We start from the raw sequence: 72,089 nt of genomic DNA on the forward strand, positions 1-72,089 counted from the left end.
AACCTGAACACCATGAGATGTGACAGTAGAATAGATAAATACAAAATCTGTGCCAACTGGCATGAATACAAACTTACAGCTCAGGGCTTTGGAGAAGGAGTGGAATGGAGGTAAAGTGCATTGCCTGACTTACAGCTGCTGTAGCATAGACCACGCACACTGTAGTTCAGACAGACTTTAGGAAGCAGTGCACTGATATACTGAAGTAGTCCAGATGTACTTGTGATCCCTTCACATAGGCTAGAAATGGTATACCACTCAAGACATCATTTCTATCTATTTTAAGGTCCTTTAAATCATTCTCAGTTTTAAAGCAGTATCAGTCTACAAGAAATTCAGGCCCTTGGATAAAAAGTTTGTGTGGAGTTGAGGTCAAAATGTCCCCCCTCCCAAAAAGGAAGGCTGTCTACATCAGTTTGAAAAGCATGAAAAGTATAAAACAAAATATGAACATAGAAAAAAAAGGAAGTGAAATAAGAACATTTAATTTGGAGCAGAGACTTAAAATTAAAAAGGAGAAAATCGAGCTAAGGATCAGAGAATATTTCCTGCTTGTGAGAGACATTACAGTGACTCTGGAAGAAACATTAGGGATGCTAAAAAACAGATTGAATGAAGAAAGAAGAAATATGCTCCACAAAACAATCCTGCAGTTGCAGGGCAATGAACTGGATGACCTAATAGCTATTTTCTATTCTTTACGTCTATGAATCTTAATTCTAAATATGTATTCAGAATCCAACAAGAGGCAGTGAGATAGTAGAGGCACTGAAGAACATAAGCAGAAAGTTAGTGACAGATGAGGTTGATTCTGCTGCAGGCCTAAATGAATTTCTCACCTCATTATTCGTTTTTAAAAAAAAAGTGGAAGGTAGTATCTCCGGGACTGAGAGACATTCTCCTGGAGGGGAAAACAAAATGTTAAAAGGCTTTGCCATTGCACTGCAGAAGATAATAAGGCAATTAGGACTGTTACATTTGTCAAAGTACAAGGCTCAGATGAATTGTATCCAGAATCCTGAAGGAAGTAGGAGAGGAAATAGGAAAGCCTTCAGCAAAGGTTTTTGACAGGCTACTAAAGAGTATAGTTGTATCCAAGGACTTAGGGGAGTGCTAAGACTATTCCCAGGCTCAGGAAAGAACCAAGGAAAGACTCAGGGAGCAAGACCTCTAAGTCTCACTTCAGCTGAGAGGAAGATATTGGTAATATTTCTAAGGAAACATGTTAAACTCATTTTAATATATAATTTAATGCAAGTAGTGGGGAAAATCATGAAAAATCTACATGACTTTTTAGCATGTTATTGGAGTAGTGGACCACAATGAAAAGACTAATCTCATTTGTATTCTTGTCAAGGGACAAGCAGCCTTTGAATAAACTATAATATGAATTGATGGAAATAGATGCTTTAAGTTCAATTGGACATTGTTTTGAAGTTTGCCAAAGTAAAGCTAGCTTAGGGTTGCAACATTACAGGAAAATGTATACCAGCTAAAAGGGAGAAATGCAGTCTACTGGTTAAATAAGTTTTACAAGTTGGGTCACTGTAGTTATGTCTACACTCCAGTCTTGCATAGACAGACGAACCCAAAATAGCTCTGAACTGGCTAGCCAATGCAGTCAGGCAGCACTGGGCTCAACTCAGGCTGCAAAGCCTGATTGACGCCTGGGTAAATACTTGAGCATGATCCTGCCTAGAATCAGCTGTTATCACAACTGCATTACCACAGCCAGGATTAACTAGTTTAAAGCTAGCTGAGGTGAGCCAGTGATACCTGTAGACATTCTCCTAGACAACCAGTCCTAGCTCTTTTCAATTTGCTGAATCCTTCTTTGATGAAAAAAAAGTTACTTAAGCACTTTGATGTCTGTAGTTTTAAAAATGTGAAGCAGAAATCATAAGAAATACATTCCCAACAACACAAATAAGACATTAAGCTGTATCAAATCCTGAGTCTACCAGCGCTAGTCTGTCATCCTCTGTTGGATGTTGGACTGTGCCTACACTCCCTAAGGAAATTGTCCTTTCTTTCTCTGTCCTGTAATACTGCTATTTGTCTCTCACCCCTTTCCCCTTCCTTGTCCACTTCCAGCTTGCCTTTCAGGAAGCCCCTGTAAACCTGACTGACTCTGCAACCATGGGCAAGTCATAAAAATTCATACTCCTGGCCATCCAGATCTGATATTCCTTTGTTACTGGGCGTTACCCCATCTTCTGCACAAGGATCATCATATTACCTCTTCTCTTGCTAGATTTTCATGTTTTATGGCATCAAGTAGCACACAGCATTTTAACATTTGGGAAAATGAACCATAAAGAAAATAGTCTTTAACTTAGTTTAAAGAGTTCAGAAAAAAATGGAGATTGACAGGTTGATCCCAGCTGGAGGCAATAGGAGTTATCTTTTTAGAGAATACAGGATGTCAGGTCAGTTGAATGTGGACAAAGAGAATTTCTTTTGCTGTCGCTCTTTTTATTCTAACCCCTTTTGACCCTACAATGAATGCTTAGCTGCCCAAAATGGGGATAGCCCATTTCTGTTCTTTAAAAGACCAAGATTTTGTATGAGGGATGACTTAACATTCATTTTGCCTTGTAAGGTGAAAAGCTATGGAGAATCTAGAAATATCAGCATCATTAATAGGAATTTTCTCCTTAACCTGATCAGGAATCTCTTGCTTTGCATTTTTGAAGGACTTTTCAGTTCATCTCCCCACACTCTCCTTCCTTCACCCCCTCCTCACCATTTGCTTGCTTGCTTTTTTTGCTTGTTTGTTTGCTTTTCAAGTAGCTGCCAGACATTTTAGTAGAGGGTTGACACTAAGGGCTGCAAAAAGCAATTTTATTTTGTTTATATGACTGTAAACACCTGTTCCAGATGGACAATTTAGGGGATTGTTTGGATTTCAGCTTTTGTGGCACCTTGCCCCAAACAGAACACAGTTGTTCCAAGAACTGTCTTTTCATCCAGCACACACAAAAGGCTACCTCCTAAAGGTAAAACTGAAGTCAACAGGGTCCCACTGGTGTGACTGAAAACATCATTTGGCCCAGAGCTTTCTTCATATTCACAGGGACAGATTCTGCCTGTGGATATATATATGCCACTCTCAATGAAGCCAGCTGAAGATGTGAAGAGAACAAAAAAAGAAAAAAGGGGGGGGGGGGAGAGAGAAACTGACAGACTGACAGAGAGAGACACACAGACAGAGACATTTCCCGGTGCCCTTGTGAACTTTCAGCTTTATAGTACAACGTATGCAAAAGGATTAAAGGGATATAATAAGTAGCATGTAGAGAGATGACTAGGGGGCATGAAACCATCTGCTCGAAAGATGTTTGCGTTTCCCTTAGGCATGAAAGCAATTACTTCCTATGTTACTAGACAATTTTCCAAGAAATAGAGGGTCAAAGTTAAAAAGGAGGATCTTAAAATACATTTCAGGGAAATGTTTCTGACAGTGAGATTGCCTGTATAATTTTTAAAGTAAGAGCAAAATCACAGTCAGTAGATAATACACTGTTGTCTAGTTTTAGTAGGGCAATCCAGATGAGCAAGGCTTCTTTGAAGAGAGTTAGGAACCTCAGAAGAATGGAGAGGTTGTTTTGGTTTGGTTTGATTTGGTTTGGTTTGGGGGTTTTGGTTTTGGTTTTGTTTTTTATTAGAGTGGTGGAAATGAGTTTCCAAGAAGCACAGACCAAAACTTCAAGTCTTTCTGCCTTTGGTTAATGTCCTCCTATCCTCATGATTCTTGCATTCTTGACTGCTCAAGGAGTGAGACAGCCATCAAGATCAAGAAAATTTGACTACACTGGGAATTCAGTACTTAGGAGAGGTCAGCTAAAGAAACTGTCTGACTGCACAGCAACTGAGAAAAGTTCAATAAATAAACAAGCTAGGAGAGAAAGAAAAGAAAAGCCCACAAGTAAAAGCAAAAACTAGTAAAATACACAAGACAGTGGGATACACTCAAGCCATCGCACTGAATATCACTTGTACAGCCATCAGGCAGACTAACAGTGTACCCATGGTAAAGACAGTTCGTGGACATGGACATGGACATGGAAATATCCTTTTAAGTGAGGATGACTGACCAGGACAAGACACGTGAGACCTTCACGGTGTGGGTGTAATGCCTTTGGTAGTCGAAGCAGAGAATTGTCCCACCTCTGACCCTACTGGTGCCAACTGCTTCCTTACTTTTTGATTCAAGTGTCTAGGCTCACTGGCACACACAGGTTGTGCAAAGACTGTAAAGTGGCTGGGGCACACAGGCATGTGATAACATCACTCACTACAGTCCCTCCCATCTCAGCAATGCAGGTCCTGCGTGTATCTTTGCACCTGTATTTTTACCCCAAATACACACCTTGTCACAACACCTGCCTGTTCTGTAAAAAACAGTGATTTGCACACTACTTAGCCCAAGATATTCACATGCTAATTATAGGTAGAGTCTGCCTTCCTGGGCCATGGAGACTCTGAGAGCAATGGAAGGGTCTTCCAAATGAAAGATTTCCTCTCCAAGACCCGATACTAGAGCTTTGCAACAGTTCAATCTCCTAGTGATCAAGCAAATTTTGCCTGAAGGTGCTAGGCAAATGAAGACATCCTGCAGAGTAGGGGAACCAATATTTGGGATATTTTGGGAAGAGGAGGTACAAACAGAAGTCCTTCACTAGCACCTCATAACCATCCTGTAGTATCAGGATACAATTTTTAAGGCCTCTGTTCCAGTGGACATGAAATTTGAAGTTGCCCTGGCTATCACTAAATGCTATTAGGAAGCATATGGAAATAATAAGCAAACCCATTGCAGGACTGGTCATAATGAAGGTGATAATGAGGGTCATATCAAGACCATCCAATATGCCACCCATTGAAGCATGACTGGTGTTGCTGATGACCCCAAGCCACAAGCAGTTGTCACAGCAAGACAATAGACATTCTCATGTGTTGCTCACATCAGGCAGAAATATGCATGAGTCACAGTGGATCACAATAATCCTGCATCTCTTCCGTTCTCAGGAAAGATGAATCACAGTCCGCGCCTGCCAGCCACACGATGCTCTCATTTCTGAAAATTATGTATCTTCTACTGGGGAGAAACTTGTTCCTTTCTCACACTAGTAAGGACAAATATTCTCAGTAGAGAATATTTGTAGAATATAGTAGAGAATATATCAAGATTTGCATGCTGGTGGATGCTGCCTACCCTCTGCCCCCACAGGTCATGCAGCTGTGCTCTGACTGATGTGACCCATGCAAGAATTTCAGCTGAGCCCTCCAATTTGGAAGAAAAGAAAAAGTCAGACATGCCTTTGTTCCAACTGCAAGGCAGTGACTTAGCACAAGTAGACTGAATGCTGCCATTCCCAATAACATCGGCATCTGCAGCATACCTTATAGCTTGTGCAAGGACGCAGGGCAGGTCTTCCACATTGACTGGACAAGCCAAGAAAGAGCACTCAGGTTACATTCGTGCTAACCATCTATCAGGAAACTCTCTGCTCATTCACCTTGATGGACTGTGGAAATTTCAAGATTTAAGTCAAAATTTCAGCTGGGCAGTTGTGTTGTGTGTATGTCAGAGAAAAATAGTCAGAATGTCACAGGTCTGTTGCAGATGTAAAAAAAATAGAGAAAAAATATAAGTAAAATATATGAGAAAAAGGACAAGTAGAGAGTCACCCTTCCCTTAGTTACTTTCAGGAAAGTAAAAAAAGAAAAAAAAAGGAGGGGGGGACAAAGGAGAGTAAAGAGAAGTGCCTGGAAGGCAGAGTGTGACTCACTACTTCAGTAGGTACATTTCACCTACTTGTAATGACCAAGCAGGGTCACTGTGCATTCATCTAGCCCACACTTCTTGAGCTTGCCTAGGAGCATGTTGTGGGAGACAGTGTCAAAAACCTTGCAGAAGCCAAGGTCCACTGCTCTCCTCTCATCTACTCAGACAGTCATTCCATCATAGAAGGCTGTCAGATTGGTTAAGCAGGATTTCCCCGTGGTGAACCCATGCTGGCTACTCCTGATCACCTTCTTTCCCTCCATATGCTTGGAGATGACATCCAGAATGAGCTATTCCATCACAAGGGATGGAAGTGAGGCTGACCAGCCTATAGTTGCCAGGGTCCTCCTTCTTGTCCTTTTTGAAGACTGGCTTTCTTCCAGTCCTCAAACACCTCTCCAGTTCTCCAGGACCTTTCAAAGATGATGGAGAGCAGGCTGGCAACAACATCCACCAGCTCCCTCAGTACCTTTGGGTGCATCCCATCCAGGCCCATGGGTTTGTGGATGTCAAGTTTGCCCAAAAGATCTCTAACACAATCCTTCTCGATCAAGGGCTATAATCTATCATAACATTCAATATAGTGCTGCATATGCTAGGACATCAGTGATTCAGACTGTGAAACAATTTGTTCTTAGGTGGAAGTGTCTGCTGGCTACTGAGACCCTTTTCTATGAGCACACAGCACCTCCTCTTGTGTTGGTAACAAAGGGCAGAAGAAGTGAAATGCTTCTGTACAAAAAAGCATCGTGAGATGATTCTTAAAACAGTGTAACATGTAGATGTCATCCCCAGCTACTCACACTGCTCTTGGATTGTACCAAAGGATCCCTCTGAGCTACTGTCCTTTCTCCAACAATGGCCTGTAACAGATGCATGGAGTAAAAAATACGAGAAACAGGGCAACAGTCAGTCTTCCACAGTAAAGGCTGGGAAATGACAAATGCGCAGGTAGCAGAGTGAAGAAATGTATATGTCTATTAAAGTGTCACGTCAAAAAGTGAAATAAGTTAACAAGATCAAACCAAACCCTAGGATCTATAGGACTGATTTTCCCTGCTCAGACAAGAATGCTAGAGCTGTATTAGTGACCATCCAGTCAGTTTGATAATAAAGACCAATACATTCCAAAAGACACTGAGCAGGTAAAAAAACATGTTATTGGAGGACTACATTTGCAATAATGATAAACAGTAGTTTCCTGGAGCCAGGAACCAAACAGACAGCAAGCATTCCCATGTGTTTCAAGGACCTTCTTCAAAACATAACCATAGAAGAACCAGTCTGCCATAAATCACAGACATCACAGAATCAGCTAGGTTCGAAGGGACCTCTGGAGATCATCTAGTCCAACATCCCAAAGATTTCCTGGTGCTGGTTCCACTGGGGCTTGAACTCAGGACCTTCTCAATCAGAAAAGGAGAAAAAAAGAGGGAGAAAAAAAATCTGTAACAGTCATATTTATTTTTAAAGGAAAACTACAAAAATGGGGGGGTAGTAAAAAAATCTGGAGTAGCTAAAGTTGTAAATTTTTTGTAAGCAGCACTAGAGGTATTTAAAGACAATATACTAGAAGCCCAGGACAAATAAATAACCCATCAAACAAACAAAATTTCTAACTCCAAAGGGATCAGAAAAAACTTAGTATTGTTAAATAGTAAAGGAGTGTATTGGAAGTGAAAACCCTTCAGAAAATGGAATTTTTATCCACTCAAGAAAAATAGAAAAGAGTGTAAGTTGAATATAAAATTATAATAAGCCCAGCAGAAAAGATTTTGAAGAACAACTTGTTAAAGACATAGAAACTAATAATAAAATACACCAGAAGTAGGAAGTCTATTAGTGAATTAGTGCAGCCAATGGGTAATCAAAGTGTATAAAACACCATTCAGAAAGCACAAGGTCACCGCAGAAAAGCTAAATGAATACATTGCATTAGGTTTCACTACAGGTGATTTGTATGGAGAAAGGGCCTGAGGAACAGCCTCAAACTGACTGGGCAATGACAGATATTTCAGAACGAAAGAGCAAGCTGAATATTAACAGTTTGCTAGGATGTCCAATATGAGGCTGATGAATTAACAAGTAGGTTGTTGTATCCTATCTCTTGAATTATCTCCACAACAGAGAAATAGGAGGTCACTTCAGGGTGATTATGTGAACTACTGGCCAATAACAAGTAACTTAGTAGATTTGTAAAAATAAAATTAAAAAAAAAAGATATGAGTAAATATAACATACCTGGGAAACATCAACATAATTTCTGCAGAGAAAAGCTGTGCTCCATGAAGAAATCTTTGTGAATGTTAAAAATAATGTGGAATAAAGTGATCCAGTCTATGCACTACGCTTATATTTCTAAAAAGCCTTTAGCACAATCCTTCATAAAAGCCTCTTAGAGGAACTGAGCTGTCTGAGTAAGAGGAAAGGTCCTCCTATAAATTAATACCCAGTGTAAAATAGGAAACAAAAGATAGGAAGAAATGGTTGGTTCTCACAATGGGGAGAGATTACCTGAAAACCCATGATATTCAGCATATTTAAAAATGATCCAGTAAAGGAGATAAATAGAGAGGTAAAAGTCTGTGGATGATACAAAATTATGCAGGATACTTAAATCTAAAGCTGACTGTGAGGAGTTACAGAAGGAGCTCATGGCACTGAGTGAACAGGCAATAAAATGGAAGATGAAATTCAATGTTGATAAGTGCACATAGGGAAAAAAATAACCCTAACTATACATACACAATGATGGGCTGTAAATAAGCCATTACCACTCAGAAAAGAGATCTTAGAGTTACTGTGGATAGGTCTCTGAGAACATCAACTCAGTGCTCAGCAGCAGTCAAAAAGGCAATAGAGCCATAGGAATTATTAGAAATGGAATAGAGAACAAAACAGAAATCATTTTTATGCTACTATGTAAATGCATGCTGTGCTGGCATCTTGAATGCTGTGCACAGTTCCAGTCACCCCAACTCAAAAAAGATTATAGCAGAACTTGAAAAGATATAGAAAAAGGCAACAGTGACAATTAGAAATATGTCCTGCCTGTTCCACAAGAATAGACTAAGCTGACTTAGACACGGGTAAGAAATGAGAGGGTTATTGAATGGCTGAATAGAGTGACACAGGAATTACAGAGGTATCAGTGAAATGATTAGGCAATGAATTTAAATAAAACGAGCTTTTTTTTGTGTGTGTGTGTGTAGGGCCTGTAAATAAATTTTGGCCTTTTCGCCACAAGACGAGACTGAGGAGCAATGAATATTGATGGGGATTAGAAGCTTTGGGTTCAGAACAGCTCAAGGGGAGAAAGGCTTAGCCTCCAGCATCCCCCGTTCAGGATCAGATGCACCCATCTGCTCCAGGGTATAAAACAAACCAGCACTGCTTGGTTTCCTTGTGGACAAGCAGAGGTTAGGGTCAATCCTAACCTCTGCCTGGACCACAAGCAAACATAGTAGTGCAGTGCCTATGCCTTTCATCCTCAGTACAGAAGGCACACCTACGAGGAACCCAGTGAATTTTAGATATGTAGAAATCACTGGAGAGAAGGTAGTCGAGCTGGTTACCTGGGATTTGGGGTGCCATCTAGACCAGCAGGCTGTCTGGACCTTGCCTTTCATTCTTTGGGAGAGTACCACCATGCACAGGGAAATGAAACACGCAGAGCAAGAATCTCCATCTTTTGTGTTAATACTGACAGGAGAAATAGGCTGCCATCCTACATGTAGTTTAGCTAATATACAGAATAATTTACACCTCCCTGTCTCATGCTTGAGAAAAGCAGAGGGAAATCAGCATGCAGATTTCTCTACTTTTCCAGGATGTGGAGACAATTAAGATCTGCTATTCCCAGACCCCTTCATACCATCTCTCCCTTCCCCCCCACCCCCACTTCTTCCTCTGTCCTATCTGACTCTGCTTCCAATCTAACCTTCCTCAAAGCACAAAAAATTATCTCCTCCTGTACTAACTGAGCCTACTCGTCATCTTACAGGTCTGCACAATCTCTCCCTCAAAATAAATACAGGCTACATCTTTTTCATAATGTGTGAGCATGAGGAGAATCAGCATTGACATCACAGGAAAACACATTAACAGCAAGTGTGTTTTATCATCAAATCTCTCAGTTTTCTTTACATTTAAATAGACCCGAATTTTCCTTTGCACACACTCCTGTCTCCAATCTGAGCAGCAGCATGATCAGTAAGATGTAGATGTGCATTGCCTGAACCTTTCCTTTTAAGATTTCATCTTCTTAACCTGTTGGACCTCCTGTCAAAAACTGTGCATGAAGCTGCACTACAGACAAAATATGCATGCATACAATTTCTCTGCAAAGCTGGCAGTCTCAGGATACAAGTAATGTTTAAAAAAAAAAAAAAAGTGTGGATTTGCCTTTACACGCTCTTGCTAGACTGCGTGAAAGCTCAGCTACTGTTTTGCAAGAAGAGCTTTCATATATAATATAAGATCAAAGATCTCTAGGGATAAGTTACGCCTCATTACATTTTCAATACCATGATCCCTCTGAGACACTACCTTATAGTGTTTGAATAGCCCTAGTGTTTAAGTTCAACAGTGCTGCCTGGTAGGCCACTTCATACATAGAATAGGAAAGTGTTTCCTCACATATCCTTCAAATGTATTTTCTCTTTCTTTTTAATTTCTATTTTTGCTTCTTTTGGCCTATTATCAGTGCATGGCTGAAATAACTTGGCTTGACATACTCCATCCCATTTAGATTTTAAACTCCCCCTCACTCTCCCTAATTCTAGGCTACTGTAGATTTACATTTTTTTATCCTGTATTCATATCATAGTTCATTTCTCAGTAGTAATAGAATTGGTTTCCTCATCCTTCTTCTGAAGCATTACAAAATTCTTATACTGCAGTGGCCAAAACCACAAAATAATAGTTCACACTGGAATCATAGTATTTCACCCAAGTATTCTCTTTTTTTTCCTGCATCGTTCCTCACCCTTGATGAAACTGAAAATATGCCTGTTTCCTATGGATGTAATTTAAAAACAAATAAAACTTTTATGTCAGGAAATACAGTTTTGTACAATATGCAAAAAAAAAAAAAAAAAGGAAAAAGAGAGAAAGAAAGAATGAAATCCAGCGTATATGACTGTGCATTTCTATTGTTATTTTATGATCACATCCTACACCTGTGCGGTGCTTTAGAGCTAACACAGACCATAAAAGGTGCATAAGGGCCTATTTTCCATTCCACTGAAGTCTGTGATCGATGAGATACCACACCGGTCTCAGGAGCAAACAGAAATACAGTGAGCTCCCCGCTCCATCTCCTTCCCGCCCCCTTGGCAGCCTAACACGCTGCCTGCCCAGCGTCTTAAACAGCCCGTGTGCCCGGGCACGGCTGCTGGCAGCTGAAGGTGCAACGCGCAGCCAAGCCTGCTGGCTTCACCGTCCCGCAAAGGGCTCCCGGCTCTCCGGCCCCAGCTGACTTGCTGTCTAGCAGGACGATGAATCTGCTCTTGGACACAGCTCTGAAAGGGTGGCGGAGACATAACCGGTGAATCTAGCCTTCCCCGTTGCTGGGGATGGACATTTCAGGGCCATACCCCTGATTTTGCACAGAACTGTGGGACATCCACAGTGAAGTTATACCGAAGGTCTTTAAGACTTTAAATACCTCCATTGAGATACATAACGATACCTGGAAATGGCTGCTATGATCACTGCTCACTGCACTAATATTAATCGCATTTTGTTGCCTTCTTCTCTGTCTCTGTTCTCTCCATCTGTTGCCTCAGTTCCCAGATTAGATCACAAGTTCTTTCAGGGAAGAAGTCATCTTTCATGTGCTCATTGCCTAGAATTACGGGGTCCAAAATTCTTGAGTTTGATCGTTGACAAGAGCAATCCATAGAGCTATATATATTTCAGGGAAAATGTTTCTGCCTTGAGCTTGAAAGCATATTTGGGTAGTAGTTTGGATGGATTAATCAAAAAAAATGCATTTTTTACTATTCTGAAACTGCATGTTAATTTAGCAAGTAGTTTCAAGTCAGCTAAAAACAAACACTGTTTTCTGAACATGTCAGTATAACTCATTTTGATGTTTTCTAAATATCTTACTTTTTCAGGCAAGATTAACCATAGTATGTAGGTGTCTTTAATAAGGCCAGTAAGAACTGGATAAAGAAATCTTATATACGCTACTGTACTATTTAGGCACCCATCAAAACTGCCTCCTAACCTGAATCAAAGCACTTAGAATGAGATCTGCCATTTACCTCCTTCGTGATTAAATGCTGGTCCAAATTGAGATTGGGATTTTCTCAATCTCTTCAATTCCATTTACTGTAAAATACTTACCCAGTGAAGCAAGCAATGGAATGATTGTCCCCTTTCCACTGTTCTCCTACCCACATCATCAGTTCATTGAAAATTCTGTAGATTTTAACTTTCAGAGCAATGCAGAGAAATGTATTTTTAGGTTTGTTTTAAGCACTGAACCAAATGGAGAAAATCACTTGACTGCAGAACACAAGGTATGTTTTAAAGGATTATAGCCCTCCCAAAATTAGGACCATGCTCTCAAGAGTTATTAATACATAGTCATAAAAAAAGTATATCTATAGATCCAGAACAGGTGTGAGATAGGGATATTATAGCTGGTAAGCCAAGTGGAATAGATGAGTTTTCATCGATGGTTTGAAAGGAGAGAGACCATTAATAATAAGGGAACTGAGTCTCTATTGAGATCATAGAAAATAAAGTGTGCCTACAACTTGCTAAGGCCTCTTGCTCCATTGTTAATCAGCTTCGTGGCATTCACTTAGAAAGAAAGAAAAAATATCTTTTTTAACTAACATTTGAGCTTAAAAATGGTCTCAAGGCCATGCCTGTAATATGCTTCATAACTTGTTTGCTGCATAACACATGATAGTTATGCGTTACAATAAAATCACAGTTACACAGTAGGTCTCATCTTGTCTCCAAAAGCCCTGTAAACACAATACATTTCAAAAATTATTTGCTTCTATAAGGTCAGAGTCAAAAAGATGACTCTGTCAATGGAGCAAGTGTGAGGCTGCTATTGACCTCAATCTGAGGGCAGTAAAATGCATTTTCATTCTTCTTTTTCAAGTACTGCATGTGAACAGTTTTTTTAAAAATGAGGCAAAGTTTGCATTGAGGGGGTGATATTGTTTTCTTTTGGCATTCTTTGCTTTTTTTAATGTATCAACTAGCTGAAGCAGTTTAAAAAAATATTCTAAAGCACACTAAACCTTTTCATATTTCAAAGCAGAAACACCAAATTTCCTGCTAAATACATTGCTTTGAGTATAACTTGATTTTATTAATCAGTTAAAATAATTGAGAGAAAAAACGGTTGGTACCTATAGAACAGGAAAAGGAGAGGCAATAATTGCTAAACATGATCAGTTGTTCTGAGCTGATACTTAGCTTAAAGGCTGATGATGATAAATGATATCACCTTTCTCTGCAAAACTTCTTTTGCTCATATCCTGCAATTGCCATGTCTACGACACTATTAGAGCAACTCAGCAAATGAATGAGACCCTCGTATCTACACAGCAGGTTCAGCAGAGGATGCTTCCCCAAGTGTCTCTTCATGCAGCGAAAAAGTCATTTCTACGAGTGAGGGGATTTAACATTTCCATACTTAGCCAACCCTTTATAGAAAACCCTAGAAATTTAATGAAGAGTCTTATCTTTCAGTACACTGCAAAGTCTATATTGCTAATTATATCCTTCCTACAGAATCCTAAACAGAGCCGTAATAAGAATATCCTTTTCCATTCCAACTCATAGAAGAATTTTGATTTTATGCCTCAAAGACATTAGTGTTTGGCCATTTAGGTAAGACTACTTAAGATCGAAAATTAGCACTGATTGTAATGGTGCTTGTGACTTTAGTTCTAAGGAGCTTCTGTAGTCATGTTGCATACTTTAGCGGCCTATATACAGGGTGCTGTCCCAGCCCCTCCTGCTCAAGTTGTTTCACCTTGCATGGGAGAATTTGGAGTTCCCTGGCCCAATATAAGGGCAGGCAGCTCTACGACCCAATGAGAGACCAGTTTTCTGGGAGAGACTGTCTCTTCTTTAGTAATATATAAATCTTCCATACGCACAGAGCAAGATCCTACACACAGCCCTCCCTCCAGCCAAAATTACAAAGCTGGAGTCTTGTAGTCCTGCATAGTAGGTGAAGTCTCTGCATCATGAGCCATTTTCATGGTACAAAGAGCACAAGTTTCCAATATTAACATATAGATGGAGACACCTGTGTACTGAACAGTTGGATTCATGTCATCATCTCATTTTACATAAGGCATTGCTCTCTCATTTTAATGCGTTCAGTTACAACTGATGACCTCTAGGGAAAAGTCTTCAATCCCATTAGCCATAGAAGTCCCAATGGAAGCCATAATTCTTGAAGAAATCACTTCATCATACCTCAGCCATGTAACTCCAACGGCATGTGCAGATTCCCCTACCAGGCTGTGACAAAATTCAGTGAGTAACATTAAAGACTAATGTAGTGAGTGAGTAGCATTCAAGATGATGACTGATAGCAATGATTTTTCAAGCAAGAACTGCTTATTCTGAGACTCCTACTGGGGATAACTCACTTGCTATTCCTCTGCTTCCTCATTTTCCCCATCCCAATTAAATAACCAACCTAGTGCAAAAAGCAATTGATGATTTTTTTTCCCACTGACTAAATGAAAATGCATTTAATTAGAGTATCCAGTACATGCCATACACAGGGCAGGAGCATGAGACAGCTGCGGCAATAGCTCCATGTATTAACATTTCAGAAATTTCTAAAAGTGGGCAAATATACTTCAACAATTATTATTTAATAGATTACTTCCTCAAATGCCAAATGAAGAGTAAATGGGAAAATCATACATTGTAACATGAGGGAGTAGTAGTACTTAGTCACAAATATAGACCAATATCCCACAGATCAGATGAGGAACCAAATCACATAACCCTGTTTCAGGAGTGTTTGAACTCAGAGTTTTAAACAAAGCCATTAGAAGATAGCAAAATTACCTAGTGTTTACCTAGTCAAGGCACAAGTTTCAGCATATTTTGCAAGTATCATTATCTCTGTTTTAAATAGGAGGAAACTGTGTCTATATCACATTAGAGAAAGTAATGCGGAGCTTCTCAAACCACTGCCAACTCAAGCCGCAAAGTACACATGATCAGATTTACTCACTTGAGAAAAACACCATGTATATGCAGCTATGCAGCTTCCAGGTGCAAGCAGGCTCTGGGGAGAGTGATCCTCAGTGTTTCTGCTCCGCTTTCCTTAGCACTAGCTTTAGCGTTGTCAGCTCATGCAGACCCAGCTCAGATATCGCTATACCTACCAAGCAAACATGCCAGTAGCAATGAAGGCAACTTCAAGGAAGACGTCATACTTGAATTCAGAAACCTTTGAGTCCAAACAAATTACTCAGTACCATAATTCCCAAATTCTAAACAAAAATCTTGCTTTTCTCTGAGTTCAGATTACGTTTTGTGAGCTCTAAGAGGCTGATGTCTGTCTGTGGCATAGCCATGCAAGAATATGCTGCTGGTTGACTCCAGCTCCCTCAAAGGACTGATGTGGGTGATTAACACTAAGGACATTGTAGTTGTGAAATCGGCAGCAGATGTGGAGATAGAGAATGCAGCTTAGCGCAGAGCAGGCGTGGGAGAGGAACTGTTTTTAAACTAAACTGCTGAATCTTCTGAGAACTGTTTACGCTTTTCTAGAAACTGCCACCACTGCTGAGTGAATTCATCAGGTGAGTGAATAATGGGAAAACCCTGAGAGGCTGAGGTACAACTGAGCCAAAATGACTCCCCATAAAGCCCTATTCAGTGCCTGTTTGTCTCATTTATTACTACATAAAATATCCTTCATGGGAAAGTGACTGACAATTATACTTTCTCCATATATCTTTGCACTCTGTATTGTCTAGACACAAATAGGTAGCCTGACTGCAGGCCCCTTCTTTCAAAATCATCTTTGTGTTTTTTTGTTGTTGTTTCTGCCTTTTTTTTTTTTTTTTTGATTACTTAATGAAAGAAAGCATCATTCTCCTGAATTTTTCACATTACTCTTTCTAAAGGCAGCTGTTTCTTATTTTTCCATGCATCATCAGAAGTGATGTCAGCCTCAACAGGAGCATAAATCCAGGGCCACAGTATTGCTGAAGCCCCAGGTTTCAATTTTCCAGAAAGTAGGGGAAAGCAGAAAAAGCCAATTAGAGAATGAACTGCCTCCTGTTACCATAGAAATCACAAAGCAAGTGACCTCATCTTCTAATCTTGGTGCATGAGAAAGGAGAACCCAGCAGAGGATTTCCAGGCCCGTGGCGGGTGGACAAGGCCAGCCCATCATGGTGTAGACAGTGAAATAGGTGTTATGATGCTTTCTGTTACTTGAATTTTTAAGCCTCTGAGGGCAGCACAGCCAGCAGACAGATATTTTGTTCTCAGGATGGGAAACATGCACTTTGTGCTGTCTTATAATATCTCTCCCTTTTCTTTCTGTTGTTACTTGTGACCTGTTACTTGTGTTCAAAATTTCCACAAAGCTCCCTGTTTCGAACTTGGGTTACCAGCGGCTTTTTCCTGTCTCTGATCTTTTCCTTTTAGAGTCTACCTTGTCTACCTCACTTGATTTTGTATGTTTTATTTTGCTTCTTGTTGATAACAAAAGGCAAGTTGATGTACTAGACAAGTCACTGCACTAAGGTTGTGGAGACTTGCAAAAAAATCTAGCTCAGGTCCTGAACTATGGTAAGTTGTTTCATCTCCTTCATGTCTCCTCATCTGTCCAAACTGATCTGAGCAGGGACACACTGTTATGCTTATAAGCAATGTCACAACACAAATAAGCAATGAGTAGGATACAATTGATTAATTCTCAGGCATACACTATTCACATATCAGAGGAATAGAAAGAAAGATCAATCAATAGTTAGCAAATAAAGCAGAGTCTACGTACCACCAAGCAGTTTGGGCTCTCAACCTCAAGGAGTTTCCTGGTCAGGCATCCCCAAACCAGGGAGGAAGCGACTTGTACATGTCTTTCCTAGAGTAAGTCCCCTTACCTTACCTATAGATATACCTGACAGTGATGACCACAAGTCATACGACAAAGCTTTGTTCTGCTAGTGGAACTGAGATGTGGTTCAGACGAAACAAAGATGTGGTTCCAGGTGGTCAGTTCTTGGCAGATTGTCCTGATCGCAGGACAATGCAGCTGTCCAAGTCCTATTAATAAAGCAAGTTGTATCAGCCCTCAGGTATCCGCTCACATTAATAACAGTGACTGGAGGGCAGCTTGTGGAAGCAGGTGTACTTAATCAGTATAACAACGGGGTTCAGTGTAGCCTCCCCTGCACACACTTCCATTGCTTCAGTTTGTGCAGTCACTAGGAAAAGGCCTCCACAGCAGCTGCTGCCTGTAGGTACCATGCAATCAAATCAGACATACAGTCAAAAGACAACCAGGCAAGGCAGGGCTTTGCCTATGTAGCATGTACTCATTTTCTTCAGAAAACGTACATTTGAGAACTTCAAAGGAATGTTACACTTCCTATAAGATTTCAGCATGACTCTCCTCGAAAAACCTCTCCTCTATTTTCTTTTTGCCTCTGGCCATGTCTACCACTCAACAGACACCCAAGCAGTGCCCATGGAGAAAAGTATAGTATGTATCACACTAAATAGATCATGCCTGTAAGCTTCAAAATTATAAGGTCATAGTAACAAGTTGTAAGCAAACTCCTTCTCACTGCAAGGACCTGTGAGCACTGCTGGATGCTTCTTTCAGGGGGAGGGGTTTTGCAGGTGGCTTCTGAGAATGAGCTGGTAGTAGCTATTGCAGCCACGACCGTGATTATCCTGGCACCAAGCACAAGCTAGCAGCGCTTGGTTAATGCACCAAGCTACCCAGCAAGGTTTGTTCCTGTGGATTCTAGTCAGCTTTGACTGCAGGAAGGATGTGTCCTGCAAAATACTGTATAAATACATTTCCCACTACCTGTCACTGTATGAGGAGTTCATGGGTCAGTTAGTAGTCATCTAGAATGACAATACAGCCTCAGTTTCAATCGATAAAACAATGGGCATCTTTAAATACAATTAAAAAAAAAAAAAGAAAGAAAAAAGAGAGGGAACTATATTTCTAATTAAATCATGCAAATGTGAAAGGAAGTTAAATATTTAGATTTTTAAAGACATCTTCAAAACAACTCTCATGGGTATAGTAGAATCTGTACTAAAGGGTCTAGCAAATATACTAATTTTACAGAAGATTTCTTGAATGCATTACACATTTAAGTAGGCTGTGACAAGTAATTCAGGAGTTTCAGTATACCATATGACATATTTTATTTTTTTATTACTACTGACATGTCAACAGATTTGAGGAAAACATTTTTTTTAAGTAAGCACAGCTGCTATCAATTTGGATAATGATAGTCCATCACCATTTTTTGTGTGTACAAACAAAGGGAGTGAATGTTCATGCAAAGCAGGGAGTCTGTATGATTCTCATTCACAAACCATTTGCAAACTGTACAGGGTCAAGGCAAAATTATTATTTGAGTTGCTGGCCTCAGCAGTGCAGATGCTGAAATAGAATACTTTTCTAGTTTGGTAAATTTAATTTCTGTGTACTCTATCTTCATGATATCATATACGAATAATAGCTAGACATCCTCTGATTTCCTATCACAGTAACAGCATATCCTGCCAGCATAACTACTCACTATATCTTTCCACTGTTCTACTTTGTTTGCCCTCTATATTTCCAACTTTCTCAGTCTGTCCTCCCAAGATCAGTGATATTCCTGTACTATCATTGCTCATGGCTGCTGGTAAGAAAGTAGCCAGGTAAGCTAATTTTCTTTCTTTCTTTCTTTCCTCATTACTCTCTAGTGAGAGTTTAAGCGTGAGATTCTTCATCTATCTCCTTACCTGTAGGTAGTAAATTTTAAGTGTAATGGATAGAAAATGTGAATATTTATGACACTTCCTCATTAGCACAATACTTGGACTGGGTTTTCCATGGCTCAATTGACTTACTTAAGCCTTATTTTAAAAGGCAATTGTTTATTTATGCAATTGCCTTGCAGAACTTCTGGCTAGTTAAAAAATCTCACAGGTTGCAGTATATGCAAGAAACGCTGTTTTCCTCATTATTCACATGCAGAACGTATGCAATAATTACCTTACCTGAGAGCAAGGGTTTGGTCTTTCATGATAGATTACAGGCACGTAATTTTAGTCCACATTTTAGAGGAAATCTGTAATTTTTTAAAATCTATAAATTATTTTTTGATGTAAAATTGCAGCAAATACAAGATTTATGTCAGATAAAGAATCTAATCTTCCAGCAGTCAGATTAACCCACCCTGATCTTCCAGCCAGACCTTTCAGGAGAAAAATCTAAGTGGAGAAGACGTATCTCCCCTGCTTTTAATTTTGTGGTTACGCTTTCTAAAACTAGACTTTGCACAGCTAACTGTTTCAGCATTTTCAGTAAAATATGAATGCAAATTGAGTCTAAAAGAGGAGAGATTCAATTTGGCAATCCACTATGGTTGTGACTTACACCTTTGTCCTTTTTATTCTCTGATTCAAAATGTTTCCACCCAATTATTTTTTTCCATAGAGTACTTCTACCACAGAATTCACTGGTGACCTACCTAACAAACACCTATTTTTAACCATGCTGCACACAGTCTGTCTGACAAACAAACCCAGGAGGGAAGTCTCCAGTGTACCTTTCCTGCATGGGAAAAGTAGCCTACAAAATATAAAATATTGCCACTTCTTCTAATGAAACATAACTCAGCCTACAACAAGACTCTAGGGACATAACTATATCGAATTGGAAGAGATTTGAAGTTCTGAAGCACCTTCCTGTTCAGGTGACCATGTCATATAATCTCATTAAAAATGTAATAAATTCCATTATAAAATTATTTCACTTTTTTATTCTCATTGCTCCTGTGGGAAGGCTACTTTGGAACTTTGCGTCTCTGGTGGTTAAAATCATTCTGTTAATATTCAGACTAAATTTACTCGGCCTTGTGAGAGCTTATTTGTCTTTTAAACAACTTTGGGCTTCAGCTGAAATACTTTTTAGATTCTTTTTTGTGTGGGTGCAGTAGACATAACCTTTATTCTGAACAATGATAGAACAGAAAAAAAATCCAGATGAGGCTTCTTCATTGTTTTTTCCAATGTCAATATACTTCTCTGGAATACTTGGAAATGTTTCTCCTGATCCATTCTAAGATTACATTTACCTTTTTGAGAGACGCATCACTCATTCAGGGCCATGCAGTCATTCTAAAACCAATCTAAGCACCTAAGACCTTTCTTTCATTCCTTGATTCTTGCTGATAGCTCTCCAGTTTACACAAAAATATTGCTGCAAGTTCCAGTAGACTTATAGTCTGTAGACTTACAGTCAAGTCAGCCCATTTCTGTTGCACAAAAGGTCTCAAGATCAGACCTTTCTTCCTGTGAGGTTTTTAATCTTCCTCTGTATTACCAGTCTTCTCTTTTTTATCATCATCACCACATTTCATTAACAACTTCCCAATTTTTTCACAGACAGCATTAGTCAAAATATTAAATAAGGTGAATCTCAAGACTAATCCATAGGAAACTCCCACAGCAAATTCCTTGAAGAAAAATAGGTTCTCTTTCAGCTCAACCAAATTCCATCTTCCCTTCTCCTTAACTAACTCAGAATTACTCTACTAATCTCTCTCATTCAGTTTAACAAATTATGTTCAAGTGGTACTTTTATCCAAAACAGTTTTAACTATCTGTAGGTTCCTTCTGATTTCTCTCTGGAGCAGCCCTTGGTCTCCCATGACTATAGAAGGAGGCTAGATGATTAGCTCTGAAAAGATGTCTAATTTCTGGATGGATAATGTTAAGTGAGATGAAGCTGATCCTATTATCAGAAATTGTGTTACCCCATTAAGAGAGCATTCAGAGCGTATCCTTGTTGCCTACAAAAGCATACATCCTTCTCACGTATACAATAAGCCCTGCTTATGAAAGGGATTTTTCTATAGAGTGAGAAAAAGCAAACTGGATTATTCTGTCCTGTGTCACGTCCCAGCCACTGGTAGTTCAACAAAGCAAACAGAAGCTGATGCCCTTCCTTGTATTAAAGTGTGTAACAATAATTTAGAGAACAATTTTTTTTTTCAAAAGTAACTTTAAATTAAGACTATTATTTTTTCATGTCATTGGTCACAATAATGTTATTCTTTTGTTTTCCTGAAAAATATTGTGGGACCGAGTACTCTAGCTGAAGCCATTACTGGAATTATTCTTGAGATATTTGTGAATGTGATCCTTTGGGGATCAGTCAGGTTAAGTTAAAAATGTCACAAAAATTAGTCTATTATTCTTTCCTCTAAGCCAAATAGCTTAAAACTTTGGGGAGATTTTTGTCATTAAATCCACATCTTCACAAACATCTCTACAATTTAGTATACAGAAAGGGCTGTCATATCCACCGTAAGGGAACCTCTGACTACATTTGAGAAAAACAAGCAAGGTATTCTGCAGATAGAAGCTAAAATTATTTCTAAGCAAAACTATTTATCATATTATGGTCATCTAAAGGCTTAGACACTCTAATTATTGTGATGATTGAATTGTCATGCATCAGCTATATCCAAGAGCTGTCCGTGTGAATGCTCCTAGTCAGAAGTCAGTAGTAAGGTGTTTGGTGGGGGGAGGGTTGGTTTGGTTTCGTTTGTTTTTTTTTTCACAGCTAAGCCCAAAAGTGCAAGAAAGCAGCGAGAAATCTTTTTCCTTCAAGAGACAGCATTTAGACACTCTAGCATATCTATGCTATGTATCTAATGAACCCACTTACATTATCTAACTCAGAAATACCAGCTGTGATCCAGGAGCTTAATTCCTTTTTTCATGTATTCCTATTTCTGTAGGAATGTTTTCTTTAATGTCTGAAAGAATAATTGAAGACTAGCTAGTGAATTTGAGACAGGACAAAAATTTAAGAACTAATCATGACTTTATAAATTCACTTTATTCAAATAAAGGAATAACCTTCTTTTAAAAGATATTGAGAATCAATTTATCTCTATTGACCTTAAGATGTGCCAGAATTCAGTGCTACAGATCCAGACACATAAGGTTTGGTTATTTAAGCATGTAAATGTGAATTCTACCTTTCAAATGTAAGTATTCGTATTTCAAAATGTTGGTCTAAATTCAGGGCATTGCTGGAAACAAGATCGCAAGGTTATTAATTCCAAACAAGTAGCAGGATTCCTATTGCTACATCTAGTATTAAATAGATACTATTAGTGATGTTACTACTATTAGAAATAACTTTAGGTAGTATCAGGGTTTAAGTTTATCATGTTCTGTCACCACTACCTTTGCAGACTTTGCATCCTCAGATATTTCCACACGCTACATACTGGGACATGCAACGCTTATTTTCCTCCTATAAACACACCACTCTGATAGTTTGCAAAGCAGCCTTCATTTATTTCAGACACTTTGAAGCAGTGGTGCCCTAATGCTTTTTACTTGCTTGGGTTTGAAAATTTGGTAGTAGGGGTATGTGTGTGTGTGTGTGTGTGTGTGTGTGTGTGTGTAATACATACAGAAAAAAGTATATATATATATAGACTAGTTATTAAGGAAAACAGAAAAAAATGTTCATTAACTTGTGTTATGAAGGACCTTATAACTTTCTCCTGCAGACCACCTTTCTCACTTAGCCTGAGTTGTCACATACCTATCTCTGCAAGTTTGGAGATAGCCAGCAAAATCTGCAAGACCTCTACAAATGTACAAGAACTCTGTAATGCAGTTCCTGCACTTGTTTCTCAGAACAATAAATCTGCTTTGATTAATGTCATCATAAAAAAGAGGACTGAAGTATGCAATGACACAGTGATGTCTCACCATTCACCTTTTGAATGAAATCTCACTCAGGACCTTCTGACTTGCTTCTAAATGTTACTTTTTATGCTCAGCACAAGTTGCTCCATGCCTATCTCTTTGAGCTCGAGAATAACCAGGGAAATGCCTCCTGAGGGCTACTGTGCAGACACATTATGCTTCCTGTGCAGCGTACACCTCCCATACTGGTTTGTTGTGGTTTTGGGCATGGTGCCAGTATATGCACCATCTGCACTCAGCCCAAGAGGGAAAGAAAAGTCATAAAGCCCGTGCTATAGGACATAGAATTCTCTTGTATTTTCCCTTGTATTTGGCACCATAAATAGGTGTCAAAAGTGCTAAGGGAGTTTGAAAGCTATGGAGTTTTAACAAGGCAGAAGAAGCTCACATGATGGATTCCTAGGCTGTATCTAGGAATTGATCCAGCCTAGATAAAATAGGGTCAGGGATTCCTCTCTGCTTTGAGATGCATTAGCACAGATTCCCTATATCTGCACTATTGAAAAGTTTACCCTAGGTTCCCTCTGGTCCATGTATCATGCCCCAGTGGCTGTAGGGCAAAAATATCATTTCATATATGTGTATATGCGTATATGTCTTGTGTGTGCTTTTAATCAATTGAAAGCAGGGACAGCTCTTACCTTGAGGATAGTAGGGTTATTTCTTTCTCATTTTTTTCTCTACATTATTCAGAATATGATTTTCCAAAAAGAAAGCTCTACAGAAGTGTGAAGCTGCACTCTCTGAGGCAACATTTGTTAGCTCAGATAAAGTACCACAGATATGTTATTTTTAAGCCTGTCTAGCCTCTCCACACAGTGCTGAATGGCCGTGTGCTAGCACCAGTAGGGAGTTCATCCAAAATGCATGTATTATGAGTCTTTGCATAGTGTAGGCACATTATGCATGCTAGTTTGTTTTTATTCTAATGAAAAGACAACATAAAAAAGATGTAAGTGGTTGGACCATGCATTTGGGGATGGTAACAGGGAGAGACTGTGACTGAGGGTAGGTAATAGCATCCTCTTCTTGACTCCTCGATGGTACACTAACAGACTCCCTCTCAACTCTCTCTAGAACTGGAATCATCTCTGAATTTGGCATCATGTTTCAGAAGATAGACTACAGCTGTACTGAGAATACACCGTTTGCTACCTGGGAAGAAAGTTCAAGTAAACTATGAGATGATTGATTAAGTGAATGACGAAAAGCGCGTAAGAAAAAAAAAAACAGAAAAGGTGCAATGGGAGGTTTTACCTGCATAGATATACAGCAGAATGGAGCCTATGAAGTGAGAGAAATAAAGCCGGCACTACACGGAGCCTGATGCCAGGATAGATTTTACGTGTATGACCCTTCCTGCTGCTCTAGGCACACCTCACACACAGCTGTCTTAGCAGTGGGGTGCAAGACCACCACCATAAGTTGGCTGAGCTGCACCGCTAAGGCTGCTGCACACATCTGCTCCTGGGCTTACCCATTCTTTATCTGCTGTCTTTTGGTAATGTAGAGAAGTCCAGTGAAAACCAGCTTTTATTGAAGATTTCCACAGCTTGAAGCTCTATTTCAATGAACTGCCTTTTTATCTATAGCATCCAGAGAGAAAAATTTTATAGCAGAAGGCATAGCCATAGATTCGGGTTCTGCTGCTGTAACTATCCTAGATATAATGTCTGACCTCAGCATGTCTCCTTTGGTGATATTTGCTTCTTCTATAAAGCTCCTAGAAGAAAGTTAAGTAACTACTGCAATCAGCAGCAGTGAGGTATTATGTTTCTGTGACACATTTTTAAACAAATACAGAAGTTGTTGGTAGAGCAGAGAGCTGATAGCTTTTATTGGGTTAAACTGCAGCAAGCTTCATCATCCCCATTCAACCACACTAAAAGATGAGACGTGTGTGTCCTTTTGAAACTGCAGAACCAGTTAGTCTTCAGAATACTTTTTGTATAACGGGAAGGTCCAGGACTGAGACTGTCTTTTTAAACAATAATGAGAACAAAGCACAAATGAAAATCAACCACCTAACTCCTTCTTTAGATGCTGTAAAGCATTTTGAGGCTGCTGAACCTATGACTAAATGCTTTGGAGCTATAGCCTATGCTCTGAGTTTACTCTTACTCATTCTTCTTGAATATCTGTATTAGACGCTTCCTATTGTTCATCACATATTGATATATACAATTTCACTCGAAGGCTAACATCTATGAGTCATTTTGGCAAACACTAGCATGTCTTTAAAAATACCTTTAAAAAGCTACCTAGTGCTAATTTTACTATTAAATATAAAGAATAAGAATCAGTTTTGCAGACAGTGTCATATACTTGGACAAACAAAAGGGACATAGAAAACAATAGAATCATTGTTCACAAATTTAACCCTAGGAAGGTCAGCAAAATAAAATCAAAACCACTTTCACAGAGAAAAGGTACCCAGCAATATTATTTTGGATCGTGTAGCTATAGGGTTTTTTTCCCATTGACTTTTGTCTCAGATGTGATAACCTGCTATGTAAAGCTATAACTGTGCTATGCACAGTTGCACCCCAGGTCTTTTAGACTATTGACAATAGGTCTTGCTTTCTACTCCCCTATGTATGGGCTGTTGCTGACTACCAAGAGCTCTAGACTGGTACTTTGCTGGCTATTTCTTGGGGCAAGTTCCAAATTACATGCTTATTTTATTAACCATTTCTCCCTTCCATCTGGCACAAGTGCTGAAACCCTGATGTGGTCTTAATGGGTTTTGCAGTACCTAGGGCAACACAGTTTTTCTTTTTGGCAGCCAGTGAGAATTACAGACTCTTTGCCCGCCTTTATTTCTGCATGTTGTATTAGTATAAGCCAGTGTAATTGACTGTAGCTGGCATATGTTGCCAATGTTGTTCAGCTGGCAGAGTAAAGAGTTTTCCTGAAGAAAAGAGAATTTTTCCACAGCGTTTTCAAGTTTGTCCATGTAAACTTATGATTGCCTGGAACCTGTATGTTGGAGCAAGGCTCTGACCAACAGGCGAGCAGATCTCACACTGTTCTAACAGATGTAGAGGAGCAGAGACTGCCAGCTGAGTGCATTTCCATCAGTTGTGTTAACTGAAGGAATAATTTGCAGCTGAAAAGGCTACTTACAGTTCAGAAAACTTTATGCTTAGGACTGTTTTACTGCCTTTTAGTAGAAAAAATTTCTTAAAACCCATCACCTGTGTAAACTTCGAGCTAGGAGATGTCTTGGAGTAGAAGAGGGCACTATCACAGCAAAGGGCCTTTTCCTTTTTAAACGTACCTTCCCTCTTCCCTCTTTTAACTCACCCCCTGAAACTAACCAAGATGATCTTCTGCATTCCTGCCGAGTTTCATCTAATGAGGTCAGCAGACTTGCTCTCTGAGGTTTTTTTCTGCACAACAGGGGTACTCACAATGTAGTGTGAACCCCTGGTAAGGGTGATGCTACATAGACTTTTAAAAAGAAAAGTATGTGTGCCAATTTGGCTCGAATGCTCTGAACACATTGCGGGATCGTTAATGCAGGGGAAAAGGATAGTCATATAATCTGTCTGGATTTCACAACTGCACTTGGTGTCACATGGCACTACAGAGAGATTTCTTTGCTAAGTCAGAGAGCACATCACAAAGGGTAAATGCGCTGAATTGGATTAAAAGCTGGCTTATAAAGAAGAAATGGTTGGTGCTGGAAAAGAGGGACGATTCAGGATGATGAACAGTAATGACAGGGTTGCGGCAGCAAAGCGCAGTATTAATAACAGTGACGATGATGCATATTAATAATAATACTTTGCACTTCTATAGCACTTGCTTTGTTCAAAGTACTTTACAAACATCTAATTAATCATTATCTAATTAAGAATGACTTTGAAAGGGGCTGGGGGGGAGGGGTGTGTATGACTATTTAAAATGTGCCTTTGTTTGATAATGGCACAAAATAGGAGGAGGGCAGCAGCCACAAAGGCGCAGAGCATCCGCATTCAAAATGTTTTGGATAGATGAGGTTTATGGTCTGATAATTGGCTTATGCAGTTCAGCATAGAGAAGTATAAAGTAATGAGAGAAGGGAGGATCAAAACTATCCACAGAGACTATAGCCTAAAATGAAGCACAATACGAACCAAGAATAGACTTGGATGTGATAATGGATAATGCAGTAAATCACACTCTACAGTGTTTGGCAAAAGCAGAAAAGGCCTTGGGATTTACATTGTATACATAATCAGTGTCTTTTTCTGTTAAATAGGGCAGTAATGAGAGTACATCAGGAATATTTTACATTTCTGGTCTCCTTAAGCCTAATTCCCTACTAATTTGCCTGCCACGGCCCTCTTAAAGTCATCAGAATTACTAGGGGCCGTAATTTGGCCTCTTATTGTTAGTGCAGATCCTACTGCCAAAGGAATTCAAGGCCTAACCAAGATGTCATTTAGTTATAGATCAAGTCCATGAGCAGAAAAATAGGTCAGCATTTGCAGAAACTGTTATCAGTACTTTCATCTGTCTTCTCTCTCAGTGCACTGGGATTTATCCAGAAGAGCTAATGGAGCTCCATCAGCTCACATGCCTATGATGTTGAATGCAGAATTTTTTCTGTCTTATAAGATTATGATGAGGGAAAAGTTTTAGAAAAAGATATGATCATAAATGAAGCCAGCATAATATACCACCAAATATTACAGTTGATTAATGACTATGTAAATTGATATTCATAGCCACTGAAAATCAAAAGATACTTAAGCTCTGCAGACTAGATGGCTATCTTCCTCATTTCCCCCCCCCCCCCCCATTTGGTGTTCCCTCAAATTCCTCGGAATATTGCAGGAACATTTGGTATTTGGAGGAGATAGAATATCTAATGAGTATCAGCTGAATCAACTTCACTTATTATAGGAAGGACATTGCTGATAATGAAAAGGCAAAGCAAAGGCCATGCAAAATGATTAAGAGCCTGAGTGCATAAGTTATGAAGGAAGACTGGCTTATAGTAGAGTGAAAAAAAAAAGGTATCTTAGAAGTACATATGATTCCCAAGACATCGAATTGACACGAGCAAGCTGATTAGAACAGCAATTAATTCATTGTATAAAACTAATGTTTATGTTAAACTTGTGGAGGGGAAGTACTTTCTTTCACATGAAAGCTTTCACAAGAAGAAACACAAGCAGGATTTCTTGGCAGAGATGGTGGTGGAAAAGAAACCCACAGAAAAACCCACCATCAAGTACAAGGCAAATTCTCTCCAACTTACTCATAAGAGTAGCCCCACTTGAAATGAGTACAGCGGTTTGGTTTTGTTGAGGGACATGGATCCAGTTTCTGAAGGAAAAAATATATGATGTGTGTCAGTTTTCTTGTTATATTCTCCAATGATCCCACACTATTGCTGGTTAATTTAAACTCCTAGTCAAGTATTCAGTTGAAGAATTTATACCCTGGAGAAGCAGTTATGTTAGGTGGCTCTTCCAACATTTGAAGTATTGAGGGATATAATTACAACTATCAAGGGACTCTTACGTATTTCAAATTCAGTTTTTCTCTCAGTAGATTACAATTACTCTTATCTTAGCTATTTGTACTTCTGGCATGGGTGGGAATGAAGTCTTAATGTACCAGGTTATATACAATAAAGGTTCTAGGTTCACTGGTTGGTTTTATTTATAACCACATTTCTACTGAGTCACTGATCTCACTCCTATTGCTGTATTTTTAATTCAGACTCAGCAATTAATTTCCTTCCTGGAGGAATGTTGAGACTGCCCTAATTACCTTGGTGGTCCATTCTCTCTGCTGTTGTTGTCATGACAGGGTGCAAAGACTATAGGAGTATCCACCTATGTCTTCCATACATCATATGCTATAAAACACCCCAAACCAGACTGAAAACCTTGAAAACAAAACACCATAATTCTGGAGAACTGTGAAACCCAGAGGAAGAGAACAGGAGAGATGAAGGGCATTGTCAAAATCCTTAAGCTGAAATGTTCCCAGCAAGTTTGAGGAATTAGATCATGAACGTCTTAGGAAAGGATGTAGAAACTTGAAATCAATGGTTTCAGACTAATGCAAGACAAAATTAAACGAAAATCTAGTAAGCAGCTGGACTCAGAGACAATGATCAAGCTCTGTTAAGACAACAAGTCTACATATCGTGCAGTACTCAGCTGTAGCCACTGTCTGCACGAAGCATGAATTTCATGTCTTTCCTTCATCTTCTACTCATATGAGAAAGTTCCACATATTTGTAGAAACTGTAAGGGAATCAAGACTTGAAATCAAAATTTTAACTAAACCTTTAAGCAAGCTTTTCTGAGAGATGTCTTCAGCTAAACCAGAGCTGACTTTGCCTTGAACCTTTCACTCCATTTCTGTCCTTGAATATTGGATTTTTCCCTCAACTTCTGCGAGCCATAATTCTTTTATCTTTTCTTCCTCGTGTTTTTCAAAAGGATAAGCAACATGGCTTCCTCAAAAACTTTCTTCTAAAATGAAATTGAATTCTTTTTCTTACTAAAACTTTATTTAGAAAAAAAAATTAAAAAAAATAGAAAAATAGTCTTACAGCAGTGCCTCATTCTATCTTTGAACCTGTATATTTATCCCTGGTTTTGGAATATCCAAAACCAAAATTCCCAGGATCCAAATCCTGCTGCAAAGGTAAAATACTTCTTTAAAAATCTCTAACAAGTTAGACATAGAAAATAATTAATGAAAAGTCAGCAAGTTCCAATTCTTTACATTCCTCTTTCAAAGCAAATGGGTAGATTAAAGCCAAAATCCATGCAAGCATTTTAGAAAAAAAAGCTAATGTCAAATAAATGAATTTGAAGCTGTCATAGAAAATTTGATAATATGGTTTCTAGATGATTCATTTGGTAATGTACAAAGTATGAATAGAGTCTCTAACCCAAGAGTGTGTCCAAAAATTTGACATGCACCTGGTATCAAAGGACATTCTGACAGAACAACTTAAAGGTTCTCATCAAGAAGAGTTAAATTAAATTAAATTTAAAAACACATAGCAATTACCACACTCAGAAATTCAGAGGGAGAAGAAAATACATTTACTTTTCCACAAGACAAGATCTTAGAAAAATATGACAATTTGTACTGTCTACTATGCAGACAATGCCATTTATCAAATACAGGTAAAATGATAGCGAAGTCAAGAATTCAGACTTGCCTTTAACTTTTGTGTTATTTTATTAGACATTATCCATCTTGCATTATTATTAGACCATATCAAAAGCAAATTTATCATTAAAATAGCTTTTCCACAACTCAAAGAAAAGGAAGGATTTGGACTGAATGATTCAGAGGTGGAGTCTAATGCCATAGAATCTAAACTTCTGCAGAAGAGTATTTTAATGCATTTAATTGTAAAAGTGTCTTCCTTTCTATGGCCCCCATACAGTGACACAGGCCATCTACCTTGTATTAGAATATTATGCCTGCTGTGCTTCAAGGCCAGGTCCTGTTTGGGATTATCATTTTGGCTGTTCGAAAACACAATGAGCTGAAACAAACAAGTTGTCAGCTCAAAAAGAGTCTCTTAAATGCTTTTATTAAGTTACAGGAAAATGTAGACCAACTTGTTTGTGTCTGTGTGTGTATGTATGTATAATGTGTTTGTCTGTTTAGGTGCACATGTATATATAAATTATTTTCACCTACCTACAAAATAATTTATTCCTATCTTTTTCCTCTTTTTGTTCCCTAGTTTCAGTAAAATAAGTCAAGCGCTAGACAATAAACAGCTTAGTTAAAAAAAAAAAAAAAAAGTATGCCATTAATCTCAAGATTCAGCTAAACCTCCGTGGGTTTCTTAAATTTCCTGAAGGAATTTTTAAGACCTCATATTTTTAAGACCTCGAGTTCTAACCCTGTTCATTTAAGCCAGTCTGAGGAGAAAAGAGATAAATAATTCACTCCTCCATGTCCCTTCCCAGCTCTCCCACCTAGCTGATGTAATAAAACTGGGGAAGGAGGAGACAGCAGTGCTGGAAGGAAGAAGCAGTCTATTTTTGAAAGGATTTAAAAAGGTAAAGCACTATGGTGGCCATCATAGCTGAAAAAAAGAGAAAAAGAATGGCCTTCAAGCAGGAAATGCTAAAGATGAAACTTCAGAATAGATAAACAAATTCCTTCAGCCTAAAAAATGAAGGAAAGAGCCTAAGGTGTGGACAGACAGAAAATATATCTAACCAAACTAAATGTGACTGAGAACAAGTGATGTATCTGTAACCTAGCTGTGCCAGGAGAGATGGTGCCACTTAAACTGCAGCGCAACTGTATTGCATCGTTGCTGTAGCAAAAGAGATACACGGACAGAAGACAGATATTATGGCTTAATACTACTGTGTGTTTAAGAAAGTGTAGTCAAACTGCAACCTTTGCCACCAATTTTGAATAGCGAGAAGAGAAAGAACTTAGCGTTAACAACATATGATCTTTTAAGGGTGGCATGGTTCAAATACAGAGCAATAGGTTGCAGCTAGTTCCAAGCTATGTTAAATAAAACCATTTCTGTCCACTTATCCAGTATCATGTGGCCTCTCTATTTGTCTTTCATCATTTTCTGTATATCATTCTTTTTTTTTGAAGTGGAATAGAAATACCGATTTAAGAACCTGACCTTGTGCTGAAGTCTTGCAGTCTAGAGTCCAGTTCTTGAAGAAACTTTGCATTTATGCATTTGAGCATGTCATGTTTTAAGGGGATTTTAATTTACTTTCATCATATGATCCCTTTTCATTCTTCACATACACACTGCATTCCTACTAGCTGCACAGAGTTAAAGCATGAGAGCAAAAGGAGAGAAAATTTGGCTTGAGGGAGAAAAATATGTTTCCAGCTTATATCTGAAATGAGAAAGAGTCAAAGTGACAGATACTGAGGTTGTCATGGATGCCAGGAGCTTCGGAGAAGAATGTTCTCGCATTAGCAGTGGCCAGAATTTGTGAAACAAGCTCCCAATTAGCTTTTGGATTTTCAAGAATCAACATTTGTTTTCATAACGTACATTGAAATAGGTAATTGAGCTGAAATTAAGAAGCTCTTTCAGAAGTTTGACTCCTTTAACTGTTTTGCACGGTTGTGTTAGTGTCCCTCTGGCCCTCTGCTGAATCCAAACAACTGAGCTTCTTGTTTATAAAATGTTACATGTGCCAGAAGATGCACTGTTTTGTTTTAATGCGACAAGCAGCAAATGGCAGTGCTTTGGGGAATTCCAAAGAAAAGGAAAACAAGCATGAAATGCTAATGTGCTTCTCCATTTTTTTTTTCCAGATTAGAGGGTCCTCCACAGATATTTTGAGTATTTTTGCACTGTAACTAATTTTGTTAGACTCCTGTAATAATAGACTCCTAGAATAATTTGGATTAGATGACATATCTGGAAATCTTCTGATCCAAAACCCACTCAAAGGAAGGTCAGATTGGAGTAGGCTGATGAGCGCTTTGTCCAGTAGAGTACTGAACATCTCTGAGGACAGGGGTTCCACAACCTCTCTGGGCATCCCTATTCCTATCCTATTTGCCTATCATCATGAAAATGTTATTCTTTGTATTAAATCAGAATTGATGTGGTTGCAACTTCCATCGTTTGCTCTTTTCTTTTAACTATGCTCCTCTGAAAAAAGCCTTATTCCATCTTTTTTGTAGGTAGTGGAAAACAGTGATTTGACCTCCACCATTACCCTTATCTTTCTCTTCTCCAAACTAAGCAAACCAACTCAGTCAGCCTCATTTCACCTATCATATTCCACAGACTCCTAATGATCTTAAAGGCCCTTCCCTGGACACTTTCAAGTTTGTCGATATCTCTTTTAATGGAGGCCCAAAACTAATGACAGACTTCTTTCTCATGTGTCCATGTGTGGTCCAAGACGGCAGAAGGGCAGAAACATCCTGCAGAAAACAGCTTTGAGCCTGTACCAAGCACCTAGATTTCTGTCTCAGGGAGAGATCTTAAGAGATATAAACATCCTGATATAAGAACCAGCTAAAGCAAAAATCACATTCAAAATGAGTTTCCATTATGAGAGTTTTATGAGTTTTAGTCCATTATGAGTTTTAGTTGCTCATATCAAAGGCCATCATGGTGAAAACTTTCCTGATGTTTGAGTCAAGAGAGAACAGCTAAATAACTGAAGTTTGAACACTTAAATTAAGTAAAGCGATAAAATATTGCCTTAATTGGACCAACTGCTTAGATAGCTGCCCATACATGATATTACCTGAATGAAAAGCAAACTAGTCCATAACAGGAGATTTGTAGATTTGCAGATCAACATGGGAGTTGCAGAACTACCCTCTTGTAAAGTGACCTATAGTCAGTTCTTGTTTTTGTTAGAGTTAGTCCTATATATGTACTACATAAACACAGACCTAACCATGGGTAAATAAAATACCAAATGATGTGAGCACTTTTATTATCAAAAGTCATTCTATTGCTAAAATTTTCCCAAAGATGAGGTTTTTGTCTCAGTTGAGTGACAAATGCCTTTATGTCCTTTTTCCATGATATTTTATTTTGTTCAGCTATTCCTCATCACAAAAATGTGAAAGGTCAGTGGCCCACCATTGCATAAAGGTAAATGTTAGAAGACACAACTTGCTTTGGATTTGTAACAGTAGCCAGGATCTGTGGTCTCCATGTTCATTTTAACTCTGCTGACCAGTCTGCAATTTTCTATCACTAGCAGCTAAATATACTCTGTTAGAGCCTCCACACACTGGCTTCTCCCAAATACAGTCCAGTCAGTAGCTGGCTACCTGTGCGTGTTGTGGGGGGACAGGTGAGGGCAGGAGGTGAAAACGGGACTGTTTTAGTTCATTAGAGCATCCAAGCCTGAAGTCACAGTGTTTAATGGTTGGAATGGGTTGGTCAAGAAAAATGATATCACTTTCATTTGGAATCTGGGAATAAAGCCAACTCAGATAAAAAGAAAAAAAAATCTGACAGCTGTAGGAGAGCATTGTGATAGTAGCGCCAAGCAGGCCAAGATCACAAATACTACACTGCAAAAAAGGAAAATGCTTATACTGTGCAGTGGTGGTGCAAAAAAACAGCTTCCTGGTGGCTGAGTGCAAATGATTGGTAGGTAGGCATTTTAGGAACTGTATCTACTACATGAGCCTCATATTCTATCTATGATGCCTGGTAGTAGGTAACTTCATTTCCAGCCATGATTTACAAATTTTTCCAGATACGGGCTTGAAAGGGACACCCCATTTCCTCAGTGTGACCAACTAAAATCAAAGGACATACTCAAAAACCTAGAGGACCTATAGGAGTTGTTCCAGTTTTCTTGATAATAATTATCCTCTTATTTTTGTACAACACTGTATTTGCACAGTTCTGGCAGGTTTTAAGGGGAAAGGCATAGTACATAGAAGACCTTCTCTGCACATTGAAGCAGCTCAATCTTGTTGGTGCAACATAAACAGAGAGCCCTGCTGTATCATGCCACATCATGCTGAGGCTGGCGACAAGGCAGTGAACATAAGCCCCAGTGGAACAGCTAGCTTCGTGACACACAGTGTGGGGCAATAAAGCAAGCTGTACATGGGGTCTGGGGAAGAGCGCCTGGGATTCAGAGGCCATGGTGATGTGTGAGGATGAACAAATGTGAACAAATAAAATTAAACAGGTAAGTCAGCTTCAGAGTCCAGCCCATGGTAACTCTAGTGTTTTGCTTAACACAGCAGTCTGAGGACTCATAATAAAGTCTCTTCAGCAGGAATAAACTGTGCACATTTTATTTTCTAAGTGTGAAATCCTAAAAGGGACTCAAATGGGCTTTGTATTATTACTTAGGTGAGGAGGGTGATATGACTGTCCTTGCTTTACCTGTAATAGCTTTTAGATATGCTTGCACTGCATTGCACTTAATATATCAGCTTGTTCTTTGATTTATAATCTTGTTTTAGACAGAAAATATTTGAGAAACATAAAGCTTAGAGAATGGGACTAATCTGTGTTTGGAATTTCCCTAGATTTCTTTTTCGTTAGCAGAGTCATAATGCTATTTCTTTTTAATTCTGATTTAGTAAGTGTCTTCTTGGGACCAAATCACATCAGATGATACACTAATGTGGAGGTTCCTTTAACAGAAAGAAGCTGTGTAGGCAAACCTATGGTTATTGCAAGGAAATCAATTCATCCAGCCTAGTCCTCAGCCGATTTCAGATGATTTACTAGTCTGTTGTACTATCTTCCTTAGGAGCTTCCATGTTTCCATATACGAAATTACTCCATCATCAAGCAAGGCAACTCTAGGGCAACAGACAAGCAGTCTGTTCATCTCCAGTGTGCTTTGCAGTTTTCAAAAATGAGATTCATAACAAGAAAATCAGTAGTTGAAGTACTTTATGGTCCAAAGTGTTCAAGAAAGGAATATGGTAAACACAGAGAAGCCGATGGCTAACTTGAGTTCCTGAGATAGGACTGAAATACAGAAATCTGAGTCTTCAATATTAACAATGTTAAGCTCTGAAAGATGCCAAACATGCTTCAACATACTTCCAAAAAAAAAAAGAAAAAAAGAAAGAAAAAAAAGAAAAAAAGAAAAAACATCAAGGGAGGAAAATCTACCCAAGATTTTATATTAAAGTTTCAAGAGATGTCATTTCAGTAGCACTGGAACATTTTTCATTGCTGAACTGATGAGAAAAATATTGGCTCCTCTTTCTTGATTCTGTAAAGCCTATGAATGTATTACATAGGACTTCAGGAAAAATAAAGGTGTATGCTTAAGACTTTTTTTGCTCAGGATTTTTCTCAGACCTACACTAATAAACTTCAAAAATCTACCTAAACCACTAAGTTTCAGCTATAGTAAACAGGTGGGAAAAGCAGACATTTAGGACTAGCTGATCAGAAGGGAGTGGGGCCAATATGCTAGAATATGCTAGCACAAGCTATTTGAGTATTATTGTAATAATAAATATTCCTACATACCTGAAATATTCTACAAGCCAGAACATTTTTTTTTTTTTTGAATATTCTGTTTGTCTGCAGGCTGATTAGACTTCAAATTCACTAAGGAAATAAATACAAATGTCCTATCCAAGATTTTTAGTTCCTAATGCAGAAGGCATTTCCTTCTGTGCCTATGAGGTAAATTGTGGAAAACACAGTTTGATTTGATGAGGAAATTTTCCACTGCTTATTCCACCCTTAGGATAATTTGAGTTTTCTGTTTCAGTCTTTGGCATGCTAATGTTTGTATTAAATAACTTATTGCTACCTTATATTTGTTCCTTCAAACTTCCACAATCTAAAGCCAACTCTTATTCAACATTAGTTTTATTCTCTACATTTAGGTGCAATGCCTTATGAAAAATCTTTCTCAGAATCTTTTACTTAGCAGTATGTAAGTCTGGGTAAGCATTTAGAAATGAGAAATGCACTGTTAGTAGATATTTTATATTGAAGAACTTTGCTCACCACTCCAGTTACATGTGCTAGTGTATTTTATTGTTCAGATTTCTTAATATAGAAATACTTAATAGTGTGGTTCACTATTTGAACTATGATGGGTTATCTTTCAGATGGATTACTGACTTAAATTTTATAACCTGCTTCTTCTTAGAATGTGATTCACTCAATCATAAGCCTAGTGTCATTTTCTGATTCTGGACCCAATTTAATAAACCATGTAAGAACAGATTTAAGTATGAAAATGTTCAGCATATATTTAAGTGGTCCGTTGTCTCAGGGCCTAAGTAAATCTCAGTTCCAGATCTAAGATTTGCTTTACATAAACATCTGTAAGCTTCAATTTGTACAATTGTTAAAGAATAAGAAGTTCAGCTGCAAAAGTTACAAGAAAAAAGAAGTTCTATTTGAAAGACACCAACATGTTTGCTAATCATTTTTTTTTCTCAGTATTTGCCCATGTCTGTTCAAATGTTCAGGTTGTGGGTTTTCATTTATTTTGGAAACATCTTAAGCAAGTTATCCAAAAATATCCTTTTGTGCTAGTTTGGCATATTTTAGGAAGGTTGAAGGTTTTTTTGCCTTCATACAGTCTGTAGTGAGCTTAAATCACTTAAACATCCTTCCAGGAGTCTCTGTTTTTCAAAGAGTTTATTCAGATGGAGCTTACATTTCAGGTATGTTGTGACCAAAGATGCCTTTATTCATATAAATGCCTCTGCTTTACCAGACCTGGGAAATCTTTAGCTGTTTATATTTCTTTTAACATGAGCAGCTAGAGGCTTTCCATCCGAACATTACTTAATGAGCTGTGCTATGTCGCTGGCTTGCTAGAATACAAGCACCTTCAACATTAATTGGGAGAGGAAACAGCATATGTATAGAAACTTACATGACAATCACAAAGTTTAATGTTTTACATTTTGAAAATATGTCCTGGCTTCAAATTAAAATACCAGCATTAAATGCATTTGGCCTTCAAAAGTACTGTAATTTAATCTCAATATCCTACCACTGCATAATGAGGCCACTTTACTCCAAAGACTTTCTAGTGATTGTCCCACCTTTCCACTTCCAGCACTATGCTTCAATATAGGAAAAGCAACCTCCTAACTGAGAGGGAAATTAAATGCAGAAGAAAACCAAATTAGCAAATGTGAAACATTTGCTATTGAAAAGGAAACTCTTCCCTTTTAAAAAGTACAAGTTGGCAACAAGATAAGCAACATATCTAATTCTCTTTGTATTTGATTGGAGAGTTAATAAACAGCAGAAAAGATCAACAGAAAGCATTTATAGCTGCTATACAAATAGGTTAACACCAATAGTGTCTATTCCTGGCCTTTAACATTTAACTTTGCTGCTTTTTTCTCTTAATTTACTATGAAAAGTGTAACTTCAAGTATATTTTTAATAAAATATACCAAGATATAGTATCCAGAAATCTATTCACAAGGGTTATCAGTTACATAGAAACTAGTGAGCTTTAGAAATACCCGTCTTATGAAAAGTTTGTTCTAGTCCCATTATGCAAAGTGACAACCAAGAAGGCCTTATTTATTTTCTTTAAACCATTCCTTATTTTAAATTCATCGATCAAGACCTTCCTCACTCCTGTTTTCTCCAGCCTAAACAATCTCAATCTTTTCAATTTTTCCTTGCATAGGAGTCTTTGCTACACTTTAATCATTTTGTCGCTGGTCTCCATTTATTTCTGCTGTATGTTTTTCATTAACATGATGAGGAGAGCACAATACCCAAGATGAGGGTAACTGTGTTGTATGCAGTGTCACTTCATTATCTCCAGTGCTGTTTTGTATCCTGCTCCTTACCATACCACAGTGTCAGGGACTGTGTTTTGGTTTCCCATCACCTCTCATCTGCCTCTCCTCGGTGCCTGGCCAACCTCACCCCAGGCTTGTCCCAGGGCTACAGCAGATAGCTCAGCTCCAGTGACCAGGGGAAGAGTAAGTAGCAAGGACATCTTGAGAAGAAGGAGAAAAGGGACTAAGAGGCATCAGGCCTCTTTGAGAAGGTGGTGGGTAGTGGAAGGGGAGAGTGATGGTTTGCTGGAGGTGAAGAAAATTGGATGGGCACTGGGAGAAAACATGGTGACAGGAAAGATTTTTGCAGAAATAGCTGTGAATCACAGGCCTACAGAAATGACAGGGGTGGATATTTGGGGGATTTGAGTTTATTTTAAACCCATAATTCATTCCATTTCTTTTTTAATCAGAGTTGAAATTTAGTTTGCCTTTGAAACACCTAAACAACACTTCAGAACAGTGAATTCTTCATCTCTCTCCAGTGAAATAACTGTATCATTTTCAAGTGTATTATCATCTTACATAGTTCATCCCCTTTCTAGTTCATTAATAACTGATATACCAAACTATGCAGACCACTGTGTTGTTGAACAGGTATCTGTATACTGAACATCTGTTTTCTATTTCTTTAATGGTTTCTGATCCCTAAGTGCAATTTATCTGTCATGTATTAGGGCTACTGAATTTCCTTTAAGGCCTCCTTCAGGGAGTTTCATGAAGGCCTGCTCAAAGTCCAATTAGTTATAATAACTGCTTTCTTGTATCCACAGTTCTGTTCAAATACTCACAAGTTCAAAATGTGGTTTTCCTTTACGGTAACAGTATTTTTTCAGTTTAACAATTGAAACCAATCAGGGTGTTCTGTAAACAAAATAAATCTTCATTTATTGTTTGAACTATTTTTTCATACTGAAGCAAATCTACAACTTCTAGTACCTTTTAAAGGTGATTATACTTTCTGTCATCAAACTCTTCAGGTGTGGTTGATTAATTTAATGAGTGATTACATCTATTTTGACAGCAGCTCAACCTTGGCTTCCTTAAATTCCTTCAGCATGTCATCCCGTCCTGATAACCTGTCACCATCCAGCACCTCTCCAGAACTTTAAGCACTGCTACCATCTCCCCTTATGGATTGCAAAAATTATTTTAGGATGCATAGTTTTTCATCAGCCTCAGTGACAAAGACAGTTTGAAAGAAATAATTTAATTTCTTGACACTGCTACCGTATTTAAACACGCTTGTTTATCACAGTGGGTATCATCAGGGATTGTAGGATTGAGGAGGAGGAAAGGAATCAGAAATTCAAATCTGTTCTTCTTGGGAGTTTGAAGATGCACTGGAACTGTAAAACCTTGTTCATACTGGTGAAGAAAACAGGGTAAGACACTCTTTTCTGGCCCTAAGGACTGGCAAAGACTGACTTCCTCCACTTAGTGGTTAGCCATCAGACCAACATGCTACTCAGTGGCTAAGGCTATAACAATTATTTTGTGTACACATTTTTTCCTATTTAAAGTATCTGAAAAAAAGTGCAGTCTACATGGCTGCCTGGAGCAGTGTTTTTATACCCTCTGGTGTGGCACAAAAGTATATTGCGGTGTTTGTGTCTGTGAAATCTGTAGGAACAGGGCTGAAAGGCACTGTATGGCAGAGGGAACCAAAACTGGATGCTCAAATCATTGCAATAGGCTGTCATTTACAAGGGAGTACAGTGTAGCAGGATCTGAAAACACAGAGCGGTCAAAGAGCATGGTCAGATTTTGAAGCAGAGAAAAGGAAATACAAAATGTCGACTACCTTCTTCTGTCTGATGTTGAAGGTAGAATATGGGGTTCTTCATGTCATTGCCACAAGACATAAATTCAAAAGGAGGAGGACCTCTGCTTTGAAAGAGAAATTAACAGCTCAGTGTGATGCTTCCAATGTAGGGTTTATGAGTAACAAGACCATGACTGCATTTAGTACTTCCATGGATAAAAGCAAAGTGCTGCAAATCAACTTTCATCTCACATTTTTCAAACACCTGCTGAATTAGCCTCACTGATTTAGAGATGAATGTCCAAAAGAAACTTCTCTCATTTTAAGCAAGAGCTAAGCTGCCAGACTAAAATACAACCTCTCCACAGTCAGACTAAATTAAAAGATAATATAGCAATCCCAGAAAGTTAAATAGATTTGAAGAGAAAAGAAAATATAGCATAAGTTAAGTTTTATAAAGCTTCATTGGTGCTCAGCATTTTCTTCTCTTTCTCCTCCTTCTTTTTTTATCCTTACAATAAAGGAAATCCTCTAACTATAGAACAAGATTTATCACAGATGACAAAACTATGAAAGGGGGCCATAATTTTTGACACTTCATTCCCATTCTTTGCTCATACTGCTAGCATAAAATTTCCAGATGAGTTTTGTAATGACCTAGCAGGTGCTGGTTGTGTAGCTCCAGGTAGTGTCACTATTCACAGAACGTACTGATAGCTTTCCACCAAGAGTTATCACTTGCAGTTATCACTTGAGTGACTTGCTGTGATTTGCAGTCTACCATTGCTTTATGTGTTTTTATAATAATGTTTCCAAAACACATTGCTGCCTCAACATCGGATGTAGTAGAATCATAGAATCGTAGAATCAGTAAGGTTGGAAAGGACCTCTGGAGATCATCTAGTCCAACCTCCCTGCTCAGCAGGGTCACCTAGAGCATGTTAGACAGGGTTGCATTCAGGCATGCCTTGAAGATCTCCACAGAAGGAGACCTCACAACCTCTCTGGACAACCTGGTCCAGTGCTCCGTCACTCTCACACAGAAGAAATTCCCCCTCACGGTCAGGCAGAACTTCCCATGCTTCAATTTCTGTCCATTGCCTCTTGTCCTGTCACACGGGACAACTGAAAAAAGTTTGGCCCCGTCCCCTTGACACCCTCCCCTTAGATACTTATACACGTTGATAAGATCCCCCCTCAGTCTGCTCTTCCCCAGGCTGAAGAGGCCCAGCTCTCACAGCCGTTCCTCATAGGGCAGGTGCTCCAGCCCTCTGATCATCTTCGTAGCCCTACGCTGGACTCTCTCCAGTAGCTCCATGTCTCTCTTGGCCTGGGGAGCCCAGAACTGGACACAGGACTCCAGATGAGGCCTCCCCAGGGCTGAGGGGAGTAGCAGGATCACCTCCCTCCACCTGCTGGCAACACTCTTCCTAATGCACCCCAGGAGACCATTGGGCTTCTTGGCCACAAGGGCACATTGCTGACTCATGGTCAGCTTGCTGTCCACAAGCACTCCCAGGTCCCTCTCTGCAGAGCTGCTCTCCACAAAGTCAGCACCCAGCTTGTACTGGTGCATGGAGATAATTTTCCCTAGGTGCAGGACTCTGCACTTGCCCTTGTTGACCCTCATGAGGTTCCTCTCCGCCCAACTCTCCATCCCATCCATGTTTCTCTGAATGGCAGCACAGCCCTCAGCTGTATCAGACACTCTTCTCAGCTTGGTATCATCAGCAAACTTGCTGAGGAGGCACTCTGTCCCCTCATCCAGGTCATTGATGAAGAAGTTGAACAGGATGGGACCCAGGACTGAGTCCTGGGGGACGTCACTAGCCACAGGCCTCCAACTGGACTCCACGCCACTGATGACAACCCTCTGAGCTCTGCCTTTCAGCCAGTTCTCCATACACCTCACTGTCTACTTGTCTAACCCACACTTCCTGAACTTAACTAGGAATATGTTATGGGAGACAGTGTCGAAAGCCTTGCCGAAATCAAGGTACACAACGTCCACTGCTCTCCCCTCATCTACCCAGCCAGTCATGCCATCATAGAAGGCTATCAGATTGGTTAAGCAGGATTTCCCCTTGGTGAATCCATGCTGGCTACTCCTGATCACCTTCTTTTCCTCCATATGCCTGGAGATGACATCCAGATTGAGCTGTTCCATCACCTTTCCAGGGATGGAGGTGAGGTTGACAGGCCTATAGTTGCCTGGGTCCTCCTTCTTGTTATTCTTGAAGACTGGAGTTACACTGGCTTTCTTGCAGTCCTCAGGCACCTCTCCAGTTCTCTAGGACCTTTCAAAGATGATGGAGAGCAGCCTAGCAATAACATCCACCAGCTCCCTCAGTACCCGTGAGTGCATCCCACCCAGGTCCATGGATTTGTGGATGTCTGGCCTGACCAGGAGGTCTCTAATCCTATCCTCCTCCACCAAAGGAAAGTCTTCCCTTCTCTGGACTTTCCTCTTCACGTCCAGGTTGCAGGATTCCTGGGGGCTGCCATTAGCAGTGAAGATGAAGCAAAGAAGGTATTCAGTAATTCTGCCTTCTCTGTATCCCTTGTCACCAGGGCCCCCGTGCCATTCAGTAGTGGGCCTACATTTTCCCTAGTCCTCCTCTTGCTGCTGATGTATTTGGAGAAGCCCTTCCTGTTGTCCTTGACATCCCTTGCCAGACTCAATTCCAACTGGGCCTTAGCCTTCCTCGCAGCATCTCTACATACTCTGGCTGCATTCCTATAATTCTCCCAAGTAGCCTGTCCCCTCTTCCACTTTCTGTGTATTTTCTTCTGTTGTCTGAATTTGGCCAAGAGCTCCTTGCTCACCCATGCAGATCTCCTGTCCCTTTTGCTGCACTTCTTACTCATAGGGATGCACCGCTCTTGAGCTTGGAGGAAGTGATGTTTGAATACTAGCCAGCACTCCTGGACCCTCCTTCCTTCTAGGGCCTTAACCCATGAGATTCCTCCAAGTAGGTCTCTGACGAGCCCAGAGTCCGCTCTCCTGAAGTCCAGGGTTGTAATCCGGCTTGTTGCCTTGCTTCTTTCCTGCAGGATCCTGAACTCCACCATCTTGTGGTCACTGCATCCAAGGCTGCCCTCAACCTTCACATCTCTAACCAGTCCCTCTCTGTTGGTAAGGACAAGATCCAGCAGGATACCCTTCCTCATAGGCTCCTCCACCATTTGTGACAAGAAGTTATCATCAATGCATTGCAGGAGCCTCCTGGACTGTTTGTGCCTTGCTGTGTTGTCCCTCCAGCAGATGTCAGGGTGGTGGAAGTCCCCCATGAGAACCAGGGCCTGTGATCATGAGGCTACTTCCAGCTGTCTATAGAAGGCCTTCCTGGTCAGGTGACCTGTAGTAGACACCCACAACAGTGTCCCCCACGTTAGCCTGATAACTGAAGCATTTCCCATAAGTGCATTATAGAGAATATTTCATGTTTAAATTATCGTGAAATATTGTCTCTTCTTATCTCCCACATACATTATCCCACAAATACTGTTAATGCTGTAGCAAAAGGTTTATCTGTCCTAATTAGCATGTATGGAGGAATGAAAACTTGCATAATTGCATTTTATTCCTCCTGAGCATTTAACTCGTTATGTGTCCAATGGAAAAAAAAAAGCTTTAGCCAGGAAATTATCAAGAATGGTGATCAGTTCACATTATTAAAGGTTAAAAAAAAGGGCTAGCAAGAGCTTATTAGCTGAGGCAATCTTTCAAAGGATATAGAATTTTGTACCTGCCGTTCATGGATTCAAACACAGTTTAGGTTAGTGAAATCTGAAAGGTTTATCAGAATCACAGGTTTCAGGAAGAAAAAATAGCTTTTGATCAAATATCCTGACTTTACATAAAAATTACCTATTTATCCGTGTACTAAGAATATCTTTTGTTTGATCAAAGTGTAACCCTCAGAAATGTATGCAGTTTGGTCTGAAGACATACAGTGAATCAGAGACCTAGAGAAACCAGGCTTCCTAAAAATTCATTTTTAAAAAAGAACCATGGATTCTTGTTATGTTTCCACAGTAAATTAAAATTCTTTGTTATATCAACATTCCCTTTTCATTATTGTATTTTTACAATGCAGTCCCCTTCATAAATTCAACAAATCACTTTTTTGAGGGTGTTATATCATACTCTTACCTCATTTTATGGGTCTTTTCTACATTATTCAGTTTTTCAAAATTGTTTTGAAAATACATAGACATATCAGCAAGACACAGTATTCCAAGACTGCTCTTTTCAGTTCATATGCCTAGGAGGAAAAGTCTCCCTATCATTATTTCACTATTTAAGCTTGAAGAGTCACACTAATCCTTTTTATGATAGTATGTTATTAAGTGTTTGTGTTGATTTTTTTGCTCCCTGTTAGCCTAGACGTCTTTTGAGTATCCTTGTTTTGCAGGAGACATGGTGTAGCTATGCTTTAAGAATAAGTTCTAAATTATCCAAAATTTTCCCAAGAACATAGCAGGTACCCAGTACATCTAATTTCCTGGGTTATCTGCTCCATAGGTAACCAAATTCACCAGAACTCTCTCTAATTAGCTTGAAAGTCCACAGGAAAATTAATTTTTTTCACCCACACATGCTCCATGTGCCTATTTTTTTGGAGATGAGCACCTATCCTAATTTATCCACATAACTTAGGTAGGTGATAAAAGTTGCCTGAAATTTAGACACAGATGCATCTTCTTATTGTTCCAGTATACCATTTTCAGAGTAGAATGGCATTGTTCACTCTTTTTTACAGAATTTTGCCTAAGCAGTTGTTGTCCATGACATATATTTGGAGTTGATTGTCACCTACGTTAAATCCATACTAAAAATGAATCTTTATTACAAATCATAAAAATCATATGAATCATATTTTACTGTATAAATAAATAATATTTTACTGTATTGCTGATTAATATAATACAAAACTATATTTATCACTTGCCTTATATTAATACATTGTCTAACCAGGAATCCAGCCCCTATTGAGCTAGATGCCTGTCACATATTTAATAAAAAATGTAATTCCCTGCCCCAGAGAGATTACTTTATAAACATAGAGTTGGCTAGATCAGGTGGAAAAAAACAAAAGTAGACAAGGCAATAGTGAAATAATCATTTTTCTTCTTGTGAAATTGTTATTACACAGCAATTTAAATCTGTTTTCCCATGTACCAAAGGCAATTTATTTTCTAGTTTCAATAACTATCTCTTTTCCCGTTAGTTAAAAATATTTATATCAATCTTATTTCATTTGATTTAATCATTTTTAAATCACTTCCACTGAAGTATAAAAAGCTGTTGAGCTCCTTTGTTTAGATATGAAACATAACAATAATCACTCTTTGGTATTATTGTAATTGGCAAGATCTCCTCATGGAGGATAACAAGTGCATACTAACTCAGGACAATTAGAAAGATGCTAATAAATGCAAAATCATGGTTCTTCCTAGAATGCAAATCTAGTGTCAATATGTAACCAAGTAATTTACCAAAAAAATAAAAATAAAAACTAAATTTCAGGAGTTGGAACTTAAAACTCTCATTGGGATGCTTTCAGGAGACAAGGACACAACATGTATATCAGTCAGTATTACTATAGCTACATTTTGGTCCTTTCAGCTGATGCTAGACTGTAATAAAAATAAAGGTTCCTAATTATCAAAGTAATTGCAAAGATGATGAATCACAGAATTTGAAAGTGACAAGATAAATTTATAGCTACCAAAAAGCAGTAAAAATCCATGAACTTCCATGGAATTGCAATGTCTTCTGCTAGCTATTCAGATTCATAATATATCTGAAATTGAGTGTGAGATATCCTAATGAAAAACCTGGAAATGAGACAGAAAGTACACATCAGTAGGGTTTTTGGAGGCAGGAGAATCTGTCTGTCTGTTTGCTTGTTTTTCCCAGAGATCAGCCTTGCCATTCAAGCACAATATAATGCTGGAATGTCTCAGTCAGGAGAGCATCCATTCTCACAGAAACTTAAATGTCCCTTCTGCACTTAATTTGAGATACTGTGTACCACTCAGAAGGCAGTTCCTGAGACATTTTCCCTGTCTTCTACAAACTAGTAAGGATCTACTGAATGTCTCACAGAATCCAGTAAGAATCTTCATGTGGGCTTCAATATTCCTTGCATCAGACCATGAGAATTAATCTAGCTGGTGTTCTTCACAGTCCTGCTGGTGAGGGAAAAGGGCCTGAAGAGGATCAAAGTCTGTGTGTAGTTACAAGGCTACAATCTCACTAGGATCATGGAGTTGTGGTGCAACAGCTCACAGAACTGGAATGCTACAATGGATGTTCTTTAGAAGGACAAGTTGGGGAGACAACGAGGGAGAGTGGTCCTTTATGTGAGAGAGCAGCCGGAATACTTGGAGCTCTGACTGGAGTCGAGTCAGGGGCAAGCTGAGAACTTATGGGTGAGGATTAATAGGTAGACTAATATGGTGACATTGCCATGAACGTCTAGCGTAGACTATCTGATCATAAAGAGGAAGTAATTCAGGCCTCCTTCACTTCAGACAAGTGGAAGAAGCTTCACTTTCACTGGCCTTGGTCCTCACAAGGGACTTCAACCATGACATCTGCTGGAAGGACAACACAGCAAGGCACAAACAGTTCAGAAGGTTTCTAGAGTGCATTGATGAAAACTTCCTAACGCAGGTGATTGAGGAGCTGATGAGGAGAGACACTCTGCTGTGCCTCATACTTACAAGCAAGGAAGGAGTGGTTGGAGAGATGAAAGCTGAGCGCAGTCTTGGCTGCAGCAACCATGAGATGGTGGAAATCAGGATTCTGTGAGGAATGAGTTGGACAAAAAGCAGAATCACAACCCTGGACTTCAGGAGAACAGGGTCAGGGCTATTTGGAAGAATCCTGGGGAGATGATGCTGGAAGGAAGAGAGATCCAAGACTGCTGACATATTCAAGGATCACCTCCCACCCCAGGAGTGATCCATCCCAATAAGCAGGAAATCAAAAAAGGCACAATGGATGGACAAAGAAGTTCCTGACTAAACTCAAACATGGAAATGGTAACATACAAGAGGTAAAAGCAGAGAGGGGAGGATCTGGAGAAATGTAGAAATATAGAGACACTGACCATTCACTGCAAGGATGGAGTTAGGAGACCTAAAAGCTACCTGGAGCTGAAGCTGCCATGGGACATGAAAGACAACAAGAAAGTCTTCTACAAGTAAATGAGTAGCAAAAGGAAAGGTAGGGAAAATGTGAGCCTGCTGCTGAATAGGGCAGGGGCTCTGTTGTCAAAGGACACAGAAAAGGTAGAGGAACTGAATGGCTTCTTTTTCTCAGTCTTTATTGATAAGATCATCCTTCAGGAATCCCAAGCCCCTGAGAACAGCGAAGTCTAGAGCAATGAAGACTTACAAGACTTACCTTGGTGGAGGAGGATTGAGTTAATGAACAATTAAATAAACTGGACATATACAAGTCCATGGGCCCTGAAGGATGCACTCATGACTGCTGAGGGAACTGGCTGAAAACATTGTGAAACTGCTCTTGATCATCTTTGAAAGGTTTTAGTGATTGGGAGAGGTTCCTGAGGACTGGAAGACAGCAAATGTCACCCTTGTCTTCAAGAAGAGCAAGAAGGAGGATCCGGGAAACCACAAGCCAGTCAGCCTCATCTCAGTCCCTGGGGAGGTGATGGAGCAACTAATCCCAGATGCTACTTCCAGACCCATGAAGGACAGAAAGGTGATGGGGAGTTGTCAACATGGATTTAAGAAGGGGAAATCAACCTGATGGCCTACTGTGATGAGATAACTGACTTGGTGGATGAGGCGAGAGCAGTGGATGTTGCTTATCTTAGCTTTGGAAAGGTTTTTGACACTGTCTCCCATAACACCCTCATAGACAAGGTAATGAAGTGGGGGCTAGGTAAGTGATCTGAGGTGAGCTGAAAACTGACAGAATTTCTAGGCTTAGAGGGTTGTGATGAAAGGCACAAAGTCCAGCTGGAGGTGACCCAATAGTGATGTCCCCTCGGGCTCAGTATTGGGGCCAGTACTGTTTAACACCTTCATATCTTCAAGAATGACCTGGATGATGGGACACAATGCACCCTCAGCAAGTTCACACATGATACAAAACTGGGAGGAGCGGCTGATACCCCAGAAAGCTGTGCTGCCATTCAGAGGCACCTTGACAGGCTGGAGAGATGGGCAGAGAGGAACTTTGTGAAGTTCAATGAAAACAAGTGCAGAATCCTGCACCTAGGGAGGAATAATCCCATATGCCAGGACAGGCTGGTGACCAACCTGCTGAAAAACAGCTTTGCAGAGGAGGACCTGGAAGTCTTTCTGGAAGTCCTGGTAGACAACAAGTTGACTAAGAGCCACCAATGTCCCCTTGTGGCCAAGAAGGCCAATGGTATCCTGGGCTGCATTAGGAAGAGCGTTATCAGCAGGTTAAGGGAGGTGATTCGTCTACTTAGCACTGATGAATCCACATCTGACAGGATCCAGTCCTGGGTTTCCTAGTATGAGAAAGACATGGACATAGTCATGGAGTGAGTCAAGTCAAGGGCCGCAAAGATGATTAAGGGACTGCAGAATCTGTCATCTGTCAAAGCTTGAGAGAGCTGGCACTGCTTAGCCAGGAAAAGAGAAGGCTTAGAGGGATCTTATCACAGTTTATACATATCTAGTGAGAAAGTGTCAAAAGAACAGGACCAGACTCTTCTCGGCAGTGTCCAGTGACTGGATGAGAGGTAATGGGCACAAATTGAAACACTGTAAATTCCACTTGAATATAAGAAAACCCTTCTTCCCTTTGAGGGTGATTGAACACTGGAATAGGTTGCCCAGAGAGGTTATGGAGTTTCCATCCTTGGAGATACTCAAAACTCAACTGAACATGGTCCTGGATAACCTGCTCTAGTTCATCCTTCTGTAGCAAAGGAGGCTGCACAAGATGATTTCCTGAGGTCCCTTTCAACCCCAACTATTCTGTGGTTTTGTGGTGGTGTTTAAAAAATATGAGAGTTTAAATTCTTTCTTCTGTATGTGATTCCAAAGAAGCTCTTTCCCATCAACACATACTTACTAAATTCAGCATCAGGCCCTCACAGAGTAACCAGATCCAAAGGGCAAGGACAATAATTTTGATGGATTCCAAAATTAAACCTTTGAGACCAAATTTGGCTGTCTTTCTCCATGAAAAGTCCCCATAGCTTTCAGTCCATCGTCATGTCCAATACCCAAGACAAGCAATTAAGAACACAAAACGATTTAAGACTAAGATATGATTTACAAAACTGCATTATACCTTTGAGATCCAGGTAAAATATTTGCTATTGTAACTGCTTCCTGTCTTGCCAAAATATTTGTTATCTCAGAGGCAGAATTTTTCAGATCTGCACTCAGTGGCATCTATAAGGTAATCCCACTGGTGTCAAGCTGGCACCACAATAACAAGTGCTGTAGTACTCTGGGAATCCAGCACAGGACTATAATAAACATGTAGCCCCAGAACATTATAAATACAAGAGCACCAGGTGATGCTAGGAAATATGTACTTAGGTTTACAAATATAAGGCCTGATCCCACTATCTTCCCTCAGGTTAAAAAAAGAGTTCACTGAGATTTTTCATGTAATACAAAACATTTCTTAATCACAGTGGTATTTCTAATTACAAAGAGGAGTTAATCCTTATTTTCATTAGCATCTTATAAATAACACAGTGCTTGATTTTACAATCCCTTCTTACATTAAGGAGTCCCTCACTGTCAAAATAGTCCCAGTTATCTCTGTAAGAGTATTTAGAGATTGATGTACTCCTTAATGTAAGACCTGCAGAACTGGAGCCATGCTGAACGAGACTGGCAAGGGAGAAAATTCCTACCAACTTGCAGGCAGTCTGAGACATACACACGGTAGCTTAAGATGAGGAAGTATCAAGGAGGTGAGGCAGCTCTGACTTTCTGTGCAATACAACACCTGAGGTGTCCAGCAGTTATTATGCTATTTTTTTAAATTTAAAAAGCAATGAAAGAACTCTGTTTTCAGAAGAGGCACACGCAAATTTCAGAAAGTGACTTATGCTTGTTTGCATCAGTGGCTAAAGAACAGTTTTGCCTGCAGGCTATAAAACCACCCGTTTGCATTTTGCCTAGGATCCCATCACTTTCTATCCACTGACAGACAGCCTTGGGAGAAGATGCCCTTGAGTGTCAGAACAAACAGCGAGGTGGTCCTCCTCCTTTTGTGCCTCACCCATGGGGAAGGGAAGAGCTACGTGCAGAAATTAAAGGCACTGTAGAAGTTTCCAAAGAAAAAAAAGAGTTCTAGAGTGGCCTCTGCTGTACTTCTCCTTCATTTTATGCCAGCACTGATCAATGGACTCACTGCCTGCTGTAATTCCCTGCAGTCATTACTTTACAGGTGAGTAATTTATGGCTTTGTAAAGGGCTCTGGGATGTTTGATTATGTCAAAGGTGTTATTGAAGTTCAGATTGTAGTTGTATCCTAAATAGGACGAGATTACCACTGGGAGTTATATCATTACTTTCACTAATTATTTACAACATGATGCCAATCACACTGTAGGTGCGCTTGCAGCAAAAAGAGATGGTTCTGCATAGGTGAACACAAACCCCATTAGGCGATAAGCTATCCAAATCAGTGCATGGCATTGACCTCCAGCGGCAGAAGAATTGATAGGCAGGACAATTGCAAGGAAATCCAGAGTCAAAGACATTAGACAGAGTCCTCTGTTGCAAGAGTTAATTTTCAGTGCACATATTTCTGAGTCCTCAGCTAATCTAGGTTTACTTTTTCATGACAGCTGGGGAGAGAGGGATAATGAATGGGATAGACCATTCCAGAGCCACAGAATTGGAGGGCGAATTAGGGAAGTTAAGAATTACTTTGTAAATGTCTGCCTATGGGGAGAATTAAAGCAATTGCTGGTGGAAGTTTCCTGTTAAGCAGAAGGGCAAAAATCTCAGTGCCTCCCAGCTAAAGAGGCAAAGATAAAGGAAAATGAGGCATGATTATTCCCCACAGGACTCAAGTTCTTATCCCTGCGGAGTCTTCAGTCAGAGTGGGAAAACATACCACACAGTAATAGTTTTTCAATATGTCTGTACGCAGCTTGGTCCCCTGGGATTACGAGCGTGACAGCGTTCTTAGATCCAGCCCCAATGACAGAAACAGGAGAAAGCAGTAAAATTTTCTCTTTAGTGGCAGATACTACAATGAGGTAAGAACTCTTTTCCCTCAGAGGGCTCACATTAGCATTTTCTCTCACTCATGTGAGTAAATCATGCCATTTAGTCACGGTCTATAGCAAAAAGCAAACATCCCCTTTCTGAGCTCTCACACCCTGACCTTCACCTTTCCTATCTGATGAGAACATCCCAGCTTAGTTAGGTGAGCCACAAACTCCACTTCACCTGCTTCATTGGAGCCTACATGTCTTCTACTAGGCCTACACCTTTCTACTTTTAGGTATAAACTTCCCTTTCTATTCTGATGGAGGGACAAATAAATTTTGATGGAGTACAAACAAATATTCAGACACACCCTCAGTAGTAGTACAATTGCTGGGGACAAATTCGCAGTGACTTAAGCATTATCACACCAACACTGTGTAATTTAAGGCAGGGACTGTGCTGTTAGACTCAACAGAGCTTAAGAAATTCCTTAATCTTCCCTTTCATTATTTAGCAAATAATCATATGATATTTGGTAGCTCATGATTCACAGAAAACAAATCCCTCCAGTGGTGGCAGAGGGGGAAAGGAATTCTGTTGTGTTTGCTCTGCATATTGCCTGGCCTCCGCTTCTGATTGTAAGAACATGTTTCTAGGGATTAGTAACTAGATTTGGAAGAATTATGGTTTCAACTTTCTCACTGAAGAAAAACGAAACCTTCTAGACTATTAAAAATTCGGAGGGGGGTTAATATTGAATGCATAAGGCAGGACTTATATGCCAAAATGTAACTGTAGAGAGTATGAGAGATTATGATATTGTCTGTGTGAAGAATCCTTGCCTCAAATTGCTTCTGTCTTGAACAACTTGTCACCTAACTCCCAGGAATTACGTATGCCCAGATACCTTTGCTAGGCACCAGAAACAGACAATTAATGGACTAGCATGTGCATCTATGCATGTACAGGATGTGTGAGTAAAATACCGAGAATCATGCCGTCAAAACGATATAATGGACATGTTTTGAAAAATAGTAGTTGAACCAAGGAGCTAGCCCCCAATACACATAAACATGCAGATTCATTCACCCACACTGTGCTATAAGAAGAAGAAGTTACATAGTTATGTTCAAAGCTGGCATGGATCACAGCAGACTTTTGGTAATACTTTCCAACAACAAATCTTCCTTACTTTCCCTACCAATCTATGTTGTCATACACTTTAGGCAGAATGCCTTAATTCTTGCCCTATAATTACGGAAATATGCTTTGTGAAACTGTGAAATAATAGTCTGCAAAATAAAATGCCTAGACAGTATCCTTAGAAGGCAAAGAACCCAAGAGTTAAGAATAAAATAACCAAACCCGACATATAAGATTAAAGTATTTTTAAGACTTGCTGCAGCTAAGCAACAATGAAATTCAGAGAAAGAGAAGAATGTTGTTGGTTTTCCAAGAAAGACAGTGCATTGACCAGTTATGTTTATCTCAGCCATCTGATCTGAGTACTAGTGGTTATTTGACAAATAAATATCAGCTTACATGGGAAAAGGTATGTCCATTGCTATAAATTATAACCAGGTACATTAATGAGCCTGAAGACTGAGACTTCTTCCAGAGTCCAAGGGAAAATCTCAGACAAAATAAAAGGCATAAACAAGGGGAGCAGAGATGAAGGAGCCATCAGGATGCAGACAGGGAGTAAGGACAAGGGTATCCACAGGAGTAAATCGATATCTATCAACCAGGTTCTGACCTATGCTTGGGACTGGTTTCAAGAGAGCACTAAGACTAGGAGAGCTTGGGAAAAAAAAAAAGAAAAAAAAAAGAAAAAAGAAAGCTTGGTAAATTGTTGACTATTGGTCAAAATAAACAGTGATTTCTAAAGACATACTTTATTATTAAACCTTATAAATAAAATCCATATGTCAGTTTTCTTCCAAAATCATGTGTCCTTAAACTATTCAGATTTTTTTCAAAGCTGACTATCTCAAAAAGGTTGTGCTTAAACAGCTTTGACATATCAAGTCCAAAAACCATCCAGAGGCCTCAGAAAGTAGAAGAGAGAAAAAAACTAAAGAATGAAGTGTTTCAGGAGGGCTGGCTCAAGATACAAAGGTAGAGAAAACTCAGGAAATCTAGAAGTGCACTGGGGCATAAACACAAAAGCTTGCTAAACTAACACTACCAAAGTTATGTAAGTAGTGTGAAGTCGGCAATATTCTTGGTTAAATGATTAAAAAGAAATAAACCCCCCAAAACTCCAATTTAAAAGCCTTAAAAAGATATCATAGAATCAGTAAGGCAGGAAGGGACCTCTGGAGATCATCTAGTGTGACCCCCCTACTCAAGCAGGGTCACCTAGAGCATGGTAGACAGGGTTGCATCCAGGCAGGCCTTGAAGATCTCCAGAGAAGGAGACTGCACAACCTCTCTGGGCAACCTGCTCCAGGGCTCCGTCACTCTCACACAGAAGAAATTCCCCCTCACGTTCAGGCGGAACTGCCTGTGCTTCAATTTCTGCCCATTGCCTCTTCTCCTGTCACACGGGACAACTGAAAAAAGTTTGGCCCCGTCCCCTTGACACCCTCCCTTTAGATACTTATACACGTTGATAAGATTCCCCCTCAGTCTTCTCTTCCCCAGCCTAAACAGGCCCAGCTCTCACAACCGTTCCTCGGAGGGCAGGTGCTCCAGCCCTCTGATCATCTTTGTAGCCCTACGCTGGACTCTCTCCAGTAGCTCCATGTCTCTCTTGTCCTGGGGAGCCCAGAACTGGACACAGGACTCCAGATGAGGCATCACCAGGGCTGAGGAGAGGGGCAGGATCACCTCCCTCGACCTTCTGGCAACACTCTTCCTAATGCACCCCAGGAGACCATTGGGCTTCTTGGCCACAAGGGCACATTGCTGCCTCATGGTCAGCTTGTCATCCACAAGCACTCCCAGGTCCCTCTCTGCAGAGCTGCTCTCCACAAAGTCAGCACCCAGCTTGTACTGGTGCATGGAGTTATCTTTCTCTAGGTGCAGGACTCTGCACTTGCCCTTGTTGGCCCTCATGAGGTTCCTCTCTGCCCAACTCTCCAGCCTGTCCAGGTCTCTCTGAATGGCAGCACAGCCCTCAGGTGTATCAGACACTCCTCTCAGCTTGGTATCATCAGCAAACTTGCTGAGGAGGCACTCAGCACTCTGTCCCCTCATCCAGGTCATTGATGAAAAAGTTGAACAGGATGGGACCCAGTCCTGAGCCCTGGGGGACGTCACTAGCCACAGGCCTCCAACTAGACTCCACACCACTGATTACAACCCTCTGAGCTCTGCCTTTCAGCCAGTTCTCAGTTCACCTCACCGTCCACTCTTCTAACCCACACTTCCAGAGTTCTCTAGGAGGATGTTATGGGAGACAGTGTCAAAAGCCTTGCTGAAGTCAAGGCACTCAACGTCCACTGCTCTCCCCTCGTCTACCCAGCCAGTCATTCTGTCATCGAAGGCTATCAGATTTGTTAAGCAGGATTTCCCCTTGGTGAATCCATGCTGGCTACTCCTGATCACCTTCTTTTCCTCCATATGCCTGGAGATGACATCCAGAATGAGCTGTTCCATCCCCTTTCCAGGGATGGAGGTGAGGCTGACTGGTATATAGTTGCCTGGGTCCTCCTTCTTGCCCTTTTTGAAGAAATATATTCTTCTTCCTCTCCCATGGTCATTGCTATTGCTACATATGTTGAAAGTAAAATATTTTTTGTTATTGAAGCAATTTTAAAAAGTTGGATTTAAAAAATCAGAAATGAAAATTATATATAACCCCCTCAAAAACAGTAGTCAAATTCTAGAATTGGCCAGAGGTACTGGATTACATTGCTATTTCCCAAGTAACGGTGGCAACAATTTGTGCTTGTTTGTTTGACTGAAGAGAAAAAAATAGCAAATTCACAGTGTCTATAAGAGAGTCTCATATCCAAGATTCATTGCTTCCTTCATTAGCGAAACATGGACTATGTCTGCACAGCATTCTCCTGGCATAAGCCAGCCCATTCTACCCACTGACTGAGGCAGCTCCAGGTCGAGAGCCAGAAGGTACATCAGAAGGTATCACACAATTGCTCTGGAGATGACATACCTCCTTGTAGGGCTTATCAGCCGAGCACACCCCACCTCAAATGCAGATGCACAACTGCACGCAGCCATGAGCAGAGATCATTCACATCCTCCTGGAAAATACCACCTTGACATACACACGGATGTCTGTACCGAGGCCCTTGTGCAAGAAGATAACAAGCCGTAGACAACTGGCAGTAGACTCAGTCAGAGGCTACAGCGGGAATTTTGGGGGACTGATTTATAAGCAGGATTTCATGCAGTGTAGATACTCTCACGGCTGTGAGATTTTTGTGGTGCAGGGCTCTGTGGCTGGCCTGGACAAAGGAGTTTGCCTGAAGCTAGCAGCAATTGCTGGAGGAAAACGTCTGGCCAGCTGGCACAGCACTTGGATATATAACTGTTTTCTAGCTGGTCATTCAATGCTTACACAGATCTGACAGAGAGGCATGGAGGAATGATTGGGGAGCCAAAAAAAGCAAGACTGGAATTTTGATACCATTGTTTACAAGATATTGCCACAACTGGAAATTTGCTCTCAAATGTGGAAAGTAACAGGCTGAAAGGATATATAGCTACAGAAATGCTTCTCAGCATCATTTATTGTTCCACTCCAACCAGGTGGACTGCATACAGAGGAAGTAGTGTGGCAATCATGTTATAAAAATTCACATATTCATAGAACTGTGCTTGCAAAGGGTAATTATTTCACAGTCAAAACTTGTTTCTATGGCAGCATTAGAAGGCTAGGTAACAAACAAGAAGAGGTGGAGGTGGTCATGAATTATCATTATGGTTCAGAATCACAGGTCCTTGAATGTTTATGGAATAGCAGAAAAAAAATACTGATGGGCATAGGTGTCTAAAAGTCACCTATGTCAAAAGTCATTAGGTCTAAACCAGATACCTTAAAGGACAGATAAACAATTCCAGGGAGCAGTTCACCCCATCCTAAAATAGATGTCTAAGATAAATCAGCTGAATCACCCCTAAGGAGTGCTTGTTACTCTCCATAAAAATTCTCAGAAGGGTTAGCTGGAATTTAGGTATCTAATTCTGAGACTTCTAAAGATGGGGTAAATAAAGCCCACTCATGGTTTCTAAAACGATTCTGGAGGTTCAGAAAGTTTTTAGGACAAGAAGGCTCTTTTTTTAGAAATATCAATAAGTTACATACAGCATGGGAAAATGGTAAGTAAATGAATGGTATACTATTTAAAAATATAAGTGACTCCTGAGACAGCTAATTGAAAGTTAATTGAAAGAATTTAATACTAGAAATAGCTAGAGTTTCAGAGAAGAAGAATGAACATTTTATGTAGTAGGAAAAAGGGTCATCTAAGGTCAGCTATAAGTCTTGTTTCAGGAGAGGCAAGTGGCATCATTCTCAGTAGTGATACAGAAAAGGCAAATGTCTTCTACAAATATTGCTGATATTTGAAATAAAGAAGTGTTACATGCTGTTTCCATCTGATCACCATCTCTATCACAAGAAGGGTATGAGAGAAAATGTGGTAAAACTAAAAACTTTTAGATTAATACATTCTAATAATTTACACCCAAACATTTTTTAAAAGGGTTGAACAGTGTTCTTAATCACATATTTTAATTTTTAACAGATCTTAGAGAGCTGGGATATTGAAATGGCTTGGAAGACTGCCAAAGTAATTCCAATATTTAATAAGGGTAAAAGAGATAACCTAGGGAACTGTAGAAAGATTAGCATGACGTGTATCCCAGAAAAAATAATGGAACAGTTAAATCAGGATTCTATCAACAAACAGTGGCTAAACTTGTAATTAATGCCAGTCAACACAGTTTTGTAGAAAGTAAATCTTGTCAAATAGACTTGTTGTCTTTCTACGACAGGATTACAGGTCCTATTGATAAAGGTGACACTGTCGGCATAGCATTCTTCATTTTTAACAAGGCATTTGACTTAGTGCCACATAACACTTGAGTTTAAAAACAAACTTGCAACAAACAGAATGAACAACATGTACGTTAGATAGAACAAAAAGAATCTCACAGAGTTCAGAAATTAGTAATGAAATCGTGAGCACAGCTGCTTCTACAAGGTTCTCCCAAAACAGTTTTTGTTTCATATATACATATATACCTATATAGATACATATACACATCTATATGTATGTGTGTGTGCATGCGTGTGTGTGTATACGTATACTTAATTAGTGAACTAGCATGAGCATTTGCTGAAGACATAGCAGAGCGGCAGATAACAAAGATGGATTTCTACTGCAGAACATTGAAATGTCTCCTTAAACAGCTACATTCCAATAAAATGTATTTTAAGACATCTGAATGCCAGACAATACATATGGGGACCGGGAATGTAAATTATAAGTACAGAATGAGAGACTCTCTTGGAAAGCAGTAACTCAGAAAAGGACTTGAGAGTCATTGTAGATAATCACCTCAAAATAAGCTCTCAATAGAGCTTTGACTAAATGGCTAACATGATCCTTGCCTATATAAAATGTGATTATCAAATGGTTACTGCCAAGTGTTACTGCCTCTCTACTTTGCTTTGCTTTGACAAGACTGCTGCTAGAGTTAGAGGCACCTAGGTCTAGACTCAGCTCTTCAAGAAGGTCATAGAAACCACAGAGAAAGTTGAAAACAATCCAGAGATTGGAAAACAAATCTAAAGACATGAGGCTTAAAGAGCTCATCTTAATTTACCAAAGAGCAGGCTGAAAGCTGGCTTGACCCATGCATATAGATCCTGGCACACAGAAAACCTATCCAATAGGATTGGCTTCAAACCTGCTGACAGAGGCGTAACGAGACTTAATGTCTGGAAGCTGTAGTCGGAAAATTTAACCTTGAAGTAAGGCACAACATGAAAAATTGTGCATTATGAGAAGAGGTGGCCACCTACCATCAGCCTGAGGTGTTAAGACGAGTTTAGGTAGCTTTCCAAAACAGATGCTTTAATTCAGCTTTTGGGAGAAATTGGAATGCCAGTGTGAGGAGGGATTTGAGCTGGATGGCAATGGGTTGCCCTTCTGGCCCTGGGATCTGTAAAACACTGTCTTCTCTGCCTTCATTATTCATGTGCCACGAGATGACTAGAGTTACCTGCATTACTTGGCAAGATCTACATTAGTAGATTCACACTAAGACAGTGACTGCACCCAGGCAAACCTCAAGGTGTCAGCCAGCTGTCTGATGGATCAGGAAGAATTTACTTGCAACACTGGCCAGGTTTAATCTACTTGCAAGGGGTGGAAAGGGGGATTGTTTGGAAAGGGGATCATTTAGGGGTGTATCCTCTCTTTTTTTAAAGAGGAAAACTGTTACTTTTCTTTGTGAAGCTCCACCAAGTACAAGTCACCTATTTTCTTTACCCGTCTGTTCGTTGTTTCAGAAGGGCATTCAGCTCCTCCTGAAGCTAATAGGGCTGCTTTTGGATCATTAGGTAAATGTTTATGTGTTAAAGTGTTCTTAAATATAAGTACACCTAAGTGTACTTCTCTCACTTATGGTTGTTACTTACAGCAGTTCCTCCAGGCTTCCTCTGCTAGTGTAGTGCCTATCTGCCCCTTTCCTTGCCTGCATGTTTCTTATTTGACATACCCTGTCCTGACTAAAATGTCTCCACAAAACCCACTCTCAGCCATCTATGGCATAATCATCTCCTTTCCTTACCTGTGAAAAGTGAACATACAGATGCTATGTTGTAAGTTCCACTGTTTAGTGAATTAAAAATAAAACTGTAGGAAGTTTATTTTTCTAAAATTCTGGAAGTGAAAATTTACCGTAGGGTCTCGCAGTCAGGATTTTATCTTCGCATTCGTCCCCAGCAGCCACACAGGACAAGCAGGCTGACCCGGACTGCAGCGGGGATCCCTGCCATTCGCGGGCGATGCCTGCGGGGACACCCGAGCGGCACCTGCGTTTTCCGAGGGCGAGCGCAGGTGCCGGGCGGCAGGAATACCGTTTACATTAGCGGAAAAGAGACTCCACCCGTCACCGCGCGGTTGCTTCTGCAAGACTAATAGGCAATAAAACAAATTTTTTTTTAGACACTCTAGTAAGCAGACATGACTCTAAATACACACAGCAGGCAGAAGCATTGGGTAGGAAGGTGCCATTTTCAGCCATTCTTCAAAAAAGCACCATCTGTTACAACATATGCAAGTGCAGTTACACATCCGGTTATAGGAGGTGATTAGGGTAATTATCTACCTGAGAAGCATGATTTCTGTCTGGTAGGTTCCTTTCTCCAAACCTCAGCCTTTATCACCAGAGACAATCTCTGAAAAGGGGGGAAATGCTGACATTACCATGCTCTGTTTTTCCGTCTCCCCCTAATGGAAAAGGAGACTCAAACCTCTTACTCTGTATTGGCATAAAGGGCTATATTGGAGCAGGTGGTTTTCAATATATAAACCAGAAAGGTTTTTTTCAAAAAATCTCTAATAACCAGAACAATTTGAGAGCAGTAAAATTCAAAAGAAGGCTAGACCAGCAAAAAGAAAATGAATATACAAAATTTACACATAAAAGTTTAATGAGTCTAGGTTTCCACTTTCCTTTATTTAAATATTTTGGCAGATATATTATTAACACTAACCTTATTTTCTTAGCTGAAAATTAACATGAACAGAAACACAAAAATTATGATGTGCCAAAAAAAAAGGGGGGGGGAGAGAGAGTTATGGCTTGGAGACCCTTTCTTTGTATGGAAACACTATATTCTAATTTAATTCAAAAAAAATCTAGTTTTCTGCAGCCTGACAAGTCTCTCTAAAAATTATTTCCTCACTGATTACAGAAGCAGACAATTGATGCCCAAACAATCAAAGAAGGTTGTATTGTCAGCATGTTAATCATAGTGTTTCTTAGCAACCATATTTTATTTACAAGTAACAATACTTCTTCAGAAGCCTGCCACATTTAACGGCAAGTAGCTGGGGGGGCAGGGCAGGAAAATGTATGTGCAGCCAACACCTTTGATGATAAGCAGTTTGTGAAGAGGATAGTGAAATGCTTTGGCTGATAACCACTGACTATAGTAGATAAAGAAACATTTGGGAATGGAAGCGGTGGGACCAGAGTTAGTACCAGACATCAGCCCTGGTGGTCTGCTGCACTCACACTGGTTGGTGTTTTTGCCCAGATAGAGAATATGAAGGCCAAGCTTCACATTTCCACTTGCAGGTACCTCTCTGTTAGTCTCCAGGCATCCCCTTGATGCTGTGAGTTTTTCCCAGGTTCTGAGAGACTTTCAAGACCTCCGCAGAGAGCCAAGAAGTTTTTTGATGACAATCTTCATGCCTGCTTGCCCAGGGAGCTCCCACAAATTCCCATGTGCCAGGCTCCTCTCCAAGTATTTTCTTCTCTGCAGGAGCCCAGGTGACAGCTCTACATCTTCCACGCTCCCACACCACTGCCACCGGCGACTATCAGTGCTCATATCTATCACCTTGTTAAATATAAATGATAGTGTCTGACAAAGTCTATTTGGCTCTGAATCACTTCTCTTCTGCAATGGTTAAATAGGGCCTATTTGTCACCCTCATGTTAAATACCAGTACTCTGAGGTGATTTTAGAGATGGTTTCTACCTAGAAGATGCCAACAGTCAGCAAAAGAGACAGCTAAAACGTTTTGTTGATCGTAGTGAAAATAGCCCACAGCAGAACTGTGCACTGAGTGGGACAGTACAGGCAGCAAAGGGCTCCCTTCGACCTTTTTCTGTTGTGATCAGCCATAATGTCAGGAAGGCAATTTTGCTTCTGGACTACATCATCCAGTAAATGTCACTTTTATTGGGTGATTCTCACCTTTTCCCTCTCAGTCTCCACTAAGAGTTGATTCAAACTGTGGCTCCGTCCAGCTGTCAGCACTCTTTAAAGTGTGATGTCCCTGCAACCATTATTCTCACCTGGTAGTAGCAGGATGGTTAAGTGTACTTGTCCCCATATAGCACTCCGCACACAGACACACACACACACACACACACACACACACATACTTTTATCCTTGTTGTGGTTTTAAGATCATCTAAGTAATATCATCTCATGTTCATCTAGTCCAACATCCTATCTCTATTCACGACGATCACAAGATGTTTTAGAAGAAGATTTTAGAAAAGATAAAAATAATCTGCTTCCATAAAGATCTCAGCCTAATCCTTTAGAGTTAGAGATATCCTTAAATCCTTAAGCACGAGTTTTTATTTTCCTTCCAAAATACTGGTAGCTTTAGCTTGTATTCTAGATGTTATCCATAAAGATGTGCAATCCTTTTAAAATTCTGCTTTGTTCCAGGAGTTCCACACTCAAATATCAGGTTGCTTGACCCCATCCGTCTTTTATACATTCTGAAATAACCACCTCTACATTTCATCAAATATCTTATTCTTGAGATAAGAAAAACAACATGCAGGTTGAAGACTCGCATGTATCAGTAATATATCTATACACCATTTAAGAAACTTTAGTGTGAGTTCTTGTATGATAGGCATGGCAGAAAGACAGCATATGCATCAACACAACAAGTGTCTTATAGACAGGTAAGGTAACATACTGGAACTACAGTGGAGTCTTCTGATTGCAAAAATCTTTGCAGCGTTTCAGAGATATACCACATTTACTAAAAAAAAAACTTGAGAGAAGGGAAGAACAGATCTGGACATCTAAACTTGCCCTTGTTTCAGATACACTGTCCTTTCATGATAGAATAAAAACAGAATTAGGAATAAAATTTAGAGATGGGTCTAAATCAAAACAATAGATCATAACTCTGGGAATTCTGTCTCATCCTTAAGATAATTTCCAAAATAAAAAAACTGCTAGTTCAAATCCACATAAAATTTAGTGGCTTGGGCCTGCCTTAATAAACTTGCTACACATATTTCTAAGTGTTCAGCAGAAACTGGAAAATAAAAGGCATTCCATATGAAGCACAAGCACTTGTAAAACTGTCTGTGACTCTTTGTCCTGCTTGAGTTAGTAAGTCCTAATTACAGAGAAGTCGGATACATAGGATAGTTCAGAGAATTCAGTCTTGCAAACCATTTGAAAATACAGGAACTATCCCTATGAAAATTATGCTGAAAGAAGAAATTTAGATGATACCTCTCATTACCCAGAAACAACAAGGAAGGAAAGAGGAAGACAATGGTTGAAGATTTCTGGGGAATCTCCCTTTTATAAGAATTTCTTTAGCCATAGTTCCATCCTGGAGCCTCTCACCTCTCACTAGCTTCACAGCCAATGGGGTAGCTCTTTGTGGCTCCACATGGGACAGATGTCCATGTACACCATCCTCCATCATCCACTGGGCAAAAATGCAATCATAGTCCCACGCCATTCCCAGTTTTGAGGAATGTAGGTAGGCAGCAGTTTCTGCAGTCTGTAGAATTGGGTATATCTAATCCTCATGCAGACCACCATAAGGCCATCAAAGATAGATAGCAAGCCCATTTCACATCTTCCATCACAGATCTAAATAAGAACCTATCTAGAACAGAGTCTATGGTTCAGCTGCCATCTACTCACCTTCTCAAGGATCCTTCTGGCCACCTACGCTCCTGCAGTAAACTTGCAGTGCTTTTCCAGAGGATTAGCAACAGCTGGCAGAGGCTAGTGTTTTCTCTTTGATAGTTTATTTGGCTGTGTTCACAAAATATTGCTATGGTAAAATAGCCAAATGAAAAATAAAACATAATTTCAAAGCACTGACAGTGCTATTGCCAGTGACATTCAACAAAGCACAATAAACAAACTTGACTGCGGAATGTTTTAATAAAATTGAAAGCACCAGGAGGTTTTGAAGCTTCTGAGCATACAGTAAAATCGGTTACTTACTACTGCAGCATCAAAAGAAAGATTGACCAATATTCTGTACAGACATTATGAGGAAAAACTGTCATGGTCTTTGTTTGTGGTTTGTTTGTATTTCTTTAAATCTGTCCTAAAGGAAGATTCATGACTTTTTAAGTTACAGCACAGCCCTCATGTTTATTCCTAATATTTTTGCTTTGAAGATCACTTCAGAACATGAGTTCTTATATAGACTGCAGTCACAGATGAGTTTAATATCTTCCTGTCTTTATCGAAATGGAAGGGACAACATGATGAGGAATGGCAGGAAGTCTAATACATATTTTTCTGACATTTTGTTTCACTCTGGCACCTTCCTTCTAAGGATATGAACATATCTTCTTATACAGCATGAACAATTAATGCTTTAATAAAAATATTTTACTCTTTTAAAGATGATTAAATTAATGTTTCTTTAGGAGGAGAGTCTAATCTGCAGAAATCTAAAGCATTTGAAATTGGCAGTGCTTTTAGTGGAAGCCAGAGTTGTTCAGCCTTTGGGAGTATCAGAACATTTATGCAGGTGTCTTAGTAGACCTTTGGTAGATCACAAAACTAGACAAATACAAAAAGGAGTTTTAGGAGGAACTTTGACGGATTATGTAATATTGTCACATACAGAAACAACTATTACTATCATATTTCTGACCAACAGTATTCCTGTTTGCTCAACCTGTTCTTCTTTGATATCTTCAATTATGCACATTCTGCAAATTTCTTAAGCAGTTACAATGCATAACAATCCTCACTGTTAGAAAACATATCCTAATATCTAAACTGAATATCTCTTTCTGCAGCTTGAGCTCACTTTTTCCTGTCTTATCCTTTGTGGCCCTAGAAAACATTATTCCAATCCTCTTTGCAGATGCTTTATGTATTCAAACACTCTTGTAAGCTTCCCTCTCAGTCTTGTATCTTCTAAATTGACCAAATTCACCCTTCATAGAACCCCAAACTTTTTTCATAAGCTTCTTCTGGACTTCCTCTAGCTGGTTCACTTCACCTCAGCAACCTTAAATATGAAGTGAAGAAGGATTACATCACAAATGTTGTGGACTACGCTACTTTATATATAGCCCAATGCAATGTCTGTCCTCCATGTAACAGCATGATATTCTTGACTCACAATTGATTTGTGATCCAACATAATCTCCAAATACTTGTCCACAAGATTGCTACCTATCTTATCTTAGCTTTTCTCACTGTATTTGCTCAACTGTTTATCCTTGCCTAGTGCAAAACCATTCACTTGTTCTAATTAAGTTGTATGCTGTCTTCAAGACTATTTCTCTAAATTGTTGTAATCATTTTGAATTAATTCTTATCTTTCAATCTGTTTGCTGCATCTTTCAGTTTAATTTCATTTGCAGATTTAATAAGCATAATCTAACAACTTGGTGTTGGAATATAATAAAAACAATGAATATACTAAGCCCAGGACAGACTTTTATGGAAACTTCCTCAATTCATCTTAGTAGTTTGACAGTGAAATGCTGGCAATTGCTCCCTACATAGAATCTCTGGACATTTTTGTCCCCACTTTACAATAATCCTGACTTACTCATGTAATACAAGATCATATAAAAATTCTGGCTATATAATGTTTATACTCTTAAGGCATAAAGATTTAGGATTGATCTTCTACAACTTAATCTTGACAAATGCAACACTCATTGAATTTTCTGGCTTCTTATTTGCTACTTACTCATCTTATATTCTTCTATCTCTCCTCAAAAAAGATCATTAGATTTTTTTGGTCCAGTATGTTCCCATAACAGGAATTGACCCATCATTCTACAACCTTCTCCTTTTCTTTTTCATCAAGTTAATCACCATGCTTGTGCTTTTCCCATTTGCTGGAACTTCACCCACCTCCACATGTTCTCAAATGATTTTGGAGACTGCTGAGATTGCTTCAGACAGTCTTCTCATTGACCCATGAAGAATTTCATCAGGGCTAGCCCAGCTGAAATATCTAAGTGTTCTCAAAGAGGTTCCCAAAGTAATTCTTGTTCTCTTTTTCCCTTTTGTCATTAATGTTAATTGTGATAGCTCTCTGAATACCATTGGCTACATAATGTACTGTGCAGTAGTGCCATGATGTGGTCCCTGCAGCCCTCTCTTAGACAAGGCAGTAGACCTCAAGCCAAGCTCCCAATAAAATTTCAAAAGCTAGTATGCAGACACAGAAGTCTTGTCTCAGCTCTTTCAATTTCCAAGGCACCAAGATAGTCCCAAACCACACTTCAACAGTAATCTCCAAATCACAGATGTTTCCAGAAGTCGAAATAATCTTTTCCCTGAAGTCTTCCTCCTGCTCAGAGTGTAAATATCAGATATGCTTAGCCAGCCTTTTATCTCAAGAGGAAAAATTAACTAGCGCTAAAGGCTCACAATTCAGATTTTGCTAAAGAGATTGCTCAGTTTCAGTGTAACAATCTTTTTCTTTCTTCTTTGAAAATAACCAAAAATTACACACAAACCCATTAATCTAAAAATATAAATTACATTATAAAATTAAACATTCTAAAGTTAGGAACTGCTAGATTTATGATTTTCCATGCAATTTTCATTTGTGCATGAGAATGCTTATTTTAATTTTTCAGAAGACCTCAATCTCATTCATTGTGCAAGGGACAAACAATACCTCCAAAAGCCACAGTAAAACCGATAATATTTAACTACTGAGATCTAAATATTTTGTAATGTATTTTTGAAAATGCAACAACTGTAAATCTGATCCTACCTACAGGAAGAAATTGTATGCTCATTGCCTTCACAGACACCCTCCATTTCCACATGGGCAAAATTCCCATTAGCTTTAATCATGGAAAAACACAAACATTTTAAAAGTCAAGGTGGCATCATTTGTGGGTCAAAAGCATCACTGGGAGTGTGAAAGCAGAAAAGCGTTCTTCATCCAGCTTCAAACTTGAATAACATTATGAATTAGCTTCATGCAATGGTGAAAAAAACCTAAGCAGTAGAAGGAGTTCAAATCCTTTACATCACTGCAGATTAAGCCAAAGGGCATGCTACCACCACTTGCTAATCCAGCCTCAAAAATCAACAATGTAATTGTATTACTATGAATAAACTCCAATGAAATCCAGCCAAAAATGATTTTGTGAAAAACTGCCTGAGGGATCCATGAAAAAGAAAGTATAAATCCAACTTGACACAGAAGCCTTAAGACTTAATATGCATAGATTTGTCATCAAATAAATAATTATATTAAAAGAATTTAAGTCAATGTATATCAATTATAGGTGCCTACATTCAGGAAAGCAGTGAACAAAATCCTTCATAACTTGTTCAACTGCCTAATGTATTTGGAAAAATAGTTTGCTGGTGCTTTTAGTTCTGTAGCTGGGCAGGTGTTTTGCACAACTGAAGAAAGAGTCTAAAATGACCTATTGATTAATGCATTTGTCCAAGAAATAAGAGACTTGAGCTCAGTCTGATTGCAGCCCCCACCATAAGGAAAGTGCTCTAAGCGAGTGGGTGCTCTAAGCACCAGGGGTGGATACATGTTCTTGTCCTGCCACTGCAAATAGACTTCTATAGACTCTTTCCAAAGCTAAAAATTGATGATGTCAGAGAGAAAAGGCAATGAGCCAGACCACAACCCAGCAGTGAGAGCAATCGACTAAGAAAGGGCAGAGCTGGTACTCAGGTGCCCTCTTCCTGATTTATAGCTGTATTTCTATAACTGCATAAAGTGCAGTATACTTATTCCAGACATCCATCTCCCTTTGTTGCATTTCATACTAGTTGACTTAGGTCCCTAATGCTCACTTGCTGGCTATTCCCTAGGTTCCTAAGTTCCTAGCATTTTCTCATCAAACCATGAGATGCAACATCTGCATTGGGGAGGGGGGTAGAAAAAAAAGACAAGGCAAAAAAACAGCAAGGTGGAGGCACAAACTCAAGCGTTGTCCTGTGATTATCCACAGAGTTTCACTGTCAACACTCCTTTTGAGATGACTTTGGCCATTGCCAGCTCGCTCTCCTCCTGACAGTTCCTGGTCTTTGTTCAGGACATATGCCAGACCAAGGATGGTCCCAGTAGGAAGTTTGGAAGCAGATACTTCATTTTCTGTTCCACCTGGAAAGGGGGAATTAGAAGGGAAGCGCATACCTGAGTGGATGTGAGACAGTCTGTGTCACCTGCCATCAGGGACAGAGGATAGCCCTGTTCCCTAGTAAAGCCCGCGGGACATTGCTACACTGCGTATGCCAGTGTATAACTCCCTTCTTCATCCCAGCCCTAAACATTTGGCTCTTTTTCTGTGGAGCGGTGCTCAACATCACGTATTCATACCTGCAGAAAATTCAGAATGTTCCGTAACAGTGAAACAAAACTACAAGAAATGTACTGTAATAACCCATAGTACTTGACTTCATATGAAACATGCAATTAAATCTTCTAATTACAAAAGAAAAGAGTGGAGAGAACTTAAGGAATTTGCTTCCTTGCTCTTTCTCATATTTGGGTTCAATACAGTCAGAGAGATTTTATAAAAGGAAGAAATCCCTTTTTCATTATGCACCTTGACAATGTAGAATGATGGGTTTTTCCTTTCCACTTTACAATGGAAATTACATGAAGAATTCATTCCGTATATAAAAATACTTGAGAGAGGCACGCTAGTGACTGACAAAAATTTGCAAATAACATATACAGAAATCTTTTATGGAATATGCACAGGTACTCTTTTATACACTGCATTTTCCACATCAGATCTTCATCCTTTCAGCAGAATCAGTAGCTCAGGAATCACATTTGTACGTTTCCAAAGCAGAGTAAGCATCTATTCAATACCATCAAAGGAACTGATAAAGAATTAGGAACTTCAGGACATTTTAAAAAATGGTTTTACTTGCTTTTTGCTTATCTGTTTTTTTCTAATTAAGATTTTATTGAATTTTCCATAAAGGAAGACTATAACCAATCAGCAAAAGTATTATCATATGAATTTTACTTTTGTAATTTACTTCAGCCAATTTGTTTCTTTTTCTAATGGGCCAAGTAGCTGTAACTTCAGGTGCAGTCCATTAAGTCTTTGAGACTTAAAGAGAGGAAGCAAGAAATGAGAAGCATCAGAATAAATTAGATAAAACTCCTAAACAAAGACTGAAAAGACAGCCAAATCCAGTTTACCAGCAGGATCTGGTGTACGATATACATGACAAGTTGAAAGTTTTCGAAGAACACAAGAGTCAGCTATTTGGGGAATCGTATAATGCAACTAATGAGCTTATTCTCACATGAGACCTCATGAAAAAGGAATTGGTCTGTGGAAGGCAATTCCGAGAAGGCAGACACACTGTAAAAGACTTCCACTCAGCCCGTCTTCCCAAGAAGAGGAGGAATGGTTGTTCCACATGCTCATTAGCATGCCGGTCAGATAGCCCAGCCCCTCCCTCTTCACATATCCATGTCCCATATCCCACATAGCCACAGCCTGCTGCTGTCACTGCTGCACCGCTGCGAGAGCCTCCCTGCAACGCCCTCAAAAGTTGCTCTGCAGAGGCCCAGCCCAACGGCTGCCAAGGTTGGACCGCTTTCGATTAGCACGTTTCTGCACTCAGTTACAGGTAAAAAGTAAATGAAAACATTCTTCTACTCACAATTGCTGTGGGTCACCGCAGTTAAACTTTTGCATGTATATATATAGAGCGTCCAAGCCAGGTTTTGGAAGTTATCCAACTGAGGACAAAATGGCTGAAGAAATTGGTAATGAAATACTGGAGACATCTACTGAAGGTAGCCTGCCCCAGTCCCAGCAACTAAGATTTGTCATTTCTGAGTGTCAAATTAGGTAATTTAAACCAGTTGTCTCAGCTCAAGACCCAGTGTCCCCAAGTGAAATTTATCTGACTGAATATCTAGGCTAGTCTCTTTCTTACCAGTGAAAAGAAATAAGATGCCATTCAGCTGACCTCTTTTGGATGGCTATTTTAAGATGAGATGATTTGCACCCTGAGACTGCTTATTTCCTCTACTAGCTACAGGAAGATCTTGTGGTAAATAATTTTAATGTGCATGCCACCACCATACATTTTAAGTTAGAAGAGATGAATTAGTGTTATATGTCCACAACACCAAAGCCATCACTGCAATTAATGACAGGGAGAGGATTTTTTTGAAAGTTCTGGCAAAGAGCTATTTTTAATTACTCTCTCCTTCTTTAGAAGAAAGAAGGAACACTTACTGATGTTCACAATGCTGACCATCCAGCATCCCATTCCTGGCCATACTTGCCGGTTCCTTGTACAGTTTTTAATTTAACATCTTTCACAAGAAAGTAAATTTGCTCTATATGTATTTGTGCATGTGTGTGCATAAATTTATATATAAAATATAAAAAATCTACACACATAAGTATAATCAAAATAATAATAATGAAAAATAAATGAAGATATTCTTTCATCTGTACCTTAGAAACCTGCATTTGGGGAATATTTATTATTTTCTGAAAAACATAAGAATTTTTTTTGACAGAAGATGAACAATAACAGAGGAAAATAAAGGCTTTAATTAATCACCAAGTGCTTGTCATTCTGACAACTAAAGAATCATCAAGTTACAAAGAACCAAGTGAAACAACATCAATCATCCAACTACAATAAATAATTTAATAAAAAAATCACTGGGTAATAACAAGGTCTGAAGAGGGAAAATAAAAAAAAATAGAGAAGAAAAATAGGAGCACCAGACAGACTACGTGCAGCTGACCGCATTTATATTAATATCACATAACACTGGCAATCTCCATCACAACCATTGCTATGCCAAACGAAACAGCCAGATACCACATTTATTCACTTAGGAGATGAACGCCACAGCTTTATTGAAAGCACAATAGCACAGGTTTGCAATGACATTTTTAAAAAGTATTATTTTATCATGTTTTGTATGCAGTTAATTACTCTCATCAGCAAACAGACCAAAAAAAAGAATAATTTAGTTTTTGCTAACATGCAGTGCCCCAGGCATGTCCAGCACCCCACTTAGTCCCTGTTTCACAGAACTTACAATCAACCAAAGCAGACAATGGGGAGCAGAGACAAAATTAAGAATAACAAATGGCAAGTAATGAACACAGTGAGGAACAATTGTACATTAACAGCAGTGAGTCACAGTGGACAGTTTTCTAAAAAAGTCAGCGCAGTGTTCAGCAGTGGTCAGAATGATAAATAGAACATTAAAAATTAGCAGCATAAGGCACAGAATGAAATGGCAAACAACATTATGCCATTGCAGAAATCCACTGTGTGGATAAGAAACCTTTCCATAAGCAACCATAGCTGGATGTTGTTAAGACAACAGTGGGGCTGCTGAGCCTCTGGCCTGACGTAGTAGAGCAGTTTGTGTGTTTTTATGTTCTGCAAGATTTATTTGGACAGAACAAAGCAAGAGTAAACGGATATGTTTTATTTCGTATCCAAAGGCTTTGGGGGCATGATTGTGCTATGATGGAAACCTTCATGAAAAAAAGATGAATAATGTTCTTTTCTCTCTTTTCAGTAGATTTTTAAAAATCTTTTTTTTTAATACTATCATATTTAGATATAGGTATAGTTATTGTCTCTCTTGCTTCCCCTTGGTGGAGCAAAAGGCCTCAGAGCTAAGCATGGAGAGAAGTCCCATCACTTTTATACAATACTGCAGGACAAGGACAACACAATTCAGCACAAGAATCCAGCACACTAGTGGAACGACAGTGAATTTCCACCGTGAGATTGCACAGAGTGGTAAGATCCTGTTACATAGGGTTCTTCCTTTCTAAAGAGGTTTCACAGTAAAATGTTTCAAAAAGTATGGTCTACTGCAATTCTGAAGTCAGCTAGCAGCATTTTCCCCACCAGCTTTTTTTCTAGCAGTTCAAACATTTGACTAGCCAGGGATCTTTTGGCAGGCTGCAACATCTGCTGTTCTCCATTTCCCGTTCCAAGTCTGCAGGTGAACTGGCATCTGGTCCAGCGTGGTGGACAGACCTGATGGCTGCAAAGGAGTAGTTCTCCTACCCGAGCAGGTTTCTCCAGAGGTGGTGCCAGCAGAGCCTCACACCTGCAGAGACCATTCTGAACCTAGTATTATGTGCCCCTGCTTTAAGCTGAAGCGTTCTCCCGCTAATCCAGCCTACCCTCCTCACTCAGGATGAGATTTTTCCCTTCAGCCTGCTGTCCCTTTTCTTTTGAACCCAATGTGTGACAAAACATACCTCTCCTCTTTCCTGGGAGCTCATGCTCAAGGTAGGGGCAGCAGAGCCAGGCTGCAAGCAGAAAGTAGCCTTGAACATGGCTTTCCTCAGGCAGGCAGGGGATGGAGCAGAGGACACTGCAGATGCCAGCGCTGCAGCTGAGCAGGTGGAAGGAGAGCCAAAGAGAGGCTTCAGCTTGAACGAGATGTTGTCACTGTTGAAAGAAGTCATAGGTGGGCACAGTAAAATGCCACGTTAAGAGATTTTATAGGCTAATTGTCACCTCATTTATGCTAATTATACCTCTTCAAATTACAGTATACAAAACCCCTGCCTCTTATCCCACAAGCTCTCCGATATTCCTCGCTTAGTGATGGACTGCACATGCTGCACACATTCAGCTGTTTGCCTTTCTCCTCATATATCAAACCACGAGGTCCATTAATCATTTTAACCACTTCATTCTGCAAAATAACATAATAAAATCCCAGCAATGAGAGATGAAAAAACCCAGTGAAATCATCAGATTCATCCCTCTGCCAGCACAGGACTCTTTCCCGGGGAGTATTTCCTCAGTATATTTTTCTTATCTACTTTTAGAAGTTTCAAGTCTAGGCTGACAATTCTTCTGCCAGGTCTCCCAGTGTGTTACTGATGGCATGGCAGATAACAGATTTTGTTTCTGAAACCCCTCCTCTTTTTTTCAGGGGGACTTCTTGTGATAATCCTGTCAGTATTTCTTTCAAACTCATTTCCAAGGGTTGGCAGTTGTGAACATAAAGTCATTGCATTCGTATTCTCCTGCCATATTAAACATGCGATGCTTCAGTAGCTTGGTTTCCCCACGCAAGCTTCCAGCTGCCCTCCGGGTGAAAAGTTATTTCCTCACCATAGCACCTCTGGGCC

This window comes from Rhea pennata, chromosome 3 (assembly GCF_028389875.1).
Source record: "Rhea pennata isolate bPtePen1 chromosome 3, bPtePen1.pri, whole genome shotgun sequence".
NCBI classification, from domain to species: domain Eukaryota; kingdom Metazoa; phylum Chordata; class Aves; order Rheiformes; family Rheidae; genus Rhea; species Rhea pennata.